The following is a 60,948-nucleotide window of genomic DNA, read 5'->3' as shown; positions in this document are numbered from 1 at the left end:
TGCTCAAAATCCAGGGCTTCCCCAATAAAAGCCAAACTCAGTCCTTTATAGTTTAAATAAACTTGAAAGACAAACGGACTGATGTGATTTCGCTTTTGTTTCTTTAAGCATCTTGAGCGCATTATGGGGAGAATGACAACAAAAAAATTATTGTTTATAAATGAAAAGGTGAAGTTTTAATTTCAGCTGACATCTGTGTAAATAAGCTGGATAAAGTTGCTCATTGCGCAAATAAGAAAGTTCCCCTCGGTGCGCTCTGGCCAAAGGTGCCCCTGCTGTGAAGTCACAATTGGCGCTGGAAACTCGTCGCCAGACCGAACGAATGCTGGGAAAAATGTAATTTCCGAACACCCGGTCGGTCTTAGCGGGGGACATACATCAAGTGAAGGACGGAGCTTTCGTAAGAAGCCCATATGATGGTAAATTGAGAGCTGGGAACTCCCCCCTTATTAAGTAGCCGATGGTGGAAAGATTCTTCCCACTTGGAAAGAGGCTTTCCTTTCTTGGACATCTGCTGGTGGAGCTTCCAGTAGCTAGAGAGAGAGGAAAGGGGGTCCAGGAGCAGCTCCTGAAATTTCTTACTTTCCTGAGGGGGGAGGCTTCAAGCGGGCTGCGCTCACGTTTGGTCCGTTCAGAATTTTGGGGGAACTTCAGTAGGTGAGTAGACAAACTTTTATTTCTAACAATTACGTTATAAAGATCAACTTTTATTTTTCCTCACAAAATTTCGATACGATATTTAAATTTTTTATTCACACTTTTTCAATTGAATGCGCTTTGATCACCAAACCAAGCTGAATGCTCTTAAAGCAAATTATAGAAGTTTGAAATGAGTTGTTGATCTGAGATTCGAAGATTTAAGATAAGAGCTCGATTTTTTTTGTTGTTGAGCTGAACAGATTTAAATGCAGCCACCGCGAGAGGCAGGTAAGCCTGTAGTAACTTAGATTTAGCCTAATATTTGTGTTTTATATGATCCAAGATATCCGATTGGATCCAGGGCTGCAGTGTCCTCACATGTGCACCAGGCGGAGCGCACAGCCTGCGGTTAAGTTTAAAGAACTCGAGTTCAGCCTGAAGTGTCCCGTGTGAGGGCGACTCACGAGTTTATAATAATAAAATAATGTCAAAAATGCAAATTAATCACATCCAAGTAAATCTGCAACAGGAAATGAATGTATTAAAAACAAATTTTTGCTTCTGTGATTTTTTTTTTTTTTCTCTTTTCCCAAGGGAACCCTTAGGATCATAGTGAAGATTTAGGGAAGGATAGAGGAGTAATATATTTTCATATACATGAAAATGAATCATCACAGAGTAGCCCGTGATATCACAGACTTAGTGATACTATGAGGTCCTCCAAGGCAAGGCAAGTTTATTTGTATAGCACAATTCAACAACAAGGTGATTCAAAGTGCTTTACAGAGACATTAGAAACAAAAACAAATAAAAAGCATGATTTAAAATTAATCATCCAGTCTTCATCCCCGTAGGTGTTATGTGAACGAGAACCAGCGAGTCTATGCTGGATGTAATGATCCGCACAGCAAGCTGCCAAAGTCAGCAAACAACCAGAAACACATCCATTTTCCAGTTTATGCACTGGAAAATCAAAACTGAATTGCATGTGTTGGATATTTCTTTCATTCTCTTATTACTGAATAACTGCAGAGCTTCATTCAGTGGTAAGAAAAGTGCTCCCTCAGGCCATGGGAGTCAACTGAAGGCAACAAGGTGTGGTTGGTTGTGTAAAGGAGTCTAGGTGGATCCAGCAGTTTTTTTTGTGTCGGGACTGAAAGCGATGACTGACTAATTAAAGTTATTTATCTAGATTTATATTCAAAGAAACACGATCCAGGGAGAACTGCGTGCACGCTGTCTAATTGTAAAGGCTCTCAGGTCACGCTTTAGACGCAGCTCTACGTTAGGTGTAAAGCTGATGCCTTTACACCACAGTGTAAAAGTGAGCTGAGATGTGCAAATGTCCTTTTTTGTTGTTGTCTGCAGACTTTTTGATGCGCTGCTGACCCTTTAGAGCCAAACATGAAGATAGGGCTGTCTCTGGCCACGGCTGCCTTCCTGGCGGCCCTGTTGTCCTCCATAGATGCTCAAGGTAAATACAAAGCATCTGGCCTCACTCTCCCCACACACACTATTCAACTCTGTCCAGTCTTTATCTCCTCCTTTTCTATTTTTACCTCTTATCTCCACTCCTTATTGAAGCTACTGGAATTAATGTGAGCGATTCATCACAACCAAACATGAACTGTTTGTACTGACTGAATAAAGTTAATCTTATTTCATATGTATGATATGTTGACTATGTGACTGATTCCTTGATGTCTGTCATGCTTTTATTCCTCAGTAGTGGCATATTTTCCCAATGTATCTATCAGGACTCATTGTTTGCTTTGATGTGAACTCCAAATCCAGATCCCACTCACTTGGAATTAAACTGTAATTTAGGAGTTTTAAACCAATAATGCACGAGCAAGTTTCTCATCCACATTTGGCACATGTGAGAAACCGTGCACACGAAAGTTTATTTAATTTCCAGTTTCTAACTGAATGTATTAAACAGCGAGGCACAGACTACAAGTGTAACAAAAGGCATTTTGTGGTTAATGTTTCCCTATAAATGTTTTAGCACAGTTTTTGCTATTTCCGTTTTACACTTTTTCCAAAGCAAAAATGGGAAGATGGCCCAAACCAGGTAGTTACGCACCGATTAATCTGGCTTACATAAATGTTATCATCATTACACTAAAGGTGCAGAAAGATCCTAAAACATATGCAAATTTCTTTTGCAGTGGTTCTAACAGCTGTTAAAACATTAGATTATTGTGCATGACAGCAAAAGCACAAAAGATAAAGTAGAATACAGTCATTTCAGTTTTAATAATAAATAGAAATGTGAAAAGTGCATCAGTACTGGAGTAGAGTCATTTAGTGGACAGAAGTGGATCTGTGCAAGAAAAATGCAAGTGATTAAAACTCGAGTGTCTGGCTTTTTCCTTCCCAACACTGATTTCACGCTTCTACGTTACAGTTTCAGTAGAAACTAAATGATTTCGCTCCACATGCGACATGATGTAAAACATCATCAACGGTTAGGAATCGGTTGTAGCAGGAGTAGTTCTGACAGAAAATGACTTAATGTAATTAAATATTCAAACATCTCAGTCCAAAATAATGACACATAGAGAGGGGGTATGAAATCCTGCTCTCGCACGGCAGAGGAGTCTGCGCTCGGGTATCTCCGCTAACCGAGTGGAAAGATGAAATAGGAGAATAGCCAATTAATCCTCAGACAGCTCAAAGACAAAGAGCCTTTCTCGAGCTTCTTTGCGGGCATTTGTGAAAATGCTGAGTTGCAGGACATATGGAAAGTTAATATGCAGTAATGTTTAATGTCAGCACAGGCTGTGGAATTACTTTGGCATCTGTCCTGCCTCTTTGGGAGAGTCAGTGTTCTTTCCTCCTCTTCTTGGTCTCTCCTATTGGCAGCAGCTCAGGTCAGGATAGCTGGTTGGCTGGCTGACTGCTGGAGACTGAGGTAACACAACGGGAGCCAGATTCTGGCCCCTGGAAGACAGAAGTGTCCTTTATTATGAGCTGATGGGACAGACGTCCATATAACAAACACAACCGCAAAGTCCAAATAACCTACCCGCGATTATTTTGACAAAACCACATTTGTTCCTCAGCTACATTTTTTTAGAGCAGACAGACATGCGGTGAAAGGAATTGTAGCAAATCAAAACAAGATGCTCAGACAAGCTCGCCATGAACAAACGTGGGAGCGGCAGGCGCATCCTGCAGCTGAATTTTCCACTCATCGTCCACGCTGTGCTACTCACTACCCCTCCCCAACTCATCCACACCCAAGTACCAACACACACTATACACCCGTACCGTTTTGGTGTTGGAGATGAGTACTCGTGGAGAAATCAGGGGCAACATGGTCCACCGGGGCTCCTTGAGTTGAGATGCCAGGTTGGTGATCCTCCAATGCCAGTTTTTAAATATTTGGTGGGCTCCTCTTTGTCATCTGCCTGTGCACTCAGTGTGTCCCAAGCTATGGCTTCCTCCTCATAGTATATTTTACAATGATATTCTTATGAAGCATGCACCCAGTACCGCATGCCGTGGCATCTTATGCATGTTCGCGTCCCCGCCACTACACGGACAAACGAGGACCCGCACCAGAGGACCACGTAAGATTGGTTGCGCTAACCTCATTAACCTCACGGCAATTAATTTGATTAATTGCTCGAGTTTTGTGTTGTTGACACTAATTTACTGAGTGAAAAGACTTTCAGAGCTGCATGATTACATGAGAAGTAACTGAAAGATGAGCTCACAAAATATGAACTAACACCCATACCGTGACCCGACTCTAACAGTGGTTAACCTGGTTGACAGAAGCGCAGTCAGAAGTTTGCTGCTAGTTCCTGAAATACTCTGATGTGACTTTAATGCATGTGTGGTACTCACGTACTCAAACGTTAACACTCTGCCTGCCTGCAGCCTAAAGACGTAAGAAAGAATATCATTCTAAAATATGTTTGTCATCTCTGTCTCTGTACATGGAAACTAATGTCCAGCCGGTCAAAGTTGTTGAGTCAAACAACTTTCTCATGTACACACTGCATGATGTTGTCATCAAGTCAGCTCCATGTAAAGGCCTGCGGTCTTCTCACACTGTATATGTCTTCTCATATTTATTTTACATGTACACCTTTCTCTGTAAAAGCACATTTGGTTGTCTGAGGAAGTCTTGTTCTCTCACACCTTCTTGTGCATTTATGCTGCTGCTGGAAAAAGTACACAAGAGTCGCCGGTGACGAATTGTGTATTCTTTTTGAAAGGTTTGCAATGGATGTGTGCCACACGCTTTTGTAAAGAGTCGTAAGCAAATAAACAACAAAGTATTTTTTTTTGTCCCTCAGATATGTTTATATACGTTGTGTATATAACATATGGTGTTCATTTTGTCACTTCAACAGCTACATGGCATCGTTGATTCCATTGTATAATCGGTAACTTAAGAATGAAGTCACTGTTGTGTTTGTTACTCTGAGCTCGGCTCCATCATAAAGGCAGTTTAATATGTGGGGCATGCGTTGTAACTGCACTTAGCATGTGTTGGATGGTTCACTCAGTGTCTGCACTTTAGTGGCGTTTGCGTGGATTCGTGCACAGACTGACGTGTATGCCAGTGCTTGAGTTGCCGGGCCGTCTCGGCTGGGCAACTCAAACAAGCGCCATTTTGCTCCAAAATGGCTTCTCACACTTTTCCATTGTCACGTGTTGCTCACCTGTCACCCTCACAGAGGGACGTGTTGTGTGTTTGGCCCCAACGACGAACAAGTCCGCTTCAGCCACGAAGTGTTTGTCGTTGGGATTAATGTGAATGTTTAATCAAAGATGCCCTTTTATTTCATTTGATCAGAAATACGCCCACGGTCACACGCGTCTTGTGTTTTAACAGCGTTTCGTCTCTTATTTGCAGTGGAGCCGCCCTCAAACTTGAAATTTCACATTCTAAATGAGAATACAGTGGAAATGTCGTGGATGAGACCCTCGGCAACGATAGAGGGCTTCAAAATACAAGTGCAAGTGCCGGATGGAGGTCAGTGCGTGTGTTGGTGTGCTGACACTACAAACGCTTTGAAACCCTAGCAGCTTTCTAACTTCCTGCTTTGCTCCTCATAGATGAACCGACCAGAGACTTTACCCTAGATGCATCTGCCACTATGACATCGCTCACTGACCTGACCCCTGACTTGGACTACTCTGTGTCAATAAGCTCCTATTATGGCTCAGAGGAGAGCATCCCCATCTTTGGACAACTGACCAGTGAGTTGATTATGCTTTATAAACATATTTTTCAGTGGAAAACAGGTTTTTAAAAAGTAAGTGTATGTTTTTACGCTCTATAATGTTCTTATTGTGTCCTGATGTGAATTCAGGACATCAGGAAATCACTTTTCCTTGCTGGCTATTGAAACCTCTGAATTATGTTCACTGATACAAAGCATTTACTCCCTCGGCAACACGGAGAGAATTTAATCATATAATATGCTAGTAAAAGTCAAGTAATAGCATTTCCATCCAGCCATAAAAAATCTAGGAAAGGGAAAAATCACATCTGTTTACCGACTCTTGAATTGCTCGCTGTTTGTAGTTAATGCAGCGTTTGTGTGCGTACGGAGCTGCTTTTATGATGTGTTGATTTTCTTGCCTTTTTCCGCTGTGAAAAAGTACACAGTGAGGCTTCAATGTGCGGCGCTAACTCACCGAGTGTTTCCTGTGTTTCAGTCCAGTCCAGTAACAGCAGCGGACGAGTCAGGAGGCCACAGGCAGATGCAATCAGTGAGTATGCTTACTGCAGTGTCGGCCAAAATCCAAACACACCCGACCCTTCGCAGGGCTTTCCGAACTTTTAAAATGTATTTTTTCCTTTTTGACTGTCATCATAATATTTTTCCCATGGAATAATTTGGTCAGGCATCTTACTGGGTTCTAACTGGGTAGACAGACAGGGTTTTGGCAGCGAGTGGAAAGGCACATTGGTTCCTTTAATTCTAACCAGCAGCCTGGTTAGAATTAGGAAGAAAAAAAAAGTAAAGGAAGGCTTGAAGCTGCAAGAGAAAAGCTCCCTTGAGCTCTCAGCTTCAACCCTTAAGGAGAACGATTTTGGAGGGGAAAGGAGCAGGAGGCAGGTCTGAGGTACGAGTTCAGCTTTGATCAAGCGTCGCCATTGCAAACTTTCCTCAGCTTATTCAAACTGTCCGTGGTGACTGATGGGCAGACGTGCTCACTTTTCCCTCATATGATGATTGGAAACTGCAACCATGAGTGCAGATCCTCTGAAACATTAAGTCAGAGCATTTTGACTGAAGATGCCTTTTTCTGAATGTTTCATGTGAGACAGGAGGAATCGCATTTAGAGTCAATGAGAGTGCAGGGAGCGAGGATTAAAGTCCATCCACATAAGCCCTGCCAATTAGCATTTCAACTTAAATGTTCTGTTGCATCTGTGATTTAAAAGCTTGAGGATCTCAGTGTTTAAAAGTAGATATTACCAGTGGAACTTCTGCTGAATATTTAGTCTACAAAGGCACATTTTTGCCTCAGTCTGCTGGAATAACTGCACCAGCCCACTTTTGGCAATGGCTCAGAGTTCCTTTGATGCAAGAATGCACATCTCTCAGTCGTCCAACTACCTGTCAAAGATTTTATTTTATTCAGACGGACAGAAGAAATGCCATGATTTAAAATATCACCGTGAGATGTAAAGAATGTAGTTTTCTGCTTTCTGAGATTTTAACCCCATCGTTCACCAAAAGTTGAAAGCCAATCCATTCCTAATACGAATCAGTTAAAGTGTGTTTATTCATTCTCTCATCGACTGTTCTCCTGATTGACGGTCTTTCCTGTCCGCCGTCTGTCCTCAGAGTGTTCGGTCAGTGCGATAGCCGACTTGGTTTTCCTGGTGGACGGCTCTTGGAGTGTAGGAAGAGAAAACTTCAAACACATCCGGAGCTTTATCGGCTCGCTGGCAGGGGCCTTTGACATTGGCGAGGACAAAACCCGTGTGGCGGTGGTTCAGTACAGCTCAGACACTCGTACAGAGTTCCCCCTCACTCGTTACACCAGGAGAGGAGACCTGCTCCAAGCTATCAACTCACTTCCGTATAAAGGAGGAAATACCATGACAGGTACGATGTTTATCAGGAGGCTTTGAATCGCGTTTTTTAACCTGATTGCGAGCGAGGACTTAAAAATACACATGAACTTCTTTTTAAAGGCGATGCCATAGAGTACCTGGTGAGAAACATTTTCACTGAGGCAGCTGGATCCAGGAAAGCTTTTCCAAAGGTAGCCATGATCATCACTGATGGAAAATCCCAAGACCCAGTGGAGGCGCATGCTAGAAGACTTAGGAACATTGGAGTGGAAATATTTGTCCTAGGTATGGTTTATTATTCAGTGTTTTTTTTCCTTTCTGATTTGTGCTTTCCCATGTGAAAGTCTGCCTGTTCTCAGAAACCATTTGATTTTCCATCGATGGCTCGTTTTAAGATGCAGTTTTGCCCCAGTAAAAGTCAAACTGTTGTATTGCCTAACATAAGCAATGCCCTAAATCACATCTGTAAAGCAGACAGTCCTAACACATGAGTTACTGTTTTTCCTTCACAGGTATCAAAGGAGCAGATGAGGATGAGCTCAGGGAAATAGCCTCCACGCCTCACAGCAAACACGTGTACAATGTGCCCAACTTTGACATGATCCAGGAGGTCCAGAAAGAGATCATAACACAAGTGTGCTCCGGTGTTGACGAGCAGCTGAACATTCTGGTCAGCGGAGAGGAGAGTGAGTCAAGTGATATTTAATACATGCCCATGCAGGATTCATCTAAAATGCTGTTACAGTATACTGATGTGCAGCATCTTGTTTACTTTGATGCCTCCCACAGTGGTGGAGCCAGCCTCCAACTTGGAGGTCACAGAAGTTTCATCCAAGTCAATGAGGGTGACGTGGGCCCCGTCTTTGGGTGATATCACGGGCTACAAGCTAACCGTCAATCCCATGCTGCCCGGCATGAAACGCCAAGAGCTGTACATTGGGGCTGGACAGACATCCGTCAACGTCCGTGACCTTTCCCCCGAGACCGAGTATGAAATCAGCCTGTACGCACTCAAAGGTCTGACTCCCAGTGAACCCATCGTTGAACTGGAGAAGACGCAGCCTGTCAAGGTGTCAACAGGTGAGGTGGTTTGCTGTCATGTGTGGTCAGCTTTTAAGTTTGATGTACTCGTGAATGAATCACAGGCAGTCATGTGACTTGGTTTCCTGTCTTTTTCAAGAGTGCTCACTGGGAGTGGATGTGCAGGCCGATGTAGTCCTGCTGGTCGATGGCTCGTACAGTATCGGATTACAAAACTTTGCAAAAGTCCGTGCCTTCCTGGAGGTTCTGGTCAACTCCTTTGACATCGGACCAAACAAAATCCAGATTAGCTTGGTCCAGTACAGTCGCGACACATACACCGAGTTTGCCCTCAACACTCACCATGACATTAACGCTGTCGTCAGAGCTGTGCGCACCTTCCCCTACCGCGGCGGTTCCACTAACACCGGCAGGGCCATGACTTACGTCAGGGAGAAGATCTTCGTCCCAGCTCGTGGAGCGAGACAGAACGTCCCCCGCGTCATGGTCCTGATCACAGACGGAAAGTCGTCAGACTCTTTTAGGGATGCGGCCACCAAACTGAGGAATATTGATGTGGAAATATTTGCTGTTGGCGTGAAGGATGCGGTGAGATCAGAGCTGGAGGCCATCGCTAATCCACCGGCTGACACCCATGTGTATGAGGTGGAGGACTTTGACGCTTTTCAGAGGATCTCTAAGGAGCTGACTCAGTCCATCTGTCTGAGGATTGAACAGGAGCTGCTCAACATCAAAAAGAGAAGTAAGTAGAAGAAGATCAACTCCTTTACTATGATCTGGAGCTCAGATTTACTTCTCTTTCTGATGGTTTCCATGTGTTAGCACCTTCACACTGGTCCACAGGATATTAGACCCTGAAATGTGACTGCATTTTTAGCCGCTGACGTAGTGGCAAATAGCCAGAGCAGTCATGGAAAAGCTAAACAGAGAAACATATTTTGTAAATTGCTGTCAGACATGGCAAAATTGAATCATTTCATCAGAGTTGCCAATAAACATACCACAAAAACCACGGACGTGCCTCTTGAATGAGCTCGAGTGATACCGAGAGCTGCAGCCCAAAACACTCGACAATCAGCCAGTGTGCCGTCCAGTGCTTCAAGATCTCAACTTTTGAAATCCATATTTGTTAAACTACAGTAGCTTTATAAAAGTCACGTGCAGGTGAGGCTCTAACTACCTGACTACCTCTTTGATTTTCAGGTTTGCTTCCACCGAGCGATTTGCGCTTTTCTGAAATTACCTCCCGAAGCTTCCGTGCCACCTGGGTACCTCCTCTTGCCAATGTCTTGTCTTACCTGCTACGTTTCCGCAAGGCGGAAGATGTCACCGGAGACTACATTTCCCTGGCTTTGCCCGGCGATACCAACACAGCTGTCCTTCCCCATCTTTATCCCCTCACCACCTATGAAGTCAATGTCTTTGCTCAGTATGATAAAGGAGACAGTTTCCCTTTGACGGGTGAAGAGACAACTCTCGAAGGTAAGAGATTTACCTGAATTTAACAGAATGTAATCAAAATAAAAACACTGAGCATCTAAGAGTTGCATTTTTCTTCTCAGAACAAGGAGCTGTAAGAAATCTACGAGTGACAGAAGAAACAACCAACAGTTTCAAGGTGTCGTGGCAAGCCGCGCCGGGTTCAGTGATCAGATACCGCCTGTCCTACGTCCCGCTGAGCGGCACAGGAGAGATACTGGAGGCTCAGACCCTTGGCCCAGAGACCACCATAGTCCTCCAGGAGCTCTTCCCCATCACTACCTACCGTGTGTCTGTGTCTGCTGAGTACGCATCCGGCCTTGGAAGCGAGATGCAGGTGGATGGAACCACCAAGGAGGGTGAGCGAGGACAACTGCTGACACTATTGTCAAACTGAAGTTTTGAGAAATGTGAATTTTGAGAAATGATGCATTTTGATCTGTTTTCAGTCCGCGGCTCTCCCCGTGACCTGCGTGTCTTCAATGAAACAATATCTACGATGAAACTGGCGTGGAGGTCTGCTCCTGGCAATGTTCTTCAATACCGCATTGCCTTCAAACCTGCTGAGGGAGGTGAGAGGAAGGAGATCTCTGTCAAAGGAGACACCACCCAGGCTGTACTGAAGAACCTCCAGCCAGCCACTGAGTATGAGCTGTTTGTCAGCGCTCGCTATTCTTCTGGTTTGGGCGATCCTCTCCTGGGCACCGGAACCACCTTAGAAGGTAAGAGACGCTGCCATATTGGTACTTTAAAGCCTTTGAAGCACAGTCGGATCATGTTTATTTCCAGTGTTTGCAGCATGCTTTGTAGATGTGCTTAGTATTTCCAGCTTAACAGGCCCCCTATTGTGAAACTACACGCATTTGGGAACTTGTTTCCTGTCCTCTAAAGGTCCCTGCACCAATAAAGTGAAAGTTGTGTAGTAGTTTGGAAGGTTGGTGTGAAAAATATGGAATGTGTAAGCGTTCTTTTACCACAGACTCCCCGACACGTCCTCACTCCTAAAGCGTAATATTTCACGCTACGTGACAAATCATCGATATATTACGCTTCCGAGCACCCAACACGTCTCTATGTTACGAGATCTGAAAAATGAGGAAACATGAGAACCGTTTGGAATCAATCTACACATGTATGTTCGTTTTACTTAAATCTGTTTAAAACGTCATTAAAGTGCTGGTTAGGGTTAAGGTTAGGGCTGGAATACCGCGGGAGTGTCATTCTACTGGATTTCATCCGTAACCCGGCGCGTAGCATAAGAACGCGGGTGGTCACCTTTCGTGTTCCTCAGGAACGCCTCAGGACTTGACAAATCATCAGCATATTACGCCTCAGGAGTGAGAACGGGCTGGACTCCTAGCTCGGGGTGACTTTGCCACCCATGAAGGCAGTAAGATGGAAATGAGTGGGTGTGGAATGCTTGTAAACCTATGGAATGACTTGGAACTGACTTTGAGAGGCATATGCTCGCCTGCTGAGACCTTTGCATCTCTATGACACGCGAATGATTGTGTTAGAGTCGCTCAGCGGGGCTGTCTCTCTGTCAGTAATTGCTACTGATTGCAAATTCTGTTTATAAAATCAGGAATTTTATTAGTTGTGCATTCAGTTTTATTGGGGAGCTAGCTGTTCTGGCCCAAATTGTGGTTTAAACGGACAATAATTTGAATCTCAATAATGTGTGAAGAGATAAAGTCTGCTGTTGTTTTGGCCAAACTGTTAATAAAAGGGAAAAAAAGAAAGTAGACTTGGCCGATTTCACTTATGAGTCCTTTTTGGGTAGTTAAAGATCAGAGAATGAATTTTGCAGTAATAGAAAAAGTGGGACTGTGTTTTCTTCATCTTGTCGAGTGCCAAGACGAAAATGGCACGGTGGCTGTTTTTCATCACATCTAAGTTGTGCCTCATTTGAATCAGAGTCTTCTCTGAAAGCAATTTAAGCCCTTGGACATATTAAAGAGTACATTTCTTGGTCTTTACAATTATGTTGTTACATTGAAACCACTGGCGAGGTCCTGCGTGCTGGATATATCTGCTTTTAATAGGCTTCCCAGTGCAGGTTGAATAAGAAGACTCGAGTGCAAAAAATTAACTAAATTTCCGTCTTGAATTTACAACTTCAACAAAGCATTTTTGTGTAAATTTCGGTGACCATAAAAATGTGGATGAAAAGTGGTCTCGTCTTTATTTCTTGCTGTTCCCACACTAACCGGAGAGCCCAGTCTGGATTAAAGCCGTCTCCACAGGTCAAATCTGTGCAGTCAGCCCCACACCCCCACAGGAAAAAGCTCCATGACAAAGCACTCTGTTTAGGCATTTTTTATTAAGCTGTCATGATATCAGCATGCCTAAACACTGATCTCATTGTGTGCCACTCTTTTTGAGTGACCCACTCTGTGAAGTCCATGTAGGCAAGAACTGGAAGAAAGTGGCTCGCACAAAGGCCTCTCTCACGGCCAACAGAGGATGGTAGACAATACAGAAGCCTTGAGCAGAGCAGAATTAAATCATCCTGAAACGAGTGGGAGCAGAGAGAAGGTGTGACACAGAATGCTTACATCAATGTGTTAAATGTGGATATTATACACTAACTATTTACTTAAGGAGTGGGAGTGTTAGTCGGCATGTGGAAGATGTTACCTAAGAGGACCCTGAAAGCTGGGTAAGCTGTCTGTCTCGTCTCAGGGAGAGCCGTCTGTTCATCTTCCTCCAGGGTGGGGCAAAGGACAGGCAGGGGCAGAGAGAAAGGCAGAGGGAAAACAGGGTACTTGAAAATGTGAACCACAATGCCTCAGGGTGACCTGGTGGGATAAAGGGCTGTTTCTTCCCTAAGAGGTCAAAAGTTCAACCCCTCATTTATCAAATGCTTAACTACCTGCATGACACCTCTGATGTGTTTATGCCATGAAGGACTTTCGAGCTTTGACTTGCACAAAAGCTCGGCACCAGGTGAGGTTGTAGCACTTTGGCTCGGTTTCCTCTAACCTATCCCTTTAATGAATTTTGTGCAGTGCCAGACTCTTTGGCGTGCCACATATTTTTTTCCACCACTGTAAAAGGTCCTTTGAGGTAAAAAGACTAGGGACAGGCAACCCTGGCTGACAGACACTGAAGGCTTGATCTTCGTGGCCCACGTGTACGTCTTAGCTGACCAAGAGCAATAAAGCGAAGGAAGCTTGAACCTGGCTGCCAGTGCTGAGATGGCACAATGTATTTCCCGATGTGATTTTGAAGGAGTTTGCAGAGAAAGCAAGCGTGCTCAGTCTAGTCAGGTAATATATACAGTGACCCACCTGAGTCTATGTAGCTGCGTAAAATGATTAGGACAGTGCTGGCAGGTTAGTCGTGTTTCCTCTGAATTTCTCTTGCCTGCTGGCACGACTGATTTCTTTCAAGTGCCGTCTGCAGTCATTTATATTTTCGAGCTTTAGACGTCGTTGGCTGCAGATGTGAAGGTTATGTCGGCACATGCCCTGCAGGAAATCTCTCAGATGAGCTTCGGTTGTGTCATATGCGGTTTTCTAGACATGGGTGAGGCCTTACTGTTATTTTGTGAGCCACCCTCGTTCCAGATCTTAATTTGAGAGTTCCTCGCCTTGATGGGTAGGATGCTCAGGAGGCGGGTGGGGTGTTATATAGAGGCGGCTATAATTGTTCTATTTTGATAGGTGGCACTGTAAACAATGCAACAAGATCTAAACATGTGTTTTGTAACCAAGCACTGAACTACAAACTGTGCAGAAAAGAAGTGAAACTTGTTTTTTTGCATTGCTGTAGAGGTTTTGCTTGGACTGGAGCATGCGTTTCCCCTTCTCTATAGATTGTCTGCAAGTGCTGATGAAAAGTGAGCCGCTGTCTGCAGAAACCATTATGTTGTGATTTTTTTTTTTTTTTTTTTTTTTTTTTTTTTTTTCCACCGTTGGTTCACGCACAGCCGGTAAAGTCAGTCAAGTTCATCTGCTTGGCAAAGATAATTCTTTTGATGGAACAATCTGGGTATTTATGAGCGGTCCACGCTGTTTTCATGGTATCCATAAATCTGGAACTCTTCATTAATTTGTGGCCGTGGCCGTTGCGCTTGACAAGTGCCTCCTCTCTTTGCTCTCAAGGTGCAGATTTCTGCTTGGCAGGCACGCCCGGTGCCGTTACTTCCGTTCGCTTTCCAATTCAGCCAGACTGGATGAGTCGCAGGGCCTGAAATCATCATGCATTTCATTTATAGGACTTTTCTGTTCCATTACATTCTTTTCAACTGCATTTTTGCTTTTATTAAATCTCATTTGGTGAGGTTTGATAGATGAGGTTTGAGTGGGACCACCCAGCTGGTCAGCTCTGCTCTGCTCGCCCGCAGTGGGTTAGGTGTTTGAATGAGGATCAGGATCCCGGAGGTTGTGTGGGAGGCTGTGCGTGGCAGCTCATCCTCATCCTCCTGTGAGATATCCAGCTCCTCTATATGGCGGCCAGATTGAAGAGCCGTCTCAACACGAGCGTCCCTCTCAGCCAGGCGTGCGCTGGCCGTGCGTTGCGAGACGCCACCGCAAAGTTCCCTTCCCTGCCTTTTCTGCAGCTTTCTCCTCTCATGACAGTCTCCTAGGAAAAGAGAGTGAAGGAGAAAAACGGCGAGCACAGCATCTGCAATTGTAGCGAGCGCACATTTCTGGATCGGGTTTCCTCTGCTTCAATGGAAAATTAAAGAGCTGTCAGGAGAGGTGCTGAGGATATGTGATTAGTTCTGCAGAAGTTTTTCCAACCGTCTCTTATTATGAAGGGAGAAAACTGTGGGTGCTCAAACACATCCTCAGGGGTTAAGGTGGAGACAGATGAGTGATGTCTGGTGGTTTATCACCGCCATTGTTCATTCCGTCCCTTTCGTCAGATCTTTATATGTCTGCATTAGCAGTACTAACAGCATCTCAGCCCAAATATAAAGTACTGAACCAACTCAAAACAAACTTCTGTCTGATCTACTTCTGCCTTTGAATCCATCCCCCAGAGCTCGGCTCACCCAGAGACTTGGTGACCAGTGACGTCACAGACACCAGTTTTGCCGTGTCTTGGACCGCGGCCCCGGGTAACGTTCGTCAGTACAGGGTCACGTACAAGTCTCTGTTCACTACGGAGTCTGGGGAAGCAGTAATACCAGGAAGCAGCACCACCACAGTTTTGCAGGGTCTCACCCCAGAGACACGCTACGAGGTGTCTGTGTTTGCCGTCTACGGCCATGGAACGGGCCAGGCATTGGTTGGAGAAGAAACCACAGATGGTAAGTTACTCTTCTTTTTTCTTGGTCTGTTTCGCTTTCTTCATAGGCTTTCTGTGTGAAGTCTGAAGACTTCATCTCGGTCATGCCTAGAAAGTGTGAAGCTAAGTATGTGTGATGTCACCGTACAGCCATAAAACCACAGAAGACACAAAGGGACCTTCAGATATTTCCCCCCACCTAAAACACAAACAAAGCCTTAGGGCTTCTTGCATCTGTTAAACTCCAAATACGGTCCAGGAGCATCATCACTGAGCTTTCTGGGTCAGTGATGCAGGCTTAAAAGTGGTCCAGGAAAAAATAGTGTTGAAAGTGGTATTTTGTAAGCTGTAGAAAAAGGGAGCTGTCATCAGCGCTTACTGCTCAGTTCATTCTGTTGAGCTCAGAGATAACGTCATAGCTGATGCCATTCGCCTGAGCAGTAACGAATCTGGAGACTTCACACGCATGTCTTCGAGGCTGTGCATGTATGTTATATATGTGTGCAGAGGTGATGTCATGTCCAGGACACCTGCACGAATTTTCATGGGAGATCCAGAGCAGATAGGCCTCACTCATGCATATTGTGCAGAAACTTGCACCAGTTGGGAGGATTTTAGTTCAAGAGTTAGTAAAAAAGATTTCAAGGAAAAAGATTTCCAAACACTATTATTGTTTATTGATTCTGGCAAGCAGGAGAGGGGGCATACCCACCAAATACAACCATCCTATCTAGAACCTCCCTGGGCCGAAGCGACACGCAGCTAACTTGGATGTGCTTCCCTTTTCCATTAATAAACGTGCTCCCACCGATGCAGAGGGCTCTGAATATTTTCCTCAGCCCATTTCAAATCCTCTGACAATTCAACAACAACAACAACAACAATCTTTATTTATAGAGCACATTTAAAAGCCTTGGGCATACCAAAGTGCTTTACATAAAACAATAAAAGGTTCAAACATTGATAACGGATAAATAAAAATAACGAGTTATGTTCATAGATAAAAGCTACCAATAAGAATGACTACAGCACATGGGTAATAGCAAGATAAAAGCTGTACCACCATAATAAAAGACACCAATAGAAAGATAGGAGGGAATTAATACAAGAGGTCAATAGGTCACAGCAACCAAACAAACAACCAAACAAACCAGCAATTAAAAGGTGGAGAAGGCAAGTTTAAAAAGATATGTTTTAAGCTGTGATTTAAAAGAATGAATAGAATCAGATGCCAATCGGGAGATTGTTCCACAGCACAGGTGCAACAAGAGCAAACGATCGATCACCTCTAGTCTTAAGTCGAGATCTGGGCTGAGCCAGCAGTAACTGTGACGATGACCTTAAAGCCCTAGCAGGAGCATAAGGGTTTAAAAGGTCCTTAAGGTAGCTGGGTGCAGTGTTGTTAGTAATTTTAAAAGTAAACAACAAAATTTTAAATTGAATACGATATTTGACAGGCAACCAGTGCAGATCGGCAAGGACAGGAGTAATGTGGGCAAACTTGCTGGTTTTAGTTAGAATGCGAGCTGCAGCATTCTGAACTGTCTGTAATCTCTGTAAAAGGGAAGAGTGGAGACCACAATAAAGTGAATTACAATAGTCTAGCCTCGACGTTACAAAGGCGTGGATGAGCTTTTCGAGATCTTTATGCGGGATATAGCGCCTAGCCTTAGAGATAAGACGAAGCTGGTAAAAACTAGATCTGACAACAGCAGACACTTGTTTGTCAAGTGAAAAGGAGCTGTCAAATAAGACACCCAGATTCCTGACAGTATCAGAGAGAGAACAACTAAGAAAACCAAAGGCATCCCGGAGTTTGGCACGAAGGGCATTACTACCAAAAATCATAATCTCGGTTTTCTTCTCATTAAGGATAAGAGAATTCGACAACAACCACTTCTTGGCCTCAGACATGCATTCTCGGAGGCTATTCAGAGACAGAGCAAGATCGTCGTTTAGCTCAAAATAGAGCTGGATATCATCTGCATAATAGTGATAAGCAATATGGTATTTCTCAAAGATGGCACTTAAAGGAAGCAAGTATAATGAGAAAAGGGTAGGGCCCAGCACAGATCCCTGGGGGACACCACAGCAAACAGGTACAGCTGAGGAAGAGGATGTAGCCAGATGTACCGTAGAGAGCCGATTGGAGAGATAGGATTTAAACCAATCCAGGGCAGCGCCCTTCATGCCTACAGTGTGCTCAAGTCTCGCTAATAAGATATTATGGTCAACCATGTCAAATGCCGATGATAGATCCAAAAGCACTAAGACTGAGGGGCGTCCGTTGTCAGCCATTAGTAGGAGATCATTGAAAACACGAAGCAATGCTGATTCTGTGCTGTGATGTTGTTTGAAGGCCGATTGAAATTTATCATTTATATTATTCTCATCAAGGTAGGTCTGCAGTTGGAGCAGAACCACCTTCTCAAGTATTTTAGCCAGAAAGGGAAGCTTAGAAATTGGCCTAAAATTGGCAAAATCACTAAGCTCAAGGTTCCTTTTTTTTAGAACAGGTTGGATTATGGCATGCTTGAGAGCTGAAGGTACATAGCCAGAAAGCAAGGAGAAGTTCAATATGGACAATAAACAAGGTCCAATTACACTGAAACAATCCTTAACAATACGGGATGGGAGAGCATCATGTACACAGTTAGTATTGTTCAATTTATCAATTAGACGCTTCAGAGTGGAGAGAGAAACGGGTTCAAATTGATAAAAGGTGGCCGAACAATCAGGAGTAGACATACAATCAGTCACCAGAGGAAGAGTAGATCTAAGGGATAAAACTTTATCTAAAAAATAGTTTGAGAATTTTCCACAAAGACCCGGGGAAGACAGCAGTGGCATAGAGGGACGGGGGTTCACCACAGAGTTAAAAATTTTAAATAGAATTCGTGGATTATCACCATTAGTGGTAATAATTTTAGAGAGAAAAGCCGCTTTAGCCGTTCTGGCAGCAGTTTGGAACTTCGAGCGGCTAATACGTAAAATATCATAAGAAGACTGAAGTCTATCACTCCTCCACTTCCTCTCATCACGCCGACATATACGTCGTAGGGCACGAACAGAATCATTTAACCAGCATTGTGAGAAAGTTCTAGGGCGTTTCATTTTGATGGGTGCAACAATGTTAAGAATCGAGGAACAGGTGGTAAAAAGAGTATTAGTAGAGTTCTCAAGTGTGTGTGGGGAAGAACAATCCAGCATACTAAATGGGGAGTTAACAAAAGACGTAATAAAGTTGACCACAGTATTGGCATTAATAGTGCGCGTAGGATAAAGAGGAGAGTTTAGGTATTGTCCAGTATCACCCAGGTCTACATCGAAGATGACCGGGGAATGATCAGAGAGACCAGTATTCCTGATTTCCTTAATGCAAATGTCCACATTGAATGAAAAAACCAAATCAAGGGTGTGGCCTTGAACATGGGTAGGCTCATTCACCCACTGAATAAGATTAAAAGAATCAGTCAGCACAAGAAAGTCTTTAGCCAATTGGTCATTCATACAGCAGACATGAATGTTAAAATCTCCAGAAACAATAACAGAATCATATTTAAAAAGAACGGATCCCAAAAAATCAGCAAATTCAGAGATAAACATCTTATGATATTTAGGCGGACGATAGACCACGACACACAAAGTGGTCCGAGAGCCCGTCAGTTCCAATAGCTGAACTTCAAAACTGGAATAGGTTGGAGAGGATAGCAGCCGTGCATCATGTTTATTATTGAAAACCGAGGCTAAGCCACCACCTCTACCAGTTAGCCTAGGTGAGCTAAAGAAGGCAGAGTCAGGAGGTAGAAGCTCAGAGAAGGGGATGAACTCACCCGGAGAAGTCCAGGTCTCCGTTAGAAATAGGACATCCAGTCCCGAGGTGAGAAAAAAGTCATTTAGGAGGAAGGCCTTATTTGAAAGAGACCTGACATTAAATAAGGCCAACCGAATCCGGGGGGCCAGGACCTTTGTAGTAGCCCGTCGCAAGGAGCAAAGGTTGTTATGTTGAACACCGCGGCCAGGCGGTGTTATCCAAAATCGGGCAGAGTGGTAAGCCACTGGGCGAGCAGGGTAGGTTTGAAGGCCGACGGAGCAAATCCAACGGTGGGTTAGCAATCTAGCCGCAGAGTGGCTGCTGAGATAGTGGAAGAAACAGGATAGCTCACGGCTTGTAGAAGGGAAGTCCATAGCCATGGCTCTGATATAAGCCTTAACGCGGACACGGACGCCGCTCCTCCTACCCCGTTTCCTGAGGCGTTTCCTACGGAGCATGGGAAGAGGAGGATAGGTCACATAGGTAGGGGAGACAGGCATCAGGGGGATAGCGGCACCGGCGGTCCCAAGGCAGTCAGGTCGTTGAGAACAGGAAAACCGAAGATTCAGGAGCGTGTCTCTGTCATAAGTTATTAGTGTACAATCACCTAGAGAACATAAAACCAAAGATAAAACAACGAGAAGTACAACGCCAAGGCGAAGACGTGGTCGGAGACGGTCAGCCATGCACACCGGCGCCATCTTGCTTCCACGTGACCACGCGAATAAGCGTGGTCAGAATTCACACTTGCCCACACTTGCCCTTCCTGCAGGGAGAGTAAGAAGCACTCAACAGACACACAAAGAATTTCCTCAAGATGTCACGGCAAGACATCAAAGTTTGGCGCCCAAAACCACCTATTAAACACAATCAATCATGTAACTTTGCATCTGTTTAAAGTGAGTAGGTTTGTATTCAGACGCGTGGAAAATGAGCCGATGAAAGCTACTGCGAGGTAGCTGACTGCGCCGTTTCCTTAGCAGCAGGAAAGCCTTGGTGATTTTATTCCCCCGGGGCCATCTATCCATCGTTTCTCTCTGATATTTGTTCCTTCGTTGCAGTTTCAGCTGCTGGCAGATCGATCGTCGTCTCAGAGGAGACGGAGAAGTCCATGAAGGTGACATGGCAGCCGGCACCTGGAAACGTCGTCAACTACCGCGTCACTTACAAACCACAGGCAGGAGGGCGCCAGCTGGCGGCCAAAGTGCCCGGTGGCACTACCACCACTGTGCTGAGACGCCTTACCCCTCTCACCACTTATGACATCACTGTGGTGCCCGTTTATCGCTCCGGAGAAGGCAAAGCAAGGCAAGGGGAAGGAACTACATGTAGGTTGGCCCGCTGTTCACTACACATCATGACACTGTAAATCCAGGCTATTATAAAGTCGTTAAAGACCCTCCACATCTGCCCCGATCAGTCTGTGTATTCCTTCCCCTCCAGTAACACCTTACAAAGGCCCGAGGAACCTCCAGACTTCAGAGCCCACCAAGACCAGTTTCCGTGTAACCTGGGACCACGCTCCCGGTGACGTTAGGGGCTACAAAGTCACTTACCACCCAGTGGAGGATGACATCGACCTGGGGCAACTTCTGGTTGGTCCCTATGATAACACTGTGGTGCTGGAAGAACTCAGGTTTGTCCCACTTTTTCGTGTTTTTACGGTTTATTATCAGACTCGTTTGGACTTTGGACTATGTTCTCCTGCATATTTTGTAATGAAAGTTGTTTTTTGGGTTGACAGAGCTGGTACCAAATACACAGTGAGTGTGTTCGGTATGTTTGAAGGAGGGGAGAGCATGCCGTTGGCTGGAGAGGAGTACACCACCTACTCTGACGCACCTGATCCTCCAAATTTTGACAAGCCAAGTAATATTACCCACATATATGTGATGTACATTGCACACGGTCATTGTAAGAATAAGAGAAGGCGCAGAGCACGTTCTATGCAAAAACAAATGAAAAAGTCTTAGTCATTCTGTTACTGTATCTGTCGTCCTGTTTAAGTCACTAGATGTTTTGTATGTATGTTTTGTTTCTCTGTATGTTTTGTTTCTCTGTCAAACATCGGAGAGTGTGTCACATATTACATTTTTGTTTGGGGAAAAACCCCTCTGTAAATCCAAGCCACATAAAAGCTGAATACCTTTCTTTAAAGCGAATTGTCTCACGAAATAACAGATGTAATGGCAACTCCATCTGCCTGCCCTTTCCCTGCTTTCTTCGCCGTGTCACTTTGGGCTTCCGCTCTTTATTTCCAGTCCAGCCAGCGGAGATACGAGCCGTGCGTGTATAATCTGTTTGCACTTATAAAACGTTTTACTATCCAGTGAGTCAGAGCGTGGCAGGCAGCAAGTGTGAGACGAGGAAAGAAGTTGTGTTTGCTGCGAGGAAAGGTCAGCGTGACCAGTTAGCTGCAAGCCCTCTCCTAAAAAGGAGGCAGATGTAGACTCGGTGAGGTGACATAATCAGCGTTTCCTTGTACATCTACCGAGTAAGTGTCTGCACATTAAAGGCACTTATTCCTGGATCTTTATTGTTACAAACTATTTCAAATGACTTTAGAAAATCATATTTTACCTCCACATACCACTTCTTGGGCTTTTTGCCCACAGATTGGAGATGTTGTGTGTACTTCTAATGTGTAAAATCATGTAACCTGTTTTCAGTTGCAGACAGCAGCAGTTAGTGCGACATCTGCAGTTCTCTTTTAGGTACAAAGGATCGGATGACTTCCTTTTCATCACACAGGTGTTTGGAAAACAGGATGTGAATGTTTCCTCGCTGCTCTGCAGGGCACAATAATCTCCTCAGCGGAGGCCTTTAATATAAAGGGCACATTCTCCTGGGAGTACCCCGTGGATGGGAAAACCACTGAAAGAATTACTGCCTCCACATGCTGCCGAGTGAAGAAGATCATAATTATACCACCTGGAAAATAATTGTTATCCACAGAGGGATGGAAGAAAGAGCAGAATTATTTGTTGCGTGCATGTAGAGATTGTTTGTTAAGCATTCAGGAAATTGTTTGGATTTTTGTGGAAATTTATTGCCGTCAGCTCTTCTTTCCTCCCTTCTTTTCTTCTCACACGTCCTTGAAAGCTCTTCCACCATTACACTAGAGCATTTTTGATTATATTTGAAACTCATTTGTAACGTTCACCTGGGATCCTTCGTGACACGTGAACCTCTGCCCTGTCAGATACGATGTGTAGGACCAATGCTCAGGCTGACATTGTGCTTCTGGTGGACGGCTCCTGGAGTATCGGACGTCTGAACTTCAAGACTATTCGTGCCTTCATTGCACGTATGGTGGGCGTCTTTGACATCGGCCCTGATCGGGTCCAAATCGGTGCGTTGAATCAAAATAAGAATGATAAAGTATGTATTTGTTAATACAGCAAAGGTTTTCTTTGAGGTGCTCTAACTAAGATTTGGCGGCTTCTTTAGGGCTTGCTCAGTACAGCGGAGACCCAAAGACCGAATGGCACTTGAATGCTCACCGAACCCGAGAGTCTCTCCTGGATGCTGTGTCCAACCTGCCCTACAAGGGAGGAAACACCATGACAGGTGATTCGCTTCGTTTCTGATCTTTTTGCTTTTGTAGACGCAAACGAGCATTTCGCATTACTCTGTGCCTTCTTCGTGGCAGGTCTGGCTTTGAACTACATCCTCCAGAACAATTTCAAAGAGGACGTCGGGATGCGTCCCAGTGCTCGAAAGATTGGCGTCTTGATCACTGACGGAAAATCGCAGGATGATGTCATTGCCAACTCTCAAAACTTGCGCAATCAGGGCATTGAGCTCTATGCCATCGGTAAGCAAAGAGTGGTGCAGTTAACTTGTGCTTTTCCTGCATCTAAAAAGCTGCTGCTGACCCTTGACCTTTATATCATTGTTATTTAGGTATTAAGAATGCAGACGAGAACGAGCTGAGGTCCATCGCCTCTGAGCCGAATGACATTCACATGTACAACGTGGCCGATTTCTCCTTCCTGCTGGACATTGTGGACCGGGTTTCTGACAACCTGTGTAACAGTGTCAAAGGGCCAGGTGTGTGAAGTCCAAGGTGTTTGATAAGCAGTATAATTATAGTGGACAGCATCAAGGATCCTCGTGAAAAAGCCACATTAGATGCAAAGAACGACCCCTGCATGAGCATCATTTACTCCCTCATACGTGGAAAAGCTATGAAGCTATGAAATGAGAAAGTTGGCCAGTTTCAGAGCTTTTCACTACATATAATTCACCCTAAATCAGTGATTTAGAGTTAATTATACGCAGCGGTTTCAAGCATTCTATGCTTGCATCTTAACAGGAGGCGCTCCAGATGCACCCACTAATCTGGTGACATCAGAGGTGACTCACCGGTCCTTCAGAGTCACCTGGGACGGCCCCGACGACCAACCAGAAAAGTACCGTGTGGAGTACAGGACTTTATCGGGAGCCCCACAACAGGTATTTGCCAAAAACACCAAAAAACTTGCTCTGCTTCAATCACACACAAGTAATTCTAGTGCAGTATGTGAGTGTTAATGCTGCCCTGATGCTACTGGGAAACAACTTCTATTTCCAGCCACCTGTTTGTGTTGGCTTCTTGCTGTTTGGGTGTCTGATTACACTGCAGCTCGACACAGGCCAAGGAAACAAAAACAGCCGTCTCAGTTTCAGAGATTAGTAAGAAAATCTCGTGACTTTGAATGAGAGATGGCCCCGCTGGCCGGCAGCGTCTCGGCTCCACGGCGTGGATGTGTTTTTGGAGTCTGAAACAAATATGCAGAAGTTTGTTTTTCTGCAGCTCCCAGGGTTTGCTTGAATAGTGAACATTGTGGATTTGTTTATAGATGGTGAGGCTGACCTTTAGCCTGGTAAAAATTTACAGATTGTTTTCTGGGATTGATTGGAAATGTCTGTGAAGATATTCACAGTTCTGGTGCACATTAGTAAAACTTCATCAATCCTCTGATCCTCCTGTCTGTTATTAGGTGATCGTGGACGGCAGTCAGACCACTGTGGTTCTCCAGAGGCTGAACCCTCTCACACAGTACCTGGTCAGCGTCTACTCCGTGGTGGGAGAGGAGAGCAGTGATGCTTTGGATGGAAAAGAGACCACACGTATGTCCCACCTCAGCTCACTGAAAGAGACTGAGTGACTAAAACTCCACACACAACGTTAATGCAAACCTAACTTTGTAAACAGCGCTGCATATGACACTAGTAAAAATCGGTACTAAATCGGTACGTGATGATGAACTGCAGATGTGACCGTATTTTATTGCACGCTCTTAAGTGGTTATCATTTAGAGTCTAACTCAAACAGACCTTTCGCGCTATTAGGAAAGCCAGATAAATGGGGCTCTGAGAGAGCTACGGTTTCAATTCGAGCAGACTCTGGTGCTCTCACGAACCCTGAGTCTTTGCTTTACGAGCAGTTGCCCTTTGAGTCAGCCGCCATCATGCAATCTCTCCGGCACGGTTGCGTAACACAAACGTAATGCAACTCAGAGACTGTAATTCGTGTGTGGTCTCCATTAATAAAAGGTTCAAAGGATATATATATATATACACATATATACGCACCTTGTTTGTGAAACCATATGTGGCTGCAAAAAGATGAAAGTACCAAATCTTGATTAGATGCAAATTAAGAGATTAAATTTGGTTTTAGGTCCAAATTTGAAAGAAAGATTATATAGTGTAAATGCAAACTTTATGCAATCAAAGAATTAATTATAATTGTGGCTATACAAATGCAGTGGTTAACAAGTATTTGCTGTTTCCTGGTTTTCCAGTTCCTCTGAGTGCCGTGAGGAGGATGGAGATTTACGATCAGCAGGTCACCACCATGAGAGTGAGATGGGAAAGGGCACCGGGAGCCACAGGCTACATGCTGCTCTACAGCGCCATCAATGCTACGCAGCCCACTACAGAGCAGGAGGTAAGATCCATTCTGGGAAACCAGAAGGCATCCAGCCAATCAGCTGTGGATAGAACTGAAATGGACACATTCACATGTGTTTGTAGGTTCATAACACGAATGCCTGCTCGCATACACGAGCACCAAACACACGCAGCGCCTCGCTAAAAGCACAAAGTGACCTGCTGTCAGCATTTCTGACTGAGTGCAGATGTCACACATTGAAATAACTTTTTACAAAGACACCAGTGTTTGCCTCGTCACTCAGCAGCAAGGCAACAGGAAAAAATACAAAGAAACATTGTCAGCCACAGAGGGGTGGCTGAACCATGAGCTCACTCTGCCAAGGGAACATCATCATCATTTCTTCATGAGGTGTCAACCCCAGTGGGGCAAACCCAGATGCAGCAGATGTGCTCCAGTATTTCTCCTCACCATATTTCCCAGCCAGCGAGGAGTCCCCCTCATCTGCTTCCCCTCTCAACCTGTGTTGTTTGTTTGGTTTGGTCCGCTTCCAGATCAGAGTGGGCGGCGACACAACCGACGTCCAGCTGGTGAAGTTGCTCCCCAACACGGCCTACACGCTTTCCCTATTTGCCCTCCATGGAGAATCAGCCAGCGAACCACTGACCAAACAGGGAGTCACATGTTCGTAACCAGCCTATCATTTCAATGTTTCAGCACAAATTCAGAGTCATTTTTGATAAACTAACAGAGTTTTTAACTCATGTGCAGTGCCCATGCCACCTGCGGGAGAACTGAGGGTTCGGGATATTACCCACAGCACCATGACGCTTGACTGGGATGCTGCTCCCGGTCCCGTTCGCAAGTACCTCATCACCTATAAGCCTGAGAGTGGAGATGCAAAAGAAGTGAGTTCGTCTTTCCTTTCATGGTATTACAACCGCTGTTATGACCAGTCCCTTCCTGCTATTGCAGAACCTCCTGTCTGTTATAGTCATTAGGATTTATGATGATTAAGTTGTTGGATATTTCTCGACTGATCCGTTATCACATTGTGGAGATTGCAGCTGTTTGAGTGGACATCAGGGGATTTTCTGGAGTCTAAAGAAATATTATGAAACTCTCTGAATGTGATTTTGCAAGGCTTACAGGCTGGTTCTGGTACTGGGGACTGGAGGAATACTTTATGGTTGCATGTCCCCATGTGGGAGTTGTTGGGCTACAGCAGCACATTCTGCAGGAAGTGAAGATTAAGGTGCTCTAAAGGTGGAAACACACTGAGCTGAAGATATGTGATGCAACACAGAGACATGGCGCCACTAACAACATCTTAACTTTCAGCTAACGAGTGAAACCAAGAGCACAAAGTATTTCGTGTGTTTAGTTTCTTCCTGTTTGCTTTAGTGTTATACCTGCTGGTCACACTGCTACCGGTTTTATGAGGTGCAGATTAGTGAGGTCACCAGAATTCCAGGAAACCTTCCCTGAGAACGAAGCCTTACACTTTTCCAAACGCGCAAAGTGATTCTTAAGCGCTATATATTCTTTATTGATACTGTATAATAACATTTAACAACTGTGTTTTATTGTTCTACAGCTGGAAGTGGGAGGACGCGTGACCAGCAGACAGTTGGATAACCTGATCTCTCAGACCGAGTACGCTTTAGCTGTTACTCCAGTCTACGACGAAGGTCCCGGACAGCCGATGCTGGGAGAGGCCATCACAGGTCAGAATCGTTACCATGGCGCCGGCCCCGTTTGCTGCTTCTGACCGAGATGGAGATCATAATTGCATTTTCTTTCCTCCGCTCTAAAGATGTGGTTCCAGCACCAAAGAACCTGCGATTCACAGAAGTCACGCATACCAGCTTTGTAGCTCACTGGGAGCATGGAGCGCCTGACGTGGCTCTGTACCGCATTGGCTGGGTTAAGAAGGGAGATGCCAACACCCAATACGTAAGAGAAAACCAGATGTCCGGGATGTTTATATTAGGAATAAATCATGCAGGTATTTCACGATGAGTCCCACAGTAGGCGTTTGGCGTTGCTTAGGAAAGACCTCCGGTGGAGGCAGGGAGAACATCTAAAAAACAGACGATGAATTTTACATGGCTTACATTTGGTTTTTATTGGCTAAGCTGTCTTTGTGTTTTCCTCATCAGGCCATTCTGAACAATGATGAGACGACCCACCTGCTGGAGAACTTGGAGTCAGACACGCCCTACGACGTGTCCGTCACTGCGATCTACCCGGATGAGTCGGAGAGCGAGGACCTGCTAGGCACCGAGAGGACATGTAAGACGCACACAGTGATGACGACTCAGTAATAACTCTAGCTAACACTGTATGCTTAAAGTATTTGTCACAGTTTCTCTTCTTTTGGTGTTAATTTTGCATTTTGATGCTATGTGAAGTGTTCGATCAAGGGTTTGCCCATTATGCCTTTCTATTTCTGCCTCTATAGTGCGCCGTCAAAATGGTTCCCCACGTAAGTGTGTTCATAGCAAACCAAAGGGATGCTTTTTCTTTCAAGTGACAAAAGCATGTTTTATTGTTGCAACCAGTCATCAGAACCGTTGTTATTTCATCATCAAGCAAGACCCTTAACCCATCCATCGCTCCAGTGGTGCTGATGCTGTCACAGCCCGGTTTTATTCTTACGTGTTTGCTTGTCTGCGTTTGTCCACGCCATCATCCCACGGCTTCTTCATGTCCTTACTCGGTTACATGAAATGGCTGGATGGAGTTCCACCATGCATGCCTGGCAAAACAAGGATTTCAATCCCTGTTTTCAAAGCCCGTTCCATCAGCCACCATCAGTTCATTCATCCATCCATGTTCATTCATTCATCCATGCATTTGTCATTCATCATCATCATCATATCATCATTATCATCCTCCTCCATCTATTGTCCGTCAAGAGACACCTGCTTGAGAAAAGACGAAGAGCGACTGTCTTTTCTTTTTTAAAGCTGCAGTCCTGTTTAACGCTCATTGCTCTATTTTCTTTCAACCATAAACAAAAGGCAGAAAATTAACTGGCATCTGAACTCAAATCAGCCAATAATCTCAAGGACTGTGTCTTTAAAAGATATTTCAGTGATATCAGAAACGCTTTCAAAGGAAACCGTATAACTGCTGTTGGCGTAGCTTTAACTGTCATATATGTGCTTGCCTGTTGCACTGTGCAGTGCCTCTTCCAGCGCCCACCAACCTGGTTGTGTACAATGAAACCACCACCACTCTGAACGCCATGTGGACTCCACCGACGGGCCGTGTCCAGAACTACAAGATCTCTTACGTCCCCACATCTGGAGGCAGGATTCAGACTGTAAGTCACACAACAGTTAGCTCGTGTTTGTCAGTGTTTAGCAGCAGTGACAGGCTTTAATATTTTAGCTAGTGTCTCCTTTCTTTTCATCTCCTTCTCAGTCTCGCTTTAATAATCCAGACAACTGCGGTTTATAGTTTATGGCTTTAACTCAGTCGGTGGATTTGTTTCTTCCTCCACAGCGACTTTGCTTCCAAGAAATCTATACAGCTGTGGCATCGGTGTTCAATTATTTGAGTTTATTCCGAGTCAAATCTCATAATCTGTTGTTTGGATACAGCGGCATTAGTGTGGACAAAACCTTTCCTACTCTTTCCTCAGTATTTCCTGACGCTGCAGACTGTCTCCCGCTGGTCGTGCATTTTTGGCCGTCTCGCTGAATTTTCAAAAGTCTTTCTGGATGACAGCTGAATTTTTGGTTTCAATTTTCTGTCAGACGTTTCTCAGAGCTTCCACGAGCAAGAATTAAAACGAGAACCAGAAGCCTGAGGACGAGCAAATATCTACACACGAGATTTCACGCTGATGCGAAGCGTCTGATCGTTTATTTATGAGATTAAAAGAGATCAAACTTGAACGTCATAAAAAGTTGAGATGTTTGAAGAGGCAGAGTCCGGTCACTGGTGTCAGATATTATCCTGCAGATCAAGTTTAAAGTGCTGCCGTGCACTGGTCCTTCACACTTTTATAGCCACCTTTTAACAGGTGCAATCCAGAATTTGTCATTTTAGGTGACTAAGACTGGACGTTCATCAAACTGTTTGTATGTTTAAAATACGGCTCGGTGAGGTTTCTTCTTTTGGTTCTTGATGAAATGTAATTGTGCTAATGGAAAAGCGGACGCTTACTTACGTGTTGGTTCAGTGTCCGGATTTCAACGTGTATGAGTAACCCTGAGTTAAATAAGTGTGTTTTTTGGAAATGGGCTGCACACATTTTGTACTTAAAGAAGAAAAAACTGCCACAGTGCCAAATAATAAAAATAATAAGTGCCGTCTTGACCCGAAACGCAGTGATAAAACAAATCCAGCAAATGCAAACAGACACACACTCTCTAAGAATATTTACTCCTTATAGCAAAAGCCAACAGCGTTGCAGTAAAATCATCATTAGTCACAACAAGACATCTGACTGTTTCCACCATTAGCGGACATATTTACCTTGGCCACTGTACTGTATGCTAACCTTGTCCAAAAACACTCAGAGCATTCCACCTGGAAGCTTTCAGGTAGAATTCTTTCCATCAGGTTATCAATCTGAGAAACCCCGCAGAGGATACTTTATTCCATCTAAAACAGAGGAAATACCTCCTCCTCAGCACATAAAAGAGCTGCAGAGTTGTTTTTAAAGCTACAGCAAAAGAGACAGGAAATGCAGAAATATTTTAAGGACTGAAAAGCCAAGTGAAATTTACTAAACTAGGTAACTATGTTTCATTTGTTGTTCCCTAACTAGACCCAGGTTGGAGGAAAGAAGACTACAGTCCTGCTTCCTAAGCTGACGCCTGACACCGAGTACGCCATCAGCGTGGTGGCAGTCTATGCCAAAGGAGCTAGCGGGCCGCTGGAGGGCATCGGAAAGACCAGTGAGTTGTGAACAAATATGACAGCCAAGTCTTGGATATATGAATACATCACACTCATGGAAAGTCTCTCAGTTTAAAAAAGCTCACACATGGTGTTCAGCCTTGTTGATGGATGCAACGTTATCATATCTTTATGTTATTCCAGAGCCTCTGGGTGGTGTTAGGTACCTGCGGGTAACTGACCCCACCACCAGCACCCTGACCGTCCAGTGGGAGCCTGCTGAGGGTAGCGTCCGTCAGTACAGGATCTTCTATGTGCCTGCAGCTGGAGGAGTGGAAGACATGGTAAGCAAGACATTAACAACGACATTCAGCCATCTCCAGTGGAACAACCCCGACATGATGTATGCTGTGTTGTATTTCTGCACAGGTGCAGGTATCAGGCAGTACCCACAGTACCGTCCTGAGGAACCTGGATTCTGATACTGTGTACACTGTGTCTGTGGTTCCCGTATATGCTGCTGGAGAAGGACTGCGCATGTCTGAGAACGGCAAAACATGTAAGCACTGCACGCATGCAACTGCTGCTGTAGGTAACGAGATCCACTGCAGATCCACGCGAGGTCGTTAGGCAGCGACAGCCACCTCTGTGTCATCAGGGTATAGAAAAGCCCACGCAGACCAAGAAGAAGACCTGTGAATGAGATGCCGTGACGTGGCAGTGGGATTTATTTTCCAGTGTCAGGAATCAATTCCCGTCTATCCGGAATGAACCGAGTGGCCTCGGCTGCTGGCCTGCTGGGTCAGAAACCTTCAATAAGGCAGCCAGTTGTAACTGATTTGTTTCAAAAATATCATCCAAATCCTCTGAAAATCTGCAATCCAGCCAGCTCAAATCCCATCTCCTTCTCCAGAAGTGAAAAAATACCTGAATAAGTCTGAACCGGGGTACCCGCAATTACCCGACGTCCCGGGTACGAAAAACGTCCATCAGAGAGAGCATTCAGCTGACTCGCTGGGACAGAGCTTTAAACCTTACCTGCAAACTGGAACTTAAAGCTTAAAATAAATGACAGCATTGAGCTCAGTCAGCTTAGTTTGAGTGAACATCGGTTTTCCAGTTTCTCCCACAGCTGAACCACCGAACTCTGCTGGGGAATTAGTCAGCATTTTGTGGGGTGATTGCGCAGGAAGGAATTCCTCTGGCCTGGCAGCACTATAATGGTGTCTCCTCTCTCTTTACTGTAACATTGTCCATTTATAGGTTGAGTGAAGGCTAGCGGTCAGGGTAATGGCGGGGCTGGGGTATTTGGCTCCTCTCTGGGAAAAAGAAACAGGGGCTTTGAAATGAATAGAGAGCATTATATGTATAATTGCTCTCAGCCTGCTTTGCTGGGGTCATGCGCCGTGCCAGCTACTGTTACCCCCATTTTCCCTTCTGTAGCAATAGTTCATCATGTTCAGTGGCTTTTCAGTGGACAAGTCAAAGCTCACGCTGCCTGTGTACATATATTTATGTTCATTAACGTCAGGCCTTGAATCGGCTCTCGTCTGATTCAACCGTTTGAGCTAACAAGCTGCTCGGCGAGCATTCACAGCATCTTAAAAGTAACAAGCGTTGGTCTGTAAAACATTTAAAGTACGGAAGCTTGCTTACTTTTTTTTTCTCCTGCGTTTATGGGGTTATAATTGAGAGCAGCACAAAACCTCCAAACATCTGCTTTGGTTTTTTAGAAGTCTAGCTTCACACAGAGCTGCACATAGGCCTTTCTGTATCCTTTTCATTAACCTTCAGGGCACTGACAGGAAGTGCCCTGTTGATAGCTGTATTGTTAAATAGCATCCTAAACTCGTCTCTGTTGGCTGCTGGGGGAGTTTTACTGGAGAGTTCTCATGTTGTCCTGTTCTGGCCATAAAATGAGTCCAGACCATGATTTATAAACCTTGACAAAGGGAGGATGACAGGACTACAGGAGATTCACAGAGGTGTTATTTAGATACTCGTAAACCTTTTCATCTGGAGTATTTACCAGTACTGGAACCCCAGTTATGCATTTGTGCTTCATTCTTATGGGTTTTGTTTAATTGTTGGTTTTTTAGCCTTAATTTATTGTCATTTTTGCAGTTGTCAGCCTTTCCTTTCCGTTCGTCCTCGTTCTCTTGCCCCTCTTTAATTCCTTCTTACCAAACAATATTCCTGTCCCTGCAGTGGAGCGCAGCCCCGTCAGAAACATCCAGGTTTACAACCCCACCACCAACACTTTGAACGTTCGCTGGGAAGCTGCCACAGGTCCAGTCCAGCAGTACCGGGTGGTCTACTCTCCTCTGAACGGTGCCAAGCCTTCAGAATCAGTGAGTTTCCAACTGCTGTGTGGGAATGGCTGATACGTAAATTATATTATTAGATTATACTTGAGAAAACTAACTGAGAGCAGGTTTATTTCTAATGCCTTCAATCATACAGAATGCGCACAAATATTGAGGATCACCACATGGAGCTGGAAGTGGGAGCATTTGCAGTTTACCGTGCAATTACTTTTAAAAGCACTCGGCCTGCTCACCAAACGCATTGGTGCGAGCGTGTTTGCATGTGTGCACTTTCTGCCATTTGGATTGTTTTGTGTAAATAAGTGCTTGAGTTTCAAACACGTTCATTAAAGCAGAAATTCTTTAGCTGCAGCTCCCGCTCTCTCCGTGCTGCGTGCCATCTGGCATCAGAGGGCCCACATCTTCATATGTTAAAGATTTCTGGGCAGCTCAAAGAATCCATAAAACTTTTAAAGCGTCTCTTTGCATCAGCTTTCTTCAACATCCATGCCAGATGGACTGCACCACTAGTTTCTTCACTGGGTCGCTAACGACAGTGTCTTTAAGAAGGTGATAGAAATTCCAGCATATTGATAAAGACATGCACTCAGCTTTCTTTTCCCCCCCTTTGGTCAGCACGTTTAGGACAGGATCGTGCCCTTTGCATGGCCAGAGCTAATTATGCGGGTCAGTGGTAATGTAGCCTGTTTCAGCCAGCACCACCAAATCCAACGCCAGCTGGAAATTTGCAGCGTAGCTTTTTAGCTTCATCATCATTGGCTGCTGAGTCCTAAGCCTAAGTTTGACCAGGAGACACTGTGGCATGATTCAGACACCCACAAACATGTTTGAACCTCCACCAGGCCAGAGCGCTGACCTTAGCCTGTCCAGATAACCGCTCTGAGGCTAAGGACACACGATCAGCTGTCACCTCCATCAGTGCTGGCTGTCACCCACCTAGCCCCCTTTTCTGTCCTTTTTTAAACCACTATCACACCTCTGAACATCAAAGGACTGTTTGGCTCTTCCTTTCACTGCTGCTGACAACAAGGAGCCATTCAGTAAAAGGCAGGTGTAGAAAACAAGCAGCTGCCAGACGAGAGGGGCAGAGTCTGTGGCTGCGTGAATGTTGGATTTGGCCCTTTGGTGCATGTGTGCATAAAAGCTCACTTATTTTGTGTCTCTGCACAGATTCTGGTACCAGGGTCAACCACCACAGCCTTGTTGCAGCAGCTGCTTCCAAACACTGATTACAATGTGGGAGTTGTTGCTCTGTACAGCGATGGCGAAGGACCTGCTATCATGGATGCAGGAAAGACATGTAAGAACCCGGGCCAGTGTGTTTTGTTAGCAGCTCTGAGACGCGCAGGTGTTTTCAACAAAAATGCAAAACCATATTCTTCTTCCCGTTTCTGTGCTCAGTGCCTCGAAGTGCCCCGAGGAACCTGCGCGTATACGACCCCACCACCACTACCCTCTCTGTCAGCTGGGACCATGCAGATGGTCCTGTCATGGAGTACCGCATCACCTACGCCCAGATCACAGGAGACCCGATTGAGGGATATGTGAGCATATTTATAATTCGACAGCGATGTTTTTGTGGCCATAAATAACAAAGGCACTTGTTTATGCATCCAATTCTTCTGCTTGTAGACTACAGTGCCAGGAAACCGAAACAACGTGATCCTGCAGAACCTGGACCCGGACACGCCGTATAACATCAAAGTGACCGCCATCTATGCTGATGGAGCAGGAGGAGAGGTGGATGGTGACGGACGCACAGGTACAAGCTGTTCCATCTGTGCGACCCTGTGAGAGTTTTTATTCAATAAGCGAGTGTTATTGATCAGTGGCGAGCAGAAAATCCGAACGGATTGATTCACTAATGAGGTTCCTGAGGAACTGAACATTATACCAAACGTGGAATAAGTGATATTGTTGACTTTTAAAGAATGCCAAAAGCACAAAATGCCTTTGGCAGAAAAGCTGCCTGCACTCCAGTGAAGGAGATCGTATCCTCGTAGTGCTGGCCAGAGTCTTGCCTAACTTTGCTTCTCAAACAAAAGAAACACTATTGCGTATCGTAATGCCGCTCCGCTCCTTCAGGCAGATTATTATTCTTATTATGATTTTTTTTAACTTTCTTTCATGTGCTGGAATTTATCATCCCGCTAATCGCACATTAGAATATTTCACTCAATGTTATTATGAGCAGTGAAGTCAGATGCAGAAATTACCCAGCTGCTGATGGATCACCAAAACTCAGATCCTGTGCATCCCATTACAGTGAACCTTATCCTGTGTTGACTGCGCCGCTCTGTCTTTGCTTCCTGCAGTGGGAATGCTCGGCCCCAGGAATCTGCGTGTTTCTGATGAGTGGTACACCCGCTTCAGGGTGTCCTGGGACCCCGCCCCCTCCAGGGTTAACGGATACAAGATTATCTACCAACCTGAGGGTACGGACATGCTTTAGCATTGGATCAAAAACTATATATCGTTGTTGTTGTTTTTCTAGTTGTATGAGTTGTTACTAGACAAAAAGCCTCATTGCTTACATGCAAGTCATATTAATGTTGCTTTTCAGGCTCGGATGAGTCCATGGAGGTGTCTGTTGGAGACGTAACCTCCCACCAGCTCCATAACCTGAAACCTGGAACCACCTATGACCTGAAGGTGTTGGCACAGTACAACACGGGTGACAGTGCACCTTTGGTCGGTCAAGGCACCACCTGTAAGTACGCTGCTACCTGATGGTTGATGTCTGGATCGGATGGATTTGTAATGAGCTGCGTTTGCTTGTCTTTAGTGTATCTGAATGTGACGGACTTGAACACCTACAACGTTGGCTACGACTCCTTCTGCCTCCGATGGGCCCCTCACAGAGCGGCCACCTCTTACAGACTCAAAGTCAATCCTTTTGATAGTAAGTTCAGTTCACCCGGTTACACGTCACAGTAACGTTTTAGAATCAGTTGCTAAGTCGCTCTCCTCTTTCCTCTCCTTTAGCCTCCAGGAGCGGGGCTCAGGAGATCACCGTCAGAGGCTCAGAGAACAGTTACTGCTTTGACGGCTTAACCCCCGACACTCTTTACAATGCCACCGTGTACACGCAAACGCCCAATCTCGAGGGACCTGGAGTCAGTATCAAAGAGAGGACGTGTAAGGAAACGGCTGCTGCTGGAACTTCCTGTTTCTTTGATGTTACAAAGATGTCATTTTACCAGCTATGATGAATTCATACATGCGATTCTTTCTTGCGTTGCAGTGGTTAAACCCACCCCAGTGCCAACAAAGGCTCCCACTCCTCCTCCTCCAGCAACAGTCCCACCTGCGTTAGATGGTAAGGATAGCTTTAATCAATGTATTTACTTTGTCCAGGCGCGATCAGCCTCTAACGTTGCTTTACCTGCATCGCAGTGTGCAAAGGTGCCAAGGCCGACCTGGTCTTCCTGATCGATGGTTCCTGGAGTATTGGAGACGACAGCTTCAATAAAGTCCTCCAGTTTGTTACAAGCATGACTGCAGCCTTCGATGTCATCAGCCCTAAAGGCATGCAGGTCAGCTGATGTTTCGGTGGCTTCTTAAAAAAAAAAAATCATGCACATATTTCCTAATATCTGTGTTCACCGTCGTCACCATCCTCTTATTTTTGTTCTCGGTGAACAGGTTTCATTTGTGCAGTACAGCGATGACGCCAGGACCGAGTTCAAACTGAACACCTACCACGACAAAGGCATCGTGATCTCAGCTCTGCAGGGCGTCCGCTACAGAGGAGGCAACACCAAGACAGGTGAAGCTCTGGGGAAAAAAAGCTGCAAACTTAAAGTTCTGACTGTAGTGAACGTTTGAGGTTCGATGGTCTTCTTCTCCCGTTTTCTTCTTCGTCCAGGCATTGCTTTGAAGCACGTCTATGAGAAGGTGTTCACCTCAGACAACGGCATGAGGAGGAACGTCCCGAAGGTGCTGGTGGTCGTCACGGACGGACGCTCCCAGGATGAGGTCAAGAAGAGTGCAGAGAAGCTGCAGCATTCTGGTATGTGTGGAAATATGAATCGCTGGCTCGTGTGTTTGCATTTGTGCTATAGAAGAAGTAAAACAGGGGAAGCATTTGCTCCTGAACGTCGATTTAGTTCATCTGAACCAGACTTTCTGGCCTGTTTAATAAACTCTTGTATTAATCCCCGCAGCGGGTTTTTGTTGCAGACTTAACAATGGTCTTTGTTTGTTTTTGTGTGTTTGTGTTTTGCGCCGACAGGCTACAGCGTGTTTGTGGTCGGAGTGGCCGACGTGGATATGACCGAGCTGAGAAGCATCGGCAGCAAGCCCAGCGAGAGACACGTGTTTGTGGTAGACGACTACGACGCTTTTGCCAAAATCCAGGACAACCTGATCACCTTCATTTGTGAAACAGCCACTTCCAGTAAGTTTCATGTATCAGAAAACAACAACTAAAGTTTAGTTTCACTCGCAGGCGCAGACAAAAACTTTATTAGACGGGTTGATTAGTGAACGGCGGAGTTAAGGGGAAGCTCTCCCTTTGTCGCGCGCTCCTACCGATCCATTGCCTGGGGAAATATATAAAGGCATATAAATCACATTCTTTCTGCCGTAATCTGTTTTTCCAACTCATTGTATCTTTTCGTTGTGTCTCAGCTTGCCCTCTGATCTACATCAATGGATTCACCACGCCTGGTAAGCACACAACATCACCATGCAGTGTACACAGCAGATAATCCCTGCAGAGTTTGTTGACATTGCTAAATGCTGTTATGTGGTACACTAGAAGGTTTCTCTCGTTGTTCTTCCCCTCCAGGCTTCAGGATGCTCGAGGCGTTCAATATCACAGACAAGACATTCGCTGCCATGAACGGTGTGTCCATGGAGCCGGGCTCCTTTAACAGCTACATCGCCTACAGGCTGCACAAAGATTCCTTCCTGAACCAGCCCACCAAGTAAGAGCTGAGGGTGTGCATAATCGCAGGTTACTGGCCTTATCGCCTGCACGCTTCATTATTCGTAATAAAGTTCAACAGCCTCTGCAGTCACAGAGGTCTCCCTGATGCTCAGGCCTGTTTATTGCTGCAGCTCATAGAATATGAGGTGTTAGCAGGAACATTTTGGGTGTAGCGTTTTAATCCCCAGGACCCCCACCCTCCCACCTTTTTCTTACAAGGAGAAAACAAATCACCGCTGAGTCAAGTGCTTTGTCTCTTTATTGGGCACCATTTAGGCGTTGTTAAACACTTGCACAACAGCTGTAGTGTCCAAAAGTCTTCTTAATATGTTTATAATGATGCGACTTTAGTGTGCGTGAGTGCAGCATTTGTCTTATGCACACAAGTGGAAACACTTTCAACCTGAAAGAAGACAGAAAATCCTTTCAACATGTGCACAATTTAATCAAGGCCATGGGAAAAACATGTGCCGGCTGTGTCACACAGTAGACCATTTGTTATGCATATCATTATTAATCTGCTACAGTAACGAGCGCACAGCGTCTGATCACAGGGTGTGATTTTTCACAATTACAGGGAGATCCATCCGGATGGTCTTCCCCCTTCTTACACCATCATCCTGCTCTTCCGCCTCTTGCCCGACACGCCCTCTGAAGCTTTTGATATCTGGCAGATTGCCGACAAAAACAACAACCCTGAAGTCGGGGTCACGGTCAACCGTAAGTCTCCCCTGCTGAATATTCTTACCCTGAGCTGTACACTCTTTAAAATCATACTTTGTTTTTTTGTATAAATCACTAAAGGTGCTAGTTGCAAAGCTTCAGGACATACTGCTTGAAATACAATTGGACTTTTTTGTTGTTTCGCTGGGAGCTTTAACTCTTAAAACAGCACCTTGTTCAAACCATGTGCATGCACATAACCACAGGAATTGTCCTAATCCCTCCGAGCCTTCCCTTTATCCTTCCCTTTATCCTGCTCTCTCTGCGAGCATGTGTTCTCTATAGTCTGTGCTTTGCGTGCCACTGCGCTGTAACACACTGTCAGGGATTCATCAAAGGCTCTTCTCTTTTCAGCTTCCAGCAAAACAGTCACGTTCTACAACAAGGACACCCGAGGAGAGATCCAGAGAGCCACATTTAACGAGCAGCAAGTGAGGCGGGTTTTCCACGGCAGCTTCCACAAGGTAAACATCGGGCGTGATTCTTAAAGAGAGGAGCAAAGTGACATTTTGGCTTTAATGCGAAAGACTGGGAGTCTTTTGTTTGTGAGTTGAGCGCTGCTTCTCCTTTCTGAAGGCTTTTGTGTTTTCAGTCTTTTCACGTCTGTTTTTACATCCTTTCACACCCTGTGGCTTCTATGCCTCCTTTCTTTTGGCTGAATTACCTTTTAATGCGAAGATGTGACAAAACATTCAGGGTCATGTAGCCGTATCAAAAGGTTCCTGCTATCAATCTCAAAGTGGCAACCTGCTGTCAAAGTGGCCCCTTTTTACACACACACACACACACACACACATATATATATATACACATACATATATATATATATATATATACACATACATATATATATATACACATACATATACATATACATATACACATACATATACATATACACATACATATATATATACACACATACATATATATATATATACATACACACACACACACACACACACACACACACACACACACACACACACATACATACATATATTTCTTTAATTTAAGCCACGGCCAGTGAATATGACAAATGGGCTGTGGAGGCTATAAATAAGTTTTAAAAACTTTGGCTGGAGGGAAATTCTGCTGCAGACTGTTAGAGTGAATCATGGCGGTCTGACCACATCAATACTCGAAGCTTTCCTGGTAGTTGTTAGATGAATTCCAAACCAATCTGCTCCTCGCTGTATCAATTTTTATGTGGGTTCAGTTGACTTGCTTGCATTTTTTCCACAAACAACACGAAACATCTTCATTTAATTCCCCAAAAGACATTCCTGCAGGTGCATGAAAAAGCGTCTTTCACCTGACCATCCCCGTCTGCTAAATGTTCTCCGTTTTCAAACTAAAAGCTGAAATTTCAGGACGAGTTTAAGTTAACGCTGAAGATATAAAAATCAGTAGCCCCCGTGATGAATCGGCTGAAATTTGCTTGTGCGATCGGTGGAGATTTGGGCTGGAATGTGTACTTTTCTCATTGTGAAAGCAAGGAAACACATTATTGGCGGAATGCTGCAAGGACAGTGAGCGGTGGATTTAAGGCTCCAGGATCCAGATGTTTGCAACTGTCTTGATGAAACATTTTCTTTATTTTGAAACCATCATCTGCTCCAGATTTCCTGTGAGAAATTAAGCCAGAACTCCTAAAGTGGCATGTATTTAAAGATTTGTGAACATCAACTCTTCAAACAATCGGCCAAAACCTCTCATCTTACACAGAATATCAACAACAGCGGCGATATTGTGTTTCAGACTGTTTCTTTCCCTTCGTCGGTTTAGCCGCTATATTAGGAACACATGCCGGGCTTACTACTGTGATAAACACCATTTGTATCGTATGCTTTTTCTCTGGGCTACAGAAAGCGGTAAATAGAGACATGGACTGTCTTTGTGGCCAGTGCAAAGCATCAGTGACTTCAAAACATCCCCTGTTCTGTTTCAGCACAGTAAGACGGTATATTTTACAAACCTGGAAAGATTTACGATGCTAAATTGATCACCGGGGGGAAAGCAGCTGGTTTCGGTGTACTCCAAGTCACAACCAATTGCATTTGCTATTTCTAGACAGCGTCCTCCGTATTTAGTACACTGTACATTTATTCTAAGGTCATCGAAGTAAACGACCCTTTTCGACATACAGACATCTTATCTGACATCAAAGATTGCCACCCCACTTCCTGACATGAAAGAGCTCAGCGTGATGTACTGGCCCAGAGATCAGAGCCTGCAGCAAATTACTTTTTAGTTTGACCGTTTAGCGTCTACACAGCTAATTGCAGGGTGACTTCATGAATGAATGCGACCCTGGAAAATGTTGGGTCAGGATTGGATTTTAATTGCATCACAGTCGGTCGAGTCTTCGGTGCGTGCGATTGCGCGTGCATGTGCGTTGCATGAGCTGGCGAGTCTGCAGCGGTCTACCTAGCTGCTTATTTGCTGGTCTGCTGAGTAAATGCCGCTGCTGACTGCTGCGGTGGAGTGTGTTTACATGTTGTCAGTGGTTTTCCAACACTTTGTGGCTATTACAGACTGACCTCAGCATGAGTGTGCGCAGGCTCAGCCAGAGTGACCACTGATGAGACTGTCACAAATGATAGTTGGGTTTTTTGTGGGTGTGCAGAAAAGCGAAACGCAGTGAGATCTGAAATACGGAGTGAATACAGATTTAGTGAAGACTTACTTTCTAACCTTACACCTCAGCTTTCATTGGATCAGCTGGTAGAGGATATCATCTGCTAACTGGAACTGAATCAATCTCTGTCTGCAAGCCAGTCCCGATGCTTTCAGTGGAGTCTGGATGTGCATGAATGTTAGACAGAAAGCACTTTGTGTCTTGTAATCAGGTTTTTGACTCGCTTCTAGAGTATTTTCTGTGTCCTTCAGGCTAGTTAATAAAGAGTAACCCAAGCTAGGGAGGTCGTGGTCAACTGCTACTTAAACATGTGGGATCACTCTCTGAGATGGCTATAGCAGATGCTAACCACTCACTAGCCCCACTGGGGAATTCCCGCCCCCCACCACATTTGACTGATGGGAACCTTGCTGGTAACCAAAGATTTTTTCCATATGTCATGATGACCAATCGCGTGTTCACTGCTTAAAGTTTGATCATGTAAGTTGTTGTAATAGTGAAAAGTACATTTTAGTTTGCGTTGTCTTTGTTCATGAAGGCGGTGCCAGTGTACCGCTCTTTGTGAGCCCAATGCCAAATTGTTTATAATCTTCATTTCTGACAAAAAAGTCGACAAAGTTAAAGATAATTCAGTTTTTTTTTTTTTCATAGAGAAGACTTACACCTGCTTATTAACAGGGCTTTGAGTCTTTTGAGGTTCAGGATTGGAAAAAAAATGGAGGAAGACGGAGGACGGAGCCTAGAGCAACAAAATGTGATATTATATAAATCTCGGATGTCATGTGCATTGGAGCGGCGACGGTGTCAGCTTGAAATCTCACCATATGTGCTGTGACTGTGGAGTGTTGACACAGCAGAGCACAGTGAAACCCTCTGTGTTAACAATTGATGAATGAAAGTTGTTCGTCTGTCAACGCTTTGCTGCATTTGGACAAAATCATTTAACAGCAACCATCAGCTGAGGGAGCGCTGGTCATTATTTTTCCTGAAGCCTCAATTTCCAGTGACACTGTGTTTTGTTTTTTGTTTTTTTACTGTGTTTACTTGCTGGTCAGTGAGGTAATGTGTACAGTATACCATCCAACCATGTTTTGGTAAGCCCTCAGGAGCATCGTGGCGAATTATATCCACGCCAGGACCTGGAGATAAACGGCAGCCCTCTCTCTATGTGGTCTCACCAGATAGTTTGTTCTGTTTCCAAGGAAGTAAACTATAATTTTAAGATTGATTGCCAAGAACTATGGCCTAGTCTGTGGTTGGTATAGCTTTGTAGAAAGAATTGGTAGCTTGCTTTTCCTGACATAAAGAAAGCTTGTCTGACTGATAGGCAGAGGAAAATGTGCAACTCTGAAGGGAAACTATGGAAAGTGTAGGACTTTTGATGGCACACCGCAAAAGATATTATTTCAAGATGTGGAGCCGGGTCCTCTGAAAAGGAAACTTCAGAAACTGGCACTTTGTCACTCTGTGCTGTTATACAATCACTGACTAGCACTTTAATACCACATGGAAATGCCAGTGTTGTATATTCCCACTTTACGGTCCATTTATCTGTGGAGGCATCAAACAGCAGCTCAAAGACTAAACATTTCTAGTCTCATGGTTTCACTTTCTTATAAAGAAAAGATTAATATTTAAACGGCAGCCAAAGAGATTTAAATGCCAAACCAGCTTTTCAGAAGCGCCAATGTTCTTAGAAATATTTGCCAAATAATCGTTGCAACCAACTTGGCAGCTGAGGAGACAAAGATGTTAATGGTGCCCTCTCTTCATCCGTCCATCCTGCAGCTCCACATCACCGTCTCTCCAGAGAAAGTCAAGCTCAACATTGACTGCCAAGAGGTGGCAGAGAAGCCCATCAAAGAGGCCAACAACATCACACTGGATGGCTATGAAGTGCTTGGCAAGATGGTCAAGTCTGGAGGTGGAAGGAGGCAGTCTGCTACAGTAAGTCAAAAAAACGAGCTGGGACTCATTAAAACTGCAAAAGTTTGGAAAAACGCTTTTGGAAGATCATCTCTTAAATTTCCAAAGAAAGAACATCCAAAACTTCTTGTCCATAGATGCACAATTCACTTTTAACTGCTCCCACCGAATGCGTCTGTCTTTTAACAGCGTAGGAGCCATTTGTTAACAGCCTCGCTTCTTCTGTTGTGTAGTTCCAGCTCCAGATGTTCGATATCGTCTGCAGTTTGAGCTGGATCAGCCGAGACAGATGCTGCGACCTGCCTGCAACAGTAAGAACAATTTAGAATCGTGTCGTAAACAAGCCAGAAGGCCGCTGACATACATGCGCACTGTTCGGCTATTCTGCCACATTTGCTTCCCATGTTCTCTCTGAAGCCTTTAATCTTTGCTGTTAGCTGTAACACATCTCCAGAGGTCCACTGTGACTGTATACACTATCCTGGGTTTACAGCCCAAAGTCTACGTTTGCTGGTATGTGGTCATTAAGCAAAACGCTATAGTGCTGTTTGAAAAGAAAGCGCCTCAGCTGGCCTCAATGGAACCTTGTATCCTGTGTAATTGTGCTAATCGCACTATTGCCATCATGACCTCCCGATTACATGAAAACAAACGCTCCTTTAGATCACCAAGCACTCACTAAATCACATTTACTTTGATGCATTATGGTAAAAACCGGATGCATGCACATTTAGGCAATTACAAGTAATTCTTGTATAATTTGCATCACATATTAATCCATCATGTCAATGATTCCAGTCTTATATAACACATCACATCAACCAATCATTTCCATACGTGGACAGCGTTTGGTCCTGAAGCTTCACGATGACCAGAGTTTGTTGGGATACTGTTGCCTAATTGTGTAATTGTATGCTACAGATTTCAAAGACAAGCCTTCGATTGTCAGTTGGTGTTAAATATGCAATAATAATGTGTGTTTCTGCTCAACTTTGGTCCTTTTCAGAGAGATGAGGCCAAGTGTCCATCCCTTCCTCACTCTTGCACGTGCACGCAGGACAGCATCGGCCCCCAGGGACCTCCTGGACCTTTGGTACAGAAACTCCCTCCATCATCCCTTAATCTGCCTTCACTTCCTCTTCCTCTGCGTGTCTTCACCTGATAAAGCAGTTTTCTCAGAAGACAGAAATATTTCAGAGATGATGATGATAAAGCCAGACCGTTCTCTGTTACAGTGACCATACAGCTTCACATTTGTACTCAAACACACTGAGGATGTTTTTTTTAATCTCTGGAAAGAGCATTTGAGGATGAGACAAGTGGCACATGTGAAAAAAAAAAAGTGGGCTTGGGGAAAAGTGTCAAAAGATAAATGCCTGTCGGAAAAACGGCAGTACAGACGTCTTGAGGAGAGGTCTGGAATATGTGGGCTTGGTAACCTCACTAAGCCAATGCAAGGATTTCGCTGGCTTTGGGGCTTTAGGGGTTTTGGAACTTGCTCCTGTTGTTACACTCACTCGGATTTCTGGCTCCTCACTTTTCTAGGGAAGCCCGGGCACCAAAGGACCTCGAGGAGACAGAGGAGATCCTGGCAAGCCTGTAAGTTAAACTTGACATCACTGTAGGCTTTGATTTTATGAGGCTCCTAAAGTAAAGTTAGATATGTGATAAATATGCTTCGCGATGCCATGGTATTTCGCAAGCTATTGCAAATTGCACACATCTGAAGTCAGTTATCGACTGTATGTTTTTCCACAGCTACAGTTAGAGGGGCCTATGTTAGGTAACCTAAAGGCTCGTTTCCCGAGGCAATCATTGTCTATATGTGCAGTTAAAGGTTTGCTTTAGGTTGCCAGAGGCTGTGTAACATTTCGTTGTATGTTTCGGTTAATGCTTTAGGGTTCGATGGGTCCACGTGGTGAGCAAGGACTTCCAGGTTCGATGGGACCACCAGGTCCACAAGGCCCTAACGGACTCTCTCTGCCTGGAGAACCAGTAAGTTCATCCACACTCCAAAGAAATCCTCTGAGTAGATGTACGTTTCCACACTATCACTGTTTTTTCTTTAAATTACCGTTCACATGTGCTGATAAGTGAAGTTTGTGTGAAAGTTGATGAATAGCTGATGTAGTTTACATTTTGCCAGTGAGTTGGATTTATAACTAATGTCAAAACACATCACACTCCCCTCGACGTGAAGAAAGACCAGAGGGCTCGCTTAGGATTTTTTTTTACCTGCAGATGTTCTTGTGAAAACACAAAATCAATCACAATCACAGGTTCACCGAAAGAAAACAACCCCAAAGACTAAAGCAAGCTTGTCTTTTCTCATCCTCCATCTTCAGGGTCGCCCAGGACCGAAGGGAGATCCCGGAGACCCAGGCATGCCCGGTCTGCAAGTACGTACTTCTCTTTATTTTGTGGTTTGTGAGCAGGAAACGGGAGACTATCCACAGAGAGCGGTGTTGCTACTGGAGCCTGGATTTAGTCCATATGGCTGGATGAAAACCACACTCAGAGTGGGAGGTTTACCATGCCATCCTCAGGGAGTCCCACACTCTCAGATCAGCCCACTGATTGACAAACGGTAGAAGGCCGCTGATGCAGTTAAATTATTATGAAGTGCAGGCTCATGTTACCAAAGGGGAAATGGGGAATGGAACATGTTCTTCTCCAGCCTTGTAACTGAAGATGATTGGGACGTGGTAAAGACTTGCACTCTGTCTGAAGTTTGAGCATCTTTGACTTATGGCAGAAGACATCCTGCTGAGCTTGTGGATGAAAATGAAGGTCAAATAAAAGCAGACTCTTGGGAGTTCTTTGAGGTTGCACGGATTTTTTTTGACTGTCAGAAGCAAATATGAAGTTAGGCCAAATCCATTTTATATAATAGTTAGGAATTTTCTGGATTTGAGAGGCTTGGTATTGCGTAGCCATCATCGCTTCACTCATCCAGCCAACTCCCACCGTTCAGTTGGAGAGAACCTCACTATTGGCCATTCTGGTCCTTGAATAAGCAAATTCAGACATGAGAGAAAGTCCCAGAGCTTGTTGGCAGCATTGTGATCGTTGCTTACGTAATACAGCTTATTATAACAGCCTATGTACATTTCTACAAGATGTCCTACGTCAAGAGACAAGAGAGAGGTTTTCCTACCAAAATATGTACTGTTTTTGGCTCGACACTGAGGAAAATGCAGGATTTTTCTGTTAATTCTAGGTCAGCGGGGCCACTGGGGAGCTCTATAAACGTCCTGTTCTTGATCATTCACATTTGATGAAGTGTGTCTGCCTTTTTCCCAGGGTCCTGCTGGACAGCGCGGTCCTCTGGGCCCCGTTGGACCGAGCGGAGCGCGGGTAAGATCGATCTTTGGACATGCGTTGTATTCACACTGTGTTCAAAGCCTAGAAATACTCAAGCACATGTTTTACATGCGATCAGCCACTTATACACTGCCCCATGTTTGATGTTGCCTCCATGTTCTCACTTACGTCAGCCAGAACCATTGAGCCACTGCCTATAAGCCTAATGTAAAAACACACACACAGGCTGATGTATTGCAGGGGTCTCCAGTGTGTTGTTATCCATGTGTGATTGTATGTTGTTTCTGCTTAGGGGCCACCAGGAAAGGAGGGACCATCTGGACCCAGAGGCCCACCAGGACCCATGGTGAGTGTGGAATTGTTTGTGTTGAAAGGAGCCAAATAAATATTCAGTGGAGTGTGCTTTATTTCCTGATATATCTGCAACAATTACTCCTCTGGCTCCACGGCACATGAAAAGCAGGCTGTAGTCTGTAGCTTCCTCCACTGTTACCAGGCTCGTGCGTGCATCTCATTTCCTTTTTCTGTGGTTTAAGGAGGTCTGAATCCACTTAATCCAGCCGCCATGCCAGCCAGTATAGAACGCACACGTACTATACCATCCTGAGTGCTCCAAGAGCCATTAGCACCGGCTGGCGAGTGTGTTTGTGTGCATGTGTGTGTTTCAATCTGTTCTTGGCAGCTTGTGCCACGTGCCCCTACACCCCCCCAACCCGCTGCAGATGCTAAAGTATAGCTCCCTACCTAAAGCTTGTTATGCAGCTATTAACAGGGAGCAGAAGTTAAATGTTACGATTACATTTACTGTGCAGTCATTTCAAATACAAACCGCTTTTCTCTGAAAATTCTCCTTTTTTTTTTTTTAGGGAAATCCTGGAAATCCAGGTGTTCCAGGAATAACAGGAAAACCAGGAAAACCAGGAGATCCAGGAAGTCCAGTACGTACTGAATAACGTGGCACAAATATAGGGGTCCAGGACGTGGTACGCTTGTTCTCATGTTGTTCCTCTCATTAACAGGGACCTGTTGGCCTTAAAGGAGAGAAAGGAGAGAGGGTGCGTATCATCTTCTCATCGCTGTTTTGTAACGCTTTAGGAAACAATCGCTTCATGACAACATCTTTGTTTTCCAGGGAGATTTTGCATCCCAGAACATGATGCGCTCCATTGCCCGACAAGTTTGTGAACAGCTTGTGAACAGTGAGTCAAATGTTTCATATAACTCTGGGAATTTATCTTAAATGATATTTCTGTCCTAAATCTCTTTGATGCGTCCTCTTTGTTTGAAGGTCAGATGAGCAGAGTCGACATGCTGCTCAACCAGATTCCTTCCGGATATCGTAGCAACACTCCTGGACCACCTGGGCCTCCGGGCCCTCCTGGCAACACGGGATCCCGCGGAGAGCCCGGACAGCCTGGCCGAACTGGTTTCACTGGAAACCCTGGTTTACCTGGAAATCAAGGAGAAAGAGGTGCGATACCAACTCTGTGGTTTATCCACAATTCCAAGCAAACACTTTAATCAAGAGTCACCTCAGTTGTGTTTCATAGACACCCTGAACATTTCTCCTTTTTGCCAGATATGAGAACTTGTTTTCATTTGTTTGAAAGTGAGTTCTACTCTTTAATGTTTCTGTAGGTTTGCCAGGAGATAAAGGAGAGCGAGGGGCTCCAGGAACCGGTATCAGAGGACAAAGAGGTCCAAGTGGACCACCAGGTAACACAATTCATCTTTTTGAAGTGAAGTAGGCCATAGCGAGAAGAAAACGAGCTGCTTTAAGCTTGTTTTCTGTTGAACATTGTTCTCCAGCAGCTGCAGACAGTCTGCTGCTCTCCCACTGTTCAAATTTACAACTCGATCCTGACTCTAACACAGTTTCGCCGTGACAGCCTTTTCCAACCTTCTTGGTGGACCTTTCTAGGACCGAGTACTCCCACTGGCCCCATTAAAACGACACATTTCAGCAAGAGGCTGAAATTTACCTACAGTAACTGTGGCTCAGGATCTTTGGTTTGGGCAGCTGCGCTACATAAATTTTTTGGAGAGGCCCCAAACATTTTCCCAATTCTTTCCTTTCTTAAAGATTTATGTGATGTGTGCATATTAGACATCTACAAAGACATCCACGGTAAATGGAAAAAGAATTTCCACATGTGATGTTCAGACAGCACCCAGGACGTCTTTAGACCGTGTTGCAGTTCAAGAAAAAGAGAAAATGTCATTAGTTTGAATGAGCTTGTAGTTTTCTTTAGGTGAAAATGAGATCTGGTGTGCGGCTTATAAAAGTGCTCGAGAAAGTTTCCGTTCCCTTGGGAAGTGATTCCTCAACAACAGGAACCTCCTATTGATGTCTACCCCACACCGAACACTGACATCTCTGTTTCTGTGAATGAATTGAGAAACAACTAGGAAGTCCACGCTGATGACTCACACGCACTGTGTATGTGTGTGGGTGTGAGTGGGGGGGTCAGATTGTTGTACAATGAGCTTTCTTTAGTGGCTTCATTGACAACACATGGGCTCACTTAAAGGAGAGAAAAAAGAGGGGGGAAAATTCCACCGTGAGTTTTGCTGTCTAGACAGACGGGGCCGGGGTGATTCCAAACAGCCCAGACTGCATCCCTCTTTAATTGAGCCACTGAAAAGTTGAAATTACAGTTCTGCTGCCCTGTGAACCCCCACCGTTTCCACAGATGGGTTGCGGATGATGTCAGTGGGGTTTTGTGCTTAGCTGTAGAGACTCCCTGCTCAGGTTGGCTTCACTCGCCTTCTCGCTCCCATTTGCAGGGCCACCCGGAGAGTCACGAACCGGATCCCCGGGGCCTTCTGGCTCCGCTGGGCCTCGTGGCCCTCCAGGTCGTCAGGGCACTCCAGGCGTGAGGGGACCACCGGGACCACCTGGGTACTGCGACTCCTCTCAGTGTGTTGGCATTCCTTACAACGGACAAGGTTACACAGGTACGCTTGATGCGCTGTAGGTCCTGCATGGTGCTACATCAGAGGAAACTCCAAGTGTATGCACGATTATTAGACTGGCAGCTCATTGGACAAATTCAATGGATGGAGGTATGAATGCAGCAGAGTGTTGATATCGGAATAAAACTATTAGTTTTGTTCCCTGGGATTCGTTTTCAGTTACTCATGCTGCTCTGTTGAGCTTTGTTGGTTTGCGTGTGACAAATTTTCAAAAATAGCAACTTTTGAAGAAGCGGTCAAATAATTTGTAACTTGTATATTTAAATACCTCCATACATTTAATGTCCAGGTTTGAAACTGGCATGTAAAGCATTCTAGCTATTGGTCAAATGAGATGCTTTTTACTTTGTTCCACAGAAAACTCACACCTTGTTTGAACTATTTTCAGGTTTTGCATAGTAAACGTTCTAAGTCAACTGTGCTGCTTACACTTTGAAGTCCCGTTTCTGAGATGTTTGGCCGTTTGCTATGGGGCATGTAAGGATAAATCGCCACGGACATGATTATTGAACATTTAAAAAGAAAAAAAAAAAAAAAACACGAATGGAGCGGACTAACATCATCTCACAGCTACAAGCTACGGTGATGGCAACCTGCTGGTCTGTTTGCATCTTGAACCACAAACCGTTGGGAGATAGAAAGCAGAGACTGAGCACTTCTACAGAGGAAGGAGCATGTACAAATACCACCCAAAACAAGTACTAACATAGAGGAGCGTTAATGTAGAGGTGACACGTGTAAATAAAACTAATGTTTTGCCTTGTAAATGATTGTATGAAACGAGACATTTCACTAAAAATCAAGTTAACATCTGTATTGAGCTCGTGCCTTGTAACCCTCTGCTTACTTACATCAGCATAACCCCTGTTTATGACGCCTGAGTGCCCTAAACAGCTCTGGTCCAGACTGAAGCATGTTTCATTTGTACTTTTTAATCATCGTGCTCTTTGTGTACATTGGTGAAAATGGTGCTAAATGTTGCTTTCCTGCTATTTCCATTTGTCTTTTATAGTATCAGCTGGTTATGTTACTATGTCTTTTTTATTCAATATCTTGTTGGGTTTTATTGTAAATGTCATCACAGCTTTTAAAACTTCTTTTTGTTACTTTAGAGAGAAGCAGTTTGACACAGGGCATTTTTTAAAGTCCACAGTGCAATATAATTTAAAATTGTGCATGTGAAAAGTTGCAGAAGCAGCCCGTTTTTTGATTGGCCATCCTCAATATGTTTCTAGCCAACCAGTACCCACCTGAACCCGAAGTAGTGAATATACCTGTGGAGCCAGCTGGAGAGTTTGAGACACGAAACCCCAGAGGAAAGCGATCGCTACCACAGGACAATACAGAAACACTAGCATCATAGCTACGTTAAGGAGCGGTCAGAAAGTCTACTATTGAATAACTTACAGGAACACTTAAGTGAGGATGAAGCGATATCCAGAGCAAAACTAGTACTTATATGGGTTTGATACCCCTGGCTATAATGAACATATATTTTTTTTTTTGATGTGACAAACTTTAGGAAGATGAATACAAATGTACATGTTACAAACCTGTGTGCTTGCCAAGTGTCTGCTTGTAATATAACCGCAAGTGTTAATTGGGCTTCAGTGCACTAATCGTGTAAAATCCCGTCCAGAGATGTACATCGTGTATGTTTTTGAACACTTTCCATCTACCCATGTCGTTTTCAGTAAGTACTGCCGTTTCAGTTAAAAAACATCGCCCCTGTGACATTGTGACCAATTTGTAAACCCGCTGATATTCTGACTCTTTGTAACAAGCAGCATTTCTTTTTAAATATTTTGTTTTCTTACCAAAGGTGGAATTGCATAATTGTGCTGTATATTTACTGAGGATTTCTAAGGCAGAATATAGTTGTCATTTCCTATCGATGCAGTTTCAATTTGGTTGCAAGACTATGGACATAGGATTGCTATTTTCATGTTTTAACTGCACATTTTGTGAATTCCACACAGCCTTATTTTCTTATTTATTTCTGAAACGAAAGAGGCATTTTTCAATAAAACTACTGAAAATGTAACAGTTGTTTGAGCTTTCTTATCGTTTTTCTATAAACTGAACTTTGAGTCAGAAACGTCAAAGGTCTGAGCCGCAGCTGCTGTCTGTTCGAAATTCCTCTAGATGTTTATTTGAGCGACAGAACCTGTTTTTCCTCGACATGAGACTTTCAGGAAAAGACTTTGAAGTGGAAAACTTTATTTATTTTGACAGCTAAAGATATTTTGAGCCTGTCAAGACAACGAGAAGAGAAAGAAAGAAAGAGCTTTCTCAACTTCTGAGCTACTTCACAGTCTTTGACATGAAACCGCTTGGCTTTTATCCTATCAGACTGCAACAATTAAGCTTAGAGATCCATAAGGAAACAATGTAGTGGTAACTGGGCCAATACCAGCACTGGAAAAACCCAAAGATTTATGCCCTTCAAGCATGTCTAATGGTGAAATAAGAGACGTATGAGGTAAGCAACAACTGACAAGTTTCTGTTTGTTGTGATAAAGGGAAAGCATGTCTGAGGAGGGGTTCTGCACAAATGCCACAGATAAGAGCTGCGAGTAATGTCCCGAGGTCAAGCTCGGCAACACAAACGTGGAAACATTCCACTCTGGATGTGTCTTACCTTTATTTCCTGATGATAAGTGCATGAAGGTGTAAAACAGCTGCTACATGTTACACAAAGGCTTAAGTGAAAGGACCCACAGCTGATGGTTCTCACTGCTTTAGTTATCACATGATTTCTCTATTAAGCCCCTCCCCTTTTTATTTTATAGTACTTACAGACATGTTTACTGCGACATATGGAAATGTATCCACACCTGTTTTTACGCCATACAGAGTTCACACTGCGTTTCAACATACAGCAAACACATTATCATCTCAACATCATTCGACGACGCCGTCCAAGCAAACTCTGAGGCTACATTTGCCCCCATTTTTCCACCACATCCAAACGATACCGCGTTTCCCCCCAAACTTACTGATGCCTCACTGTAATCCACCTGGTCTGGTTGAGTTTGATGGCAATCCAGCGTCCATCTGTGTTCACTTTGTGGCCAGAGTTTCAAGTGGGCTGTTCTAGCGGTTGTTACGCACTTCTGTTTTATCTCTGGATGTCCTCTTGAAAAACAGCAAACAAAGCACTTTTTCGGCTACAGTGGGAAGAAATATTTGTAATCTTATGTAGCATTTTATGACTTCAGGGAAAAGGTTTTGGAAAATGTACATATTTGCTGAAAGAATGAACAGCAAAGCTGAGACTTCTCATACGCTCTCCAAGCTCTTTAAAACATATCTGTTCATCTGAACACTTCACGTCCTCACTTTAGGTTTGACAGCGTTTTAGTAGGTAAGCTGAAAGGCTTGGATGTGAATTGAGCTGCGGTTTGGGGAAGGCCTCGAAGGGGCTCCCGGGCCTGGCAGATCCCCGTGTTATAAATACAAGTGAAGAAGTTAAACAATTGATAAGTGGAGGGAGGGTGGGGCACGTGAATGAGAACAAACAGCTTGTAGAACTGGGGAACAAAAAAGATGAGAACTGGAAGGAGCATGTTTGGAGGTCCTGGGGCCCGTTCTTCGTACGTCGCTTACTACATCCAAGATCAAATGACACATCCAAGATCAAATCATCGCGCTAACCGTGAGCTCGCTAATCCGGTTCCCCGAACACACCTGCTGTTGACGATTAGTACAGCTGGACGCAGTAATGTGACATCACTGGGTGTCATAAAAGGGGCTACGCATCGATAGTAGAAACATTGATCGGCAACCCTCTGATTGGTCGGCGAAAATGTCGAAGGAGCGCGCTCGGCTCGGTATTTTTCGGCAGCAGAGCAAGAACTCCTGAGTGAGGGATTTCAGGAGTTTCAGAGTTTAATCAGAACGCAAGGGAACACTGCAAAGGCTGCAAAAGCAAGGAGAGAGGGCTGGCAGAAAGTTGCTGACAAATTAAACTCGTAAGTAATTTAATAATAATAATAATAATATATTGGATTTATATAGCGCTTTTCAAGGCACCCAAAGCGCTTTACAATGCCACTATTCATTCACTCTCACATTCACACACTGGTGGAGGCAGCTACGGTTGTAGCCACAGCTGCCCTGGGGCAGACTGACAGAAGCGAGGCTGCCATATTGCGCCATCGGCCCCTCTGGCCAACACCAGTAGGCGGTAGGGTAGATTTATTATATTACACTATATTATCCAATATTATATTACATTATATTATATTGTTATATTATATCCTCTTTCACATTAGAGCCACAACAGGACCCACTAGAACATGGGAACAAGTAAAAGTGAAATATAAGAATATTCTACAGAATGGTAATATTTATCACTTATATTGCTTTTCGTCTCTTGGAAAGAGAGCCTGAAATAATCTGTTTGTTTGTTTATAACAGCAACCAAGAAAAGGGCAGAGCAAAAAAAGACAGGTGGTGGTCCTGCACCCCCTCGTCAACAAGTTGGTTAAGTAAATAATATCCTCACGGGAAAATCGATATCTCTCAATGAGCACACTGTCGCGCTGAGCTAAAGGATCCTGTCTGTCCCGCAATATACGCTGAATTCTGAGGACTCTCCTTATCAATCTTGCACCTTCCGCAATGGGTTGCTCGCGTAAACGGACAGGACATGGCTGCGACAGGCTTCCCAAATCCACCTTGGCTTTTATAGCCGTGGTCTCTCATCTTGATTACACGAAGTAATTTACAATTACTACTCTGAAATATGAATTACATCTGTAATAATCACATACATGTAATAGAATGTTAATAGTACATTTCCCTTTTTTAGGAAATGACCTGTATGTATCTGTGTGACATCAATAAAAGGATCAAGTGCTGCATTATCTTCAGTTACATTGATGTTATTTATTTATCGCTGTTGCTTTCGTATAAATGAAGCGGACATACCTGCGTGGCCGCGATCTAATCCTGTTTACATAAAGTAAACCTGCTCCCGAGCAGGTTTACGCTTACGGCTCTGTTGCTATGACAGCAAGTCCCGGATGAGCTTCGGGGAACCGACTGATCCAGGATCACGCGAAATCGTCAACAATCTAATCCGGCTAACCTACTTAGCGAGGTACGAAGAACGGGCCCCTGCTCCTGAAATTCTGATACTTCATCTCCAAAACAAGTTTTACCATAGAGATTGAAAATGTGACGTCATTCAGGGGTAAAACCGCAAAGAATTCTGGGAACTCGTGGCAAGAGGTACTAGCGAACGCAGGCTTTCAATTGAAATCAGTTACACAGCGATAAAAAGAAACACAAAAAATGGCAAGAAGCTGTTGTATTCTTGACTGCAATAGCCGGTCGCATGACAGCCACGGGAAGCCGACGGGTAAAGAGATCGGTTGTTATCGGATTACGTCGTGGAAGAGATATTGTTCGAGCCATGTTTCCGAAGTAACAAAGAGGCGACGGATGGCCTGGATTGCAGCCATTCAAAGACAAAATATAACGTCCCAGAACACTCCAGCTCACATGTTAGTCTGCTCCAAGCATTCCCACAAAGGTCAGTGTTTTGTTGTAGTTAATACGTCATTTTTCTTAACATAATTGGTGATATAGGTTACAAGCAAGTCTGGCACTGAACAGAAATTGTCGCTCCTTTGTTTATTGTGCATAAATAGTGAATTGTCCTGACAGAATATTGTGTTTCGCTTCTGTTATTACCATGGTACATTGACAAAAACATATACTTTTATTCACAGGATAAAACAGGTTTTTTTTGTATCACTAATTGCCCAGTACGATTACAGCATGCAGTGTTATTGTCACTGCTACATTTCTGTAACGCGTACCAGAAATTATTTCCACTACTAATTAATTACCGTTGAGCTCAAAGGTCCTATTAATAAACTGTTAGCGAATGTGTATTTATGAAGACGATTTGTGAGACTGGTAAACTTACCTTTGTTCATACGATGGTCTTTCGATCTACACGGTGCATTTCAAGGTCCTGCACCCATCCGTCGGTAAACTGTACCTGGGCTTGTTGCAGTGACCTGAAGTTACTAAACTTCATGAGTGTATGCACTCACTCCAAGAACCGTATAATTATAAATATGAGCGTGGTGAAAGTTGGGCAGCACGCTAACGTATTGTAGCGGGTCAGGGCTGTTCAGGGTTCTGTTTGTACAGTTATGTTTTGTTTATGTTGCCATAGTGACGGGTGACGCCCTCTCGCTGCGGCGGTGTGTCCTTCCGGGGTCAGAGGGCGCCCTGTGTGTTGTTGTTGTTGCCGCGCTGAGCAGTTAGCTAGCAGCAGTGTTCTTCTGCAGATGTCAATAAACGGCTGTGCTCCCTGGCTAACTCACGGGAAGCAAGACCAAACGATACCTCCGTCTCCTCCTTGTCTGAGCTCGCCACAGTATTTTGTCCACTCTGTGTGCTCGTAAGGGTCTAACCCTTTCACAAAAGATACGAGGATTTTTTTTCCTCGTATCTTTTCTTTGACTTTTCGTCGAGTCTGTCTTTGTACGGACCGGCATTGTTCTCCTTCGTTTTGTACATAACTTTTTGGGGGGACAAAGAAAAACCAAGAATTCATTGGAACCGGAGAATGAAAGTTTTGCGGTGCTGCAAATGCTTGCATTTGATGCGGTACTTGGATTGTTTTGCCACGAGTTCCCGGCATGCAATGCGCGAAAGTCACGTGGTCTGTCAATCTCTGAAGGTGGGGCCTAATGTGGGTGCTTAGAATTTCATTCATGGCTGCGTTTTATGGCTTCATTAATATTCTTAATTGGTCAGCTTCTGATTTGATTTGCTAAAACAAAACCAAAATTTAGATACAAAGTTACAATGTTCCATTCCCAGTAACAGTCCCCCCTCCCTCCACATTTAACATGTTCCCATCACTGTGAAGCTAAGTCAATAAAAGAAAGAATTAGCCTTAAAGTGCAGACAATCAAAACAAGAGTTTAAACTATAAACTGCATAAAAGGCCAACAGTCTGCAGTCAGTGACGTAAACCTGCATTTTTAAAAAGATTTATTCTCAGACTCAAAGCGAGGCTGCTACATTTTAGACATAAGGCAGACCAGCGAGCTGAACTGGTGCTCAAACCTGCATTTTTAATGGACAGTCAAGGGCGACTCATCTGGTCGTAAAAAAACTTCCATTTGTACAGAAGTCTACGGGAAAACAGCCCTCGGCTCCCGCTCTGCTCTGTGACCTCAGCCGATAGTTTCAAGTCAATGTGAATAAAATGGGAAGTTAATTTGTAAAGTATGGCCATTATTAGAGTCACAAAAGAGGACTATCCAATCCAAATGTGTCAATCAGATGTAAAAGCTAGAAAATGACATCAAAAGGTGCCGGCACCTGTGAGTCACTCATTTTCTCTCATTTCCTGTCTGTTCCGACATGACAGTGATACCAACTTTCTCATCTAACTCTCAGCAAGAAGAGAAGAAGCCAAACTCTCACCATATGCTCCATAAATGTAATAAATGTTGGGTGTCACGAGGAGACATTGATGTTACATAAAGATATGTTTTGCTTATTTAAAAAAAATGCTTTGATGTTCTTCTCACAATGGTCCAATATGGCAGCGTCAAATTCCTGTGAGCTGTGTTCCATCAGCACTGGCACACTAAAATACAACAAAAATACAGACTGGCTTTAGAGAAAGAAAAACCCACCAAAGCCACTCGACCCTGTTGATTTATAACAGAGCTGTGGGAGTAAAACGTTACAGAACGCTGCAGAGACGTGTCAACTTCTTCATTTCATGGCGTTAATCACAGCATTTTATGAGCATTTAACATCATCACAATAAGAAAGGAATCTCTTATCGAAAAGTCATCAGTGACTGAAAAGTAGAATTTTATGAGGACTTTTAGGGTTGCTGTGATAGCATGAGATGAATTTCTGGGTTGACAGCTAAATAATGGAAATCACATGCAGTGGAAGGTGGAAACATATGGGCCATTTAAATTTTTTATTAAAATCAGGCTTTAAGCATTGATCTGCACGCCGTGTGATGATATTAATCATTGTGATCGGATCAATGCTAGCCCAGATACCTGGCTAGTTTTGCTGCATGCTCCAAGCATGCACATGAAAGGATGGGCCAATCCTGGAACTGAGATATTCTGCCAAATTTCAATTACTGCCGTTTTGACTGAACCGGGAAATGGTGACAACCACCACCTGTGATTCGGAACACTGTTATCAATCAACACCTTTTTATTACGTTTGTATTCAATCAACAATCAAGTCAGTGCACAGAGAGCAAATGCTGAGCGCCATTAAGAGCTATTTTTCTTCTACTGTAGTGAGCTTCGTTGTTCTGGTCCACTAGTGCTTTTCACTCCGTGCTCCATAACATGCCTACAACTAATAGTTGTGCATACGTACTGTGTACCACTATGTATTAAAACAGACACTGCTAAACATTAAAAGGAGGTTTCCTAACCTTTGTAGTCTCAATAATCATCAGTTGTGGTGCCGTTCATGTGTCAGATGTCAGTGAGGTGTATATAAAGCCCTGCCTTGCTCTTGGACACTTCAGCAGGGTGGTAACATTGTCTCGTTTATCCTGTAATGAAAACACTTCTACCCTTTTGAGAGCTGTCTTTGCTAGGATGCCAATCCTTCCATCAGTGGGACATGAGGGGGTTACTGGTTTCATGAATAATGCTGTGAAACCTTTTTTGGACTCCAGACATTTAGGATCCATGCTCGGGACACAGAAGCTGCTCTGTGGCATCTATGTATTACAGAAATAGTGAGGTTGCAAAGCTCACCATTTCTGGGAGGGACTGACCAGTATGGATGCTTAGAGACCAATAATAAAGCTTTTCATTGAATGCTGTATTACTAAAAAGGTTTTCTTTAGTTTTTTTTTTTTTTTTTTTTTTAACCTTCCCACTAAATTATAAGGTATTATTAGCTTTGTGAACATGAACCAGCATTCAGACTGTGTGGCAGTCCAACTTTCCAAGAAAATGCAACAGAATAATTTATTATTATGGATATATATGGATTTATAAACATCCTTTCAAAGCTCTCTAGAATACAAGCAAAGCTATTTACTCATGGGCTTACTGTAAATTGTATCATCTCATCACAGACTTTCTAAGCCCAGAACGTTAGCTTGGCTTTAATGTGGTTTCAAAGAGAACCACATTTCAGACCAGACAACTGTTATCTCATGTTAGACGAATGTGTTTTATTTTATTATATTTTTCTTGTTTGTCTGTACAAATACGTACGTGTGTGTGTGTGTGTGTGTGTGTGTGTGTGTGTGTGTGTGTGTGTGTGTGTGTGTGTGTATATATATCTACACATATATTCATATTCGTAAATGAAAATACATGTAGACGAGTATATATTGGTTTTTTTTGTTTGTTTTATTATGTCTGAAATAAATAAAGATACAATCACACAAATGTATAGGAATTGCTTCACCCTTGAGCAGCCACCCATTATAACGGACGGCCCTTGATTCGCGGTTTTCCAACCAAAACCTGAGGGAGGAACGGAGTAGTCCTTTTGAACTTGAAGGGGATGGGGGGGATGTTGACTCCTAAAAGAGCAAATATTCAGAGAACATACAGACAGAAGGTTTTGACTGACTGAGATGCCAAAAGCAACAGTTGAGCACTGCTCCTCTTTGAATATGGGAAGGGAAAGGGAGCGCCAACAGTTCTCCCGCTGACCTTGTTTTTTTTTTTAAAAAAGGTCTTTGTTTGTGAATTCTTTCCCACAGACAAGAACCAAAGAACTACAACTTAAAGAGAAAATAGTCCCAGTTAATCACTTAAATCCTAATGACAAACACTGCTTTCTCTAACACTTGTTATATAACCTGTCTCAGCATCGACACCCAGTCACTGTTCAGCTCTGATTCTTCTGCTCAGTGTGTTTAGTGTTTTAGTCCCTGCTAGTCCCAACAGAGGGTCAGTTCACTGCTATGCACACGGCCAAAAACATCTGTACTCCTTCTGAAAGGATTTCAGGTAAAGCTACTGTCATTAGTCTTGGAGTATCCATCAGGTGATCCCCCGACTTTTGTTTCACCTCCAGTCTGATCATGAATGTCTTTTTCTGTCAAATATATGTCACTTCCAATGCAATAGAAAAGGTCCAAATTTTTCCATGCTGGGCAACTTGTCTGTTTTGCAAGGAAGGCGATTCAGCAGACGTCCCCCACCTGGGTCACTGCTCTGCATGTGCTGCTTCCTGCAACACAACGTAGAGCACAGCTGCGGAGATCACGGGTCGGGAGCCAACAAGTGTTTTGATTCCTCTGCCGATCCCAGAAAAGGATGTGCAAGAAGTCTGACCTTTAAGCAGAGTGAGACGTGATGGTATATTTATGAAGACCTGAGGGTGGTCTCAGACACTTTGGGGTTGTGACTGAGGCCTTAATGATCATCAAAGGGTTAGACAGTTGTTGAGTGCTATGGGCATACAGCTGAAGACATAAATCCCAATCCTGCTATATCTTTGGATCATCCAAGTGCATAGGTGTGCACGAAACCATTTATAACCCAATTAACTCAACTGACGTCAATACCTGACATGTTTCTTCCCGTCCTCGAAGAGCGGTTTAAATGCTCCTGGGTAGCTATGAGTAATGACTTTGGATAAGTACCTCATCCTGTGACATGATTCATCTGCTTCAATCAGAGCTGATGTATTTCAGCCTTTTTTCTCCCCCAGCACATTCAGTCCAGTGAAATCTAACAGCACTGCAAGCGAAGCGATGTGTAACCCCACAGTGGCTGCGCACAGTGAGTGTTGTTAGCATTTTTCACTAAAGACATCAGATGTCCAAAGACAGCTGCATGTCAAGATGAAGTCAAAGATGAGGTGTGAAAGATTTTATGGGAACATTTCTTCTGTGTCAGACTGTATTGATTAAGTTACAAATGTTACTTACTAAAGAATGTGGGAAATGAATACAGTCAATTCAGTTCAACTGAATTTTATTTATACAGCACCAAATCACAATAACAGTCACCTCAAGGCGCTTTATATTGTAAGGTAAAGATCTTACAATAATACAAAGAAAACAGAGAAAAACCCAACAATCATATGACCCGCTATAAGTAAGTGCCTTGGTGACAGTGGGAAGGAAAAACTCCCTTATAACAGGAAGAAATCTCTGGCAGAACCAGGCTCAGGGAGGGGCGGGGCCATCTGCTGCGACCGTTTGGGGTGACTGGAAGGGAAAACGACAGGACAAAGACATGCTGTGGAAGAGAGACAAACATTATGACTAATGATTAACTGCAGATGTGTGTGAACACATAGTGAGTAAAAAAGATGACTGAAGAAGAAACAGTGCATCATGGGAATCCCCCAGCAGCCTACACCCAGCGCAGTGCAGCTGAGGATGCAGGGTCACCTGATCCAGCCCTAACTAAAAAGAAAGCTTTAAGTCTAATCTTAAAAGTGGACATCGGTCTCCCGAATCCAAACTGGAAGCTGGTTCAACACAAGAGAGGGGCCTGAAAGCTGAAGGCTCTGCCTCCCATTCTACTTTTAAATAAGATTTTCAGGGCCGAGTACAATAACCTCAGTTTGATCGGAATTAAGAAGCAGAAAGTTAGCGGCCATCCAGGTCTTTATGTCTTTAAGACATTCCTGCAGTTTAACTCATTGGTGTGTGTTATCTGGCTTCATGGACAGATAGAGTTGGGTGTCATCTGCATAGCAGTGTAAATGTATGCTGTCTTCTAATGATGCTGCCTAAGGGAAGCATGTATAATGTAAACAGAATTGGTCCTAGCACTGAACCCTGTGGAACTCCATAATTAACCTCAGTGTGTGAAGAGGACTCTCCATTTACATGCACAAATTGGAGTCTATTAGATAGATATGATACAAACCACTGCAGTGCAGTACCTGTAATACCTACAGCATGTTCTAATCGCTGTCATAAAATATTTGAGAGTTATGGCAAAGAGTGAAGTACTTCTGATTTGAGGAGGTACGGCTTCCAGAGTCATACATATTGAAGAAGTAAAATTATTAACAAGATGATCGACTTCTGTGGGAGCAGCATTCAGATAGCTGCTCTGCTCTGTGTTGACTGCTCCCCA

General features: G+C 44.1%; 1 protein-coding gene across 3 annotated transcripts; it reads left to right on the top strand.

Annotated features, from left to right (window-relative positions):
• Positions 1–447: 447 nt before the first annotated feature.
• Positions 448–50,903, top strand: col12a1a (collagen, type XII, alpha 1a). 3 transcript variants are annotated; one of them, XM_080870670.1, is made up of 66 exons: positions 448–657; positions 2,008–2,113; positions 5,516–5,635; positions 5,719–5,862; positions 6,325–6,378; positions 7,464–7,727; positions 7,817–7,981; positions 8,209–8,382; positions 8,486–8,776; positions 8,877–9,479; positions 9,941–10,219; positions 10,300–10,575; positions 10,666–10,938; positions 15,210–15,479; positions 20,333–20,599; positions 20,715–20,907; positions 21,016–21,140; positions 22,474–22,623; positions 22,722–22,841; positions 22,924–23,088; positions 23,178–23,324; positions 23,590–23,729; positions 24,257–24,386; positions 25,064–25,209; positions 25,707–25,836; positions 25,924–26,060; positions 26,750–26,879; positions 26,969–27,108; positions 27,315–27,447; positions 27,617–27,640; positions 28,344–28,483; positions 29,939–30,068; positions 30,214–30,353; positions 30,439–30,568; positions 32,218–32,360; positions 33,507–33,636; positions 33,738–33,880; positions 33,969–34,098; positions 34,652–34,771; positions 34,900–35,046; positions 35,122–35,238; positions 35,322–35,474; positions 35,581–35,655; positions 35,733–35,872; positions 35,982–36,105; positions 36,205–36,348; positions 36,571–36,735; positions 36,969–37,007; positions 37,129–37,267; positions 37,847–37,989; positions 38,347–38,456; positions 42,422–42,580; positions 42,793–42,870; positions 43,566–43,652; positions 44,105–44,158; positions 44,459–44,554; positions 44,905–44,958; positions 45,863–45,916; positions 46,176–46,229; positions 46,750–46,821; positions 46,903–46,938; positions 47,016–47,082; positions 47,172–47,354; positions 47,522–47,599; positions 48,671–48,841; positions 50,095–50,903. In XM_080870670.1, exons 2-66 carry the CDS (start codon positions 2,044–2,046, stop codon positions 50,220–50,222), a joined length of 9,333 nt encoding a protein of 3,110 aa, XP_080726796.1. In that variant the 5' UTR covers positions 448–657; positions 2,008–2,043; the 3' UTR covers positions 50,223–50,903. The 3 variants fall into 3 exon arrangements, with proteins under 3 accessions (XP_080726796.1, XP_080726798.1, XP_080726797.1); XM_080870672.1 differs by lacking the exon at positions 50,095–50,903 and adding an exon at positions 49,248–49,410 and having other exon boundaries at positions 450–657; XM_080870671.1 differs by lacking the exon at positions 27,617–27,640 and having other exon boundaries at positions 451–657.
• The last annotated feature ends 10,045 nt before the right edge of the window (positions 50,904–60,948 follow it).

The sequence above is a fragment of the Rhamphochromis sp. 'chilingali' genome (genome assembly GCF_963969265.1).
Source record: "Rhamphochromis sp. 'chilingali' genome assembly, chromosome: 21".
Taxonomy (NCBI): domain Eukaryota; kingdom Metazoa; phylum Chordata; class Actinopteri; order Cichliformes; family Cichlidae; genus Rhamphochromis; species Rhamphochromis sp. 'chilingali'.
This window is presented reverse-complemented; position numbering and strand designations above follow the sequence as displayed.

Excerpts from the sequence above, each read along its gene's own strand:
- col12a1a (XM_080870670.1), top strand. The coding sequence starts at position 2,044 with ATGAAGATAGGGCTGTCTCTGGCCACGGCTGCCTTCCTGGCGGCCCTG. Across the intron at positions 35,239-35,321 it reads CAAAGTCAATCCTTTTGATA|CCTCCAGGAGCGGGGCTCAG; the intron begins GTAAGTTCAGTT and ends CCTCTCCTTTAG. Across the intron at positions 46,822-46,902 it reads CAGGAGATCCAGGAAGTCCA|GGACCTGTTGGCCTTAAAGG; the intron begins GTACGTACTGAA and ends TCTCATTAACAG.